Source organism: Mesoplodon bidens (genome assembly GCF_964165515.1).
Source record: "Mesoplodon bidens genome assembly, contig: HAP1_SCAFFOLD_436, whole genome shotgun sequence".
In the NCBI taxonomy this organism is placed as follows: domain Eukaryota; kingdom Metazoa; phylum Chordata; class Mammalia; order Artiodactyla; family Ziphiidae; genus Mesoplodon; species Mesoplodon bidens.
The window spans coordinates 62,350-134,438 of NW_027671396.1; the positions used below are offsets into that span (position 1 = coordinate 62,350).

The following is a 72,089-nucleotide window of genomic DNA, read 5'->3' on the forward strand; positions in this document are numbered from 1 at the left end:
ACCAAAGATTTTATACGTTGACAAGTTTCTGATTTTTCCTGTTAAGACTCTCATACAGGGCTGATGTCAGACTCCCTCGGGAATTTTATTTTATTCATGGACGGTAAGTTTTCCTTGTCTTTTTATCCCTTGGCTCATCCTGATCTCTCTGGAGACCCTCCTCTCCCAAAATATAACTGCAGTCCATTACTTGGATCAGCTTTCCACATCCTCTTTCCATAAAGGAATTTTAATGGCTAATGATGTTGAAAAAACACAGTTCTGCCTCAGTAGTTATCAAAACAGACACAGAGTTCCATTTCTGCTTAGTATGTAGAAAACTCAAGAGAATACTGCTCCCATGCTAACAAGAAAAAGATAATCTACAACAGTGTTCCTTTTCCTGAGCCTAGACAGCTGATGTCACAGGGCAACCAAGTGAACTGATTCAACGGTGCCCTGGTGTGTGTTTAACAACTGATTCTCAGTGGGGGAGGATAGGTGCTGATTTGAAGCATTTGCCAATTTCTGTGGTGTAAATACTCCATTTCAAGCTACCAGTGTCATGTTGCTGAACTTGGAACTGGGAAGAGATGTGCAACCATACCTTAAGAGCTGGTATGAGCCAGCTTCAGCCCATCACTGACTGAATTCCAAAGAGTGACACGATGGTCTGAAGAAAGACAGGACATATGAACCACTTCACCTTCGGCAGAGCACAGTGGGGAAGAGGGCAGCTGCTAAGAAAGTGGGTAGGAAGAAAAAAGCTACACTTTTAACAAGTTCTTAAAGGGCAATTATGGGCTTGCATGACAGTTCAGAATCCCTGGGATTCCCGGACACTCCTTTACTTCACAGTCATGATGGCTTTTCCAAAGGTCTCCACTGGGAGCCCTGGAAAGACTGGACGCAAGGCAGAAGACCTGAGAGACCCCGATGGTGGTGCAGACATGAAAACTCACTCTCTTCCCAGAGCCATGTTGTGTATGAAGCTAAAGCCTGAAGCCAGTGAGGGGGCAAAGGTCAACTGCCAGGGTGGAGTCAGAAGCAGCAAAACTGTGTGCCCTAAGGGAGGAGCATTAACCCCTCACCCCATCCCTCCCCACCACAGGACTTACATCCAGTAGAAAGAGCAGTCTGGGGAAAGGGGAAAGGGCATGAAGACTGGGGAAAGGGCGTGAAGCCTGTTCAGCCCAAGATCCTGCACTGATGTAAGCAGATGTTTGCCACCACTGCAGAGATGCAGGGAACTCTTTCCCACCAAGACCCCTCGTAGAACAAGGCAGAGGCTGGCCACCATGGAGGGTGGTGCAGAAGCCCTGAGAAAGCACCAGCTCCAAAGCCCAGGATGGACAGAACCTGCCTGCATCTGAGCTGGACCAGGAGGAGAACAACTGCCCCACTTCAAGCCTTAGGGGAGGAGCGAGCAGGAGCAGCCTGCTACTGGGGGAGGGGCCGGAGCATGGGAGAGGCTCTCCCTCGGCACAGGGGTGCAGGGCATGGTGAAAGCTGAGAGGGGAGCAGGACACTGAGACAAGGCCCTCCAGCACTGGGCCCCACAGTGGGCCACTGTCTGCTGGAGGAACTGGCAGTTTGTGGTAACTAGAAGGCAACGACGGTAACAACCAAATCCTAACTAGATTCACAACTGCCACGCTAGTGGCCTGACAGAAGAGGCGTCCAGGCCAGCTACTTACTCAGGCACTACGTTCAACTGACAATTACAAAAAACACAGAAAAGCAAGAAGAAGACATTAAAACCATGAGGTATCATTTTGACTATCAAGTCACTGGAAAAAAGGAGAATTTACAGAAATATTTACAGAATTTACAGAAATAGGCTAATGGAGTATAAATTATTGTGAGTGTGTATTTCACCGGGGAGGGGAGAAGATGGGAGTGGCAACACACAGCAAATTTTAAACTGGGTACAGCTTTTGAACAAATAAGTTTTCCTTTCCAAATTTATCCTAAGGAAATGCCTAGGCAACTATGCCATCAACTACGCATATGGATGCTCTTGGCATTATTGTATATAATAACAGAAAACAACAAATCAATATGCCCATTAAAAGGAAACTGGGTTAATTATATACCCATACAATGTAACACTATGCAACCATTAAAAAGGATGCTATACACACCTTAAAAGATTACTTATAATTACACAGAAAAGGTATTTTTACAATGTAAAATGTAATGTACAATGTACAATGTAAAGATTTAGCAGACCTACCTTGACCTACCTTACATTTAGTATCACCAAAAACGGGACAAACTGACACCCTGGGCCTCTTGAGGAGATGCAGGGGGAAGTACACAATATCCTCTATGTAGAATTCTTACTAAAATAATGTTTAAATCTTTGGTCCCCGAACTCTAATGCTCACTGAATCACCTATTTGTTTTTTAAACATACCTGTAATTGGTCCCCATCCCCAAACACCATGATTTAATTGATACTGGGGTATGACCAGGGCATTCAGATTTTTAAAAGCTCCCCAAGGGGATTCTAATATGTAGCAAAGTTTGGGAACACTGATCTAAATAATAAGAAAACAGCCAAATCCAGATGTGGGACATTCTACAGGAAACTGGACTGGACTCTTCAAAACATATCAGTATCACAGCAAGAAACAAAGGCAGAGACTTATTCTAGATCAGGGTTTCTTAACCCTGGCACTACTGCCATTTTAAGCCAGGTAATTCTTTGTTGTAAGGGCTGTCCTGTGCACTGTAGGACGTCTAGCAGCACCCAGGCCTTGACCCGCTTGAACCACTAGACCACTAGAATAACCCTCCAACTGTACCAACCAAAAATGTCTCCAGATATTTCCAAATGTCCCTTGGGGAGCAAAACTGCTCCTGCTTGAGAACTGCTAAAATAGACTAAAGAAACATGTCACGCAAATGCAATGTAGGATTCTTAACTAAATCCTGGATTGGGGTGGGGGGGGTGGTGAGAAACAGCTGTAATAGTCATTTTGGGAACAACTAGGAAAATTTGCATACAGACTAAATACTAGATGGTATTACTGCAGTAATGTCAAGTGGTATGTTAATGGTGTTGTGGTTAGATAAAAGAATGTTGTTTTTAAGCTCTACAGGCTGAAAGATTTAGGAGTTAAGTGTCATGAAGCCTCCCATAATTTACTCTCAAATGGTTCAGGAAGAAAAAATAAGAGATGTGAGTGGAAAGAGAGAAGGAGAGACAGAGAATGTGGGTGCATGAGAATGTGGCAAAATGCTAACAGCTGGTGAAGCCTAAGTGGAAGGAGTTAGAGATGTTCACTGGGATAGTCTTACAATGTCTTTTGAAATGAAATCTTCCCAAATAGAAAGTTGGAGCGGGGGCAGGATATAGTAGAACTATATATATATATAAACTAAAAAATACATCCATAACATACAAGTATATACCAAAATGCTAACTTATTTAAGCTTTTTTTCAATAAGCACATAAAACATTCAAGATAAAAGAAAAAAAAATCCAAATGTGTACACTGTGATCCCAATGTTGGTGTCGTTTTTAAAATGCCTGTGTCTGTGTGTGTGTGCACGTGCACATGTTTTTTACATCAAAGAGACAGGAAAGAAATACACCAAAATGGGTGTTTATATCAGTAAGATGACAGGTGATCCCATTTTTTTAACCTAGATTTTCTAGGTTCTCTACAATAATTGTGTAATACTCTTATAATGAGAGTATTTTTAAAGCAAAATAAAACAACAAAACCAATTCCAATAGGTATTATATTTAAAACCCAAGAAAATCTCTCTTAGTACCAATTCGTGCACAGTAGAGACTAGGCATCTCCTGGAAATAAGAGCACGTGACCAGAACCTCTTCAGAGGGGCAGTTAGTAACAATTCCCATGGTCTTCTGCACCTCTTCCCCTGCCTTCCTCCTCTCCTGTATGTGCTTTGGGTCTTCGGTGACCCCTACAAATATGGCGTAACACTGTGACAGGACCCAAAACTAAGGACATTCCCGATGTCTATGTTACCTGACAACTGTTAAAGATAAATGAGGCAACCACAACTGACTTGCAAGGCTGGCTCCTGCATACAGTCTATAAAGACGAGGTCTGTTACTTCTATAACTGGGGTTCTCCCTGGGGCAGGGAGCACTCAGAAACACCCCACTAGCGTTTCCCACCTCCAGAAATCCTACCTCCAGAGTTTCTGATTGCCCCCTGCTTAAGAATCCTTCCTGTGCTAACCCACTGATGATGCTCAGAGAAAGAACTGTGAACTGTCCTCCCCTCAGGAGGGCCATCATGACCAAATGCCCATCCCATCCTAAGATTCTACTGGTTTCATCCCCCCAAAGAAAACAAATCCTCAGGATGAAAGTTTTTTGCTAGCTCACAAATGAACTGCAATATGTCTAACACGGCCTACTTCCATAGAGAATATAAATACAGAATTTTAAAGCTGGATACTAAAGTGTAAAATACATGTACTTTTCCCAAGGTCAAATGAAAAAATCAAATCACAAAGACACTGCAGATCAAAATACCCATCATCACCTTGGTGACCTCTCAAGCAAAAAAATCTATAGCTGGGAACCTTGAGATAATTGGCAGTTGCAGATTATCTCCATTCAACTTAAACACCCACTAACCTGGTCCAGGGTACAAAGCTAATGGCACGTGTTCGGTTTGTCTTTATAGTGACTTTGGGGACAAAACAGTTTGGTCAATAAATGAACAGTGTAAGACAGAAGACTGTCCTGCCTACTTAAGAGAAAGGGCTCCTTTGACATCATGCCCTCTCCTTGAAAAGCTGCTACTTGAGAGCAGTCCTCATCCCAGCTTAGTTCACACTTGCTACAGACAATCACGCTGGGAAGTTTTCCAATCCATCCACTTCATTTAAAGGACTTGCTTTGACGTATCAAGCTTTTGGAAAACTAAGGGCTCTTTAGACCTGCTGAGTGCAAACTCCCCCAAAATACCATTTCCAACATGAATGAAAACAACAACTCACTGGAACAAAGCAAATAATGATGCCAGCAAGAAGCAAACCCTGAAGCCCTTAAATATTCACCTCTAAGCCCCTCACCTTTTGCTTCTCCTAAACTTCAAGGAGCCCCTTAGTCCTGGTTCTCCTTGGTGCAGAAGTGTGTGTGCACTGCCTCAGGACAAATGAGAGCTTTCTGAACACTGACCCTGTACTCAACTTCCATCTCCACAGACCACACAGTCCCCAGGTGTTTCATCTGTGCTTCTACGACAGGTTCCTCCCTTTCCTGTATTCAGTTGAGAGCTGCTCAGCTCTGTAATGTCCTTCTTGAGGGGTATACCCACAGCTACAGGAGGTACCCTAAGTATGGACCCACTCCAGATCTATATACAGGTTATGCTGTAGTCACTCATTCGTTTCTACCACCTTTTCCAACAATGCCCATTTTGAAAGAAAACCAACCAACCAATCAACAAAAGTCTGTCCAGCCCCCCAAACTCTGGCTTGTCTGCAGGAGGTGAAGCAAGGGAGGACCTTATAACACAGCAAAGCCCACCATGCACTTGGAAGCAGACCCTCCAGAGAGGACACTTGAAACCTGGCCCTATTTTACCTTTTGTAGAAATGGAAGCGCTCTGTGAGGAGCAGGAACTGCTTCTCTCCTTGAAGGAAGAAGCGTCTGGCCCTGGAGACACCAGACTTCTGGGTGTACTCGCAGATATGAGTGAAGTTCAGTTCCTCCTTCTTGAGGTAATTTCGGAGACGCACGAAGTCAAAGTAGGAGGGGACATAGATAAGCGTGTGAGACATGACTGCATCACGATACTGAGGCAAAATCTTGTTGACGAAAAAGTCAAACCTGATTCGGAAAGGCGAAGGGCAGAGTCAGTGGTCTAGAGGTGAGCCATAGTGTCACTGCCAACTGCATGACCCTGGGCAAGTCACAATCTCCTTCTACCTCCCCTAAGAGGCCAATTTGGCCTACCTCATTGCAAAGAGATTCTGTAGGGATAAAACTTGTTAAGCGCATCAAAAAGTAAGTGCCAACACTATTCATCATAAAGAATAGATGTGATGCTGGTATATCCCAGAGAATTATTCTAGGAAGTACGTAACTGTATCATTCATTCATTCAGTTGTCAGTCAGTCAGTCAACAAATAATTACTGAACACCTACCACGTGTTAAGCACCATTCTGCTACCATGGGTCCCCTGACTAAACACAAGGAGAAGACGGGGAAATTACATAGAGAATTAGGAAAACAGTTCTTGCCCTGAAGGGCTTAGAATTAAGTTGTTGACATGAGGCATTAAAAAATTAATGTAATTAAAAAATGCCACAGTCTAGGGGAAAGTACCCTTGATTTACTAACCCTGGCACTATTGGAACTAGGACAACACACCATTTCTCTGGCCTTCAGTGTCCTCCTCTGTCAATGGCATGATTGGATTCAGTTATCTCATTTCATTTCGTAAATGGTAACTAAGAAAGCCAACGTGGAATACAATTCTAAATTTGAATGCCCAAGTAAAATCCCTCTCTGTGACCCCCAGGGATCCAATGGGACAGGGGAGGGTACCTGGCATCAATCACTGAAGCTAGGTTTTCAGGTTCCATCCTCGGGAAGACATGTGGGAGCTGCACCAGGACATGACTGATGCAGCCTGTCATCGGGACGTTCCTCACAGCCACCTGCCAGGTGTCAGTGAGAACATTAGGAAGTGAGCTATCCCCATTGTTGACCAAATGCTGTCCTCTCCTTCTGCCTCATGACCCAAACAATACACAATACTTCATGAAAATTCAGAGAAAGAAGGAGAGAACCCACCTGGCCTTGCACATTGACGCAGTACTTGTTGAACACAGAGTTGATCTGGGCATCCTGCAGGGCCCCAAACAGCAGCGTCTGACGATAGTACTTGGACCGATTATTGAGGTTCCACATGCGCACTCGAGAAAAGTCCACCCCATGTGAGTCCAAGGGCAGTAGGTTCATGTGGCTCATCAAATGCTTTGAGCAGAAGTAATACTCCATTAATACTTATTGAACACTTACCTGCTGGGCGTTGCTAACCTCTCTATAAGCCCATCATCTTATTTAACCCCATGAAGTAGATACTATCATCTCCCAAATTACAGCAAGAAAACAGGCTCAGATGGGTGAGTGACTTGCCCAGAGTCAAGCGAACAAGAAGAAAAGCTCAAACTGGCCACCTTGTGGATCTCTCAAAAAGGATCAAGATGCGACCTATACAGAGTATTTCTTTTCAAGGAAATTCTGAAATGCCACTCTGGTCACTCTGTAAGCAACTCAGTTCCAGACTTGGACAAGAAGGGAAATGACACGGAAAACAGAGCTGCTGTCCTTCCATGACTTGGTTCCCAAAACGTTAGAAAATTCCCTGAGTGACTACATGTGCCTTTTGCTCAAAATAAAGATGACTCAACCATCGACATGCCTGTTCTATTTTAATCATATTTTTACCTTGTAATGTATATTGAAGGGTCACAAGTACCATAAGTTTATTCCCTACTTTATAAATAAGTACTCCCCTTTATCTGTCCCAAACTTACTCCAAGTCCTGGGGTTGTAGAAAAGGTAAATGCTCACATGCCTTATAAAAATAAACCTATAGTTCTGTGATGAGGATTGTTCCAAAGCACAATCCTAAACCCCAAAACATTGCAGAGTATGTTGAGAGGGAGAAAAAAAATTATAGTACAAATTACAGTAGGGGGACAAAAACATCTTACGTTTCTCTGTAAAACATCACAAATTAAGAAATCATGAGCAATGTTTTCCCATCTCCACTGAAGACCAAACAAAAGAGAACGAGCATAAATAGGAGGAACTATTTTAGATAAAAACATTCCTGGTGAGGAGGGATTTCAGTCAGTCAACCAACCAACCAACCAACCAACCAACCAACCACACTAAACTGGTCTATTACTAGAAGCAACTTTTAAGGGGAAGAAATCTTTTCTGGAGATTTGAAAATGTTGACAAGAATTTTAATCTTTCTGGATACTTTACTGACCAACTTGTGGGTAGAAGAGGGGACAACATTTCCCGTTTTCAAATTGGAAAATGTGGAATATTTCCATTTCCAAGCTGAGTTTTAATCTGGACTTTAATAACCATTTCAGACTCAAACCACTGAGCTTCTTGTCTCTAAATGTTAATGACCAGCATTACCAAGACATGCTCCCAGTTCTGCATCAGGTAAATGTCAGCTTGATCAATGATGAGAAGCTCAATACAAGACAAAAAGTCAAAATCTCTCTTCTTCTCTCCTTCTCCACCAATGATGGTCCTCAAGCCCAGGGGGGAGGCAATGAGGATGTCTGACGAATAGAAGGGGGCATAAAGTCAGATGCTTCTCTGCAGTATTGCCACCCCTATACACAAAACAGCCAAGCACACATCAGTTCATGAGTCACCACCAAGCCATTAGCTTCCACCCTCTCCAACTGCAGCCTCCCCTTGTACCTTCCACATCTTCCCCTTTGCATGTAATTGTGCTCAAACTGCTTTAATTATTAAAATCATCATCGTCATCATCATCATCCCTCCTTTGCATCTACGGTCCCTTCTAGCTCCCACCCTCTTCTTTTCCTTCACTGGCAAACCTTCCAAAAAATTATCTCTACTTTAAAATCCCCCACTGACTCCTTAATGTACTGCAATCTGCCTCTGAGTCTCAGGACACCACTGAAATGACTCTTGCCAAGGTCACCAACAGCTCTCAGTTACCAATTCAATGGCACTTTAGTGTTTCTTGTCACGAATGCATAAGCACACCCTCCTTGAAATGTTCTTTTCCTTACTGGTGGTTTCTATCACTTTAACACTTACTTCTATTACTGACCTGGTTCTTATCTATTTTTCCATATTCAAAGAGCTCTTCAACAAATCCCTGGATTCACCCACAAGTTCTCTTTCACTCTACATAAAGCTTTGGATAAATATATTCACTAATTATGGCTTTAACATTATCATCACAAAAATTTATATTTCCTGCCCACATCTCTTTCCTAAGCAACAAGTAGCAGTCTGTAAAGAGCCCAGATCATATGTGAAGGAGATTCACTTGCTAATCTTAAAGCATCTACCAGAGGGGCAGAAGTTGGCTGGGACTCTCTCTGGGGACAGAATGCTGGCAGATGCCATTTTTACAAATTCCCTCTACCTTGATGGCACTGGTGGGTGCCACTTTTTTGCACTCTCACTCTAAGTTGCTAACAGTGGTGGTGGGTGAGTACCCCCTACCCCACGGCCCTGCACTGCCTGTGTGCAGCACTGACAAACATGGACAACGAGCAGCCACGCCTACCCCATCTCATGCCACTCGCGGGACATGACCTGAGGCAACAATCGCATGTAGCCCACACAGGGGACACTCCTTGAGCACCAGGCTCAGGCAGATGGGGGTGGGACTGCATTTCTAGACTCCATGGGAGTGAAACAAACAGAGAGAGTTTATAAGATGACCAAGAACTAGGAAAAAGTTAAAAATACAGTTCATCTCCCACACAGGGCCACTCCTTCAAGACGGGGCAGTAACTGTTTTGCATAATACACAGAAACAAAGACGGAGAGTCAAGCAAAATGAGGAAGCAGAGGAACATGTTCCAAATGAAGGAACAAGATAAAACCCCAGAAAAAATATTTAATGAAACAGATGTAAGTGATTTATCCGATAAAGAATTCAAAGTCATAGTCCTAAAGATGCTCACCAAACTTGGAAGATGAATGAACGAACACAGTGAGAAACTCAAGAAAGAGACAGAATATAAGCAAGTTCTAAACAGAACTCACACAGCTGAAGATTATAATAATTGAACTGAAAAATACACTAGAGGGAATCAACAGCAGACTAGATGGTAGAAAAGAACAGATCAGTGACCTGGCAGACAAGGTAGCAGAAATCACCCCAACAGAACAGCAAAGAGAAAAAATATTTTTAAAATATGAGGACAGTTTAAGGGAACTGTGGGACAACATCAAGTGTACTATCATCGGTGTTAAGGGGTCGCAGAAGAAGAGAGAGAAAGGGGCACTAACACCCACATTATAGGGGTCCCAGAAGGAGGACAGAGAAAGAAAGGGGCAGAAAACTTATCTGAAGAAATAATGGCTAAAAATGTCCCTAACCTGGTGAAGGAAACAGACATTCAGGTCCAGCAAGAACCAAGAGTCCCAAACAAAATGAACCCAAGGAGATTCATACCAAGACACATTATAATTAATACGTTAAAAGTCAAAGGTAAAGAGGGAATCTTAAGCAGCAAGAGAAAAACAACTAATTACAGACAAGGGAATCCCCATAAGAATATCAGCTGATTTTTCATCAGAAACTTTGTGGTCCAGAAGGAGATGGCATGATATGTTCAAATATGCTGAAAGGAAAAAACTTCCAACAAAGAAGGAAGGAAATAATAGAAGTCAGATGAGAAATACTGAATAAATGAAATGGAGACAAAAAAAAAGATCAATGAAACTAAGAGCTGGTTCTGTGAAAAGATAAACAAAATTAACAAACCTTTAGTCAGACTCAATAAGAAAAAAAGAGAAGGGGCCCAAATAAAATCAGAAATGAAAGAGAACCTATAACTGACACTACAGAAATACAAAGTATCATAAGAGACTACTACGAACAATTATACACCAACAAGTCAGATAACCTAGAAGAAATACATAAATTCCGAGAAACACACAATCTTCTAAAACTGAATCATGAAGAAAAAATGTGAATAGATCAATTACTAGTAATGTGATTGAATCAGTAATCAAAAAGCTCCCCAAAAACAAAAGACCAGGACCAGAGAGCTTCATGGTGAATTCTACGAAATACTTAAAGAAGATTTAATACCTATCCTTCTCAAACATATTTCAAAAAACTGAAGAGGCGGAAACACTTCCAAACTCATTTTATGAGGCCAACATAACCCTGATACTGAAACACCACAAAAAAAGAAATGTACAGGCTACTATGCCTGATAAACACAGATGCAAAAATCCTTGACAAATTATTAGCAAACTGAATCCAACAATACATTAAAAGGACCATACACTATAATCAAGTAGAATTTATTCCAGGGATGCAAGGATGGGTTGACAAAGTGGGTATAGAGGGAACGTATCTCAACCTAGCAAAGGCATATACGATAAACCCACAGCTAACATCATATTCAGTGGTGAAAAGCTGAAAGCATTTCCTCTAAAATCAGGAAGAAGACAAGGATGCACACTTCTGCCACTTTTATTCAACATATTATTGGAAATCCTAGCCACAGCAACTAGGCAAGAAAAAGAAATAAAGGATACCCAAATTGGAAAGGAGGAAGTAAAACTGACTATTTGCAGATGACATGATACTTTATGGAGAAAACCCTAAAGACTCCACCAAAAAACTGTCAGAACTAATAAATAAATTTAGTAATGTTGCAGGATACAAAATTAACAAAAATCTGTTGTGTTTATATACATTAATAAGGAACTATTAGAAATTAAGAAAACAATCCATTTACAATAGCATCAAAAAGAATAAACTACCTAGAAAAAATCTAACCAAGAAGGTAAAAAACTTGTACTTGGAAAACTACAAGGTATTGATGAAAGAAATTAAAGATGACAGAAACATGAAAAAATACACCATGCTCATAGATGGGAAGACTTAGTACTGTTAAAATGTCCATACTGGACACCAAGGGGGGAAAGTGGGGGTGGGGGTGGGGGTGTGATGAATTGGGAGATTGGGACTGACATGTATATACTAATATGTATTAAATGGATAACTAATAAGAACCTGCTGTATAAAGAAATAAATAAAATTCAAAAACAAAGTCCATACTACCCAAAGAAATCTACAGATTTAATGCAATCCTTATCAAAATACCCATGACATTTTTCATAAAACTAGAATAATCCTAAAATTTGTACAGAGGATCCTGGGGATTTGTGCAAAGGATCCTGAATAGCCAAACTGATTATGAGAAAGAAGAACAAAGCTGAAGGTATAACACTCCCTGATTTTAAACTACACTACAAGTCTACAGTAATCAAAATTGTACGGTAATAGCACAAAAACAGACACAGATCAACAGAACAGAGAGCCCAGAAATAAATCCATATTTATATGGTCACTTCATCTATGACAAAGGAGACAAGAATATACAATGCAGAAAAGACAGTCTCATCAACAAATGGTGATGGGAAAACTAGACAGCTACATGCAAAAGAATGAAACTGGACCACTAGCTTACACCATCTACAAAAATCAACTCAAAATGGATTAAAGACTTGAACATAAGACCTGAAAACCACAGAACTCCCAGAAGAAAACATAGGCAGTAACTTCCCTGACAACAGTCTCAGCAATATTTTTTTGGATCTGACTCCACAGGCAAGGGCAATGAAACCAAAAATAAACAAATGGGACTACATCAAACTAAAAAGCTTGTGCACAGCGATGGAAACCATCAATGAAACAAAAAGGCAATCTACTGAATGGGAGAGGATATTTGCAAATCTAGTAAGGGGTTAAGATCCAAAATATATAAAGAACTCATGTAACTCATTATCAAAAAACCCCAAACAGGGCTTCCCTGGTGGCACAGTGGTTGAGAGTCCGCCTGCCGATGCAGGGGATATGGGTTCGTGCCCTGGTCCGGAAAGATCCCACGTGCCGCGGAGCGGCTAGGCCCGTGAATGGCCTGGGGAGGGAGACACGATAAAACACATTTGGTCAATCAGTCTTACTGAACAGAAGTCCAGTTTTTCGTCTCACTGACACCCAATGATCCTGTATCCCCAGATAACTCATTTTTCTGAAGTCAACACATTCTCCATTGCTCGTGGAGATCGCCCTGCCCCTAGCCCTGTGCCAGGAGCTCCTGACTTACAGGAGTTCCTGTCTGGCCTGCGCCTTGCTGCCCTCAAGGACTTGACTGAGGCCTGGAGAGAATGATTTACAGGAGGAAACAAAAAGCCGATAATAGCAGTGAGAAGCCCTCCCATCCACACAGCACTTGTCCAATTTCAGAGAGCTTTCATATCCACGATCTCATATCATAGCCATAGATAATCAAAGGATAGGTAGTTTGGTGCTGACCAAAGTCAAAATCAGGACACTGCTCTGTCCCAACAGGGAAACATATTTGAAATCAGGACTATGAACCCTCACGCTCATGGTACTTGTAACTTCTTGTTTGTCTCTTTTATCTGCAGGTCCAGTGACAACTTTCTTTGCCAGGGGAGATGGAAGTGGGCTGTTAGATTGGTGCTGAAGGGAAGAAGTTTGGAGGGAGGGCCCCAGGTGGGCAGCGTACTTCCAAGGGAGTTACTGAGCCTTCTTTTTCCTCCTCCTCCTCTTATACAGATCCAAGTTTGGAATAAAGAAAGCTGCTTCTCTGAGAACACTTACCAGTGCTCAGCTTGGTCCAAGGATAAGAAGAGAGTCAGAAACAAGTAATTCTGAACATGTTAGTGGAGAATTCTCCTAAAGTCCCAAGCCAAAGTCTGTTTCATTGTCTGGGTTGGAAAGTGAGATAGATTCATTTATGGATTTCTGCCAGCACTCTCAGGAAGAGGCTGGATGGCTTTGGGGTGTATACAGACATGTATGCATACATGTGGTGGAGGAGACTGTCTGATTTGAGGCATCTAGGAGGAGACAGATGTGTGGGTGCACACACACCTTCCCCAGAATCTTCCCAAATCAGTAGCTGAGGTGTCGGAGCTTTCATAATTAGAGAGTCATACCTTTGGATTATTTATGGCTCCCTGTCAACATATCTTGAATACATGTGCCCTTGTTACCACGTATATTATCACATAAATTTCAAAACTCAAACTTCCCCAGCATCTGATCTGTATCCTCAAATTGTGCTCCTTCCCCACCTTCCCATTCCTGCTCTGTTGAGAATCTCAGATAGACTCCCGTTTACTTTCTGTGGTTTGTATTAGGACATAGTTTGTCTTTTCAAATACATCACTATATGTCAAATAAGCTCTTTCCAATCATGTACACCATAATATTTGCAAGGGATTAAAACACATCAATTTGTGTAATTCCATGAGTTCATAATGATACTAAAAATTAAAAAAAAGTTGATTGGTCAACATTAGAAGATCCAGTGAATTGACTCCTTGTGTTGAAAATTAGTAAATGAAGGGAGAGAATCAAGCATTTCTTCTGCTTTTCCTATACAAACAGTACCACTGGGTAAGCAAAATTTAGGGGAAGGAAAAGCTTGCTTTCATAGAAATAGTCCAGCAAGTAAGTGAAGAAGAAATGATAGAATTAGAATATCACCTCATGATAGAATTAGAATGTGACCTCTAATGAATTAACGAATTTAGACATTGACTACCAATGACTGGTAACATCACAAAATGAAAGGCAACCAGATGGTATACGCCTCCTGATGGAAGTATAAAATATCAGCTATCATGAAATCTGATCAAAGTTCTAAATCCCACAATGTATTCGCGAGAAACACAGAGAATAGCAGAACATGTTCAACTAACAGTGTAAAAAAAAAAAGACGACATTTATGAGACAATCAGAAATCTGAATACTGACTGGTTACATGATGATATTAAATAATTGTTATCATCTTTTTTTTAGGTGAAATAGTGCCATTGTAGCTATGTTAAAGAAAGAACCCTTATCTTTTAGATATTTAGAAATAAGTATTTACAGATAAAATAATACAATGTCTGGGATTTGCTTCAAAAATAATACAGGGGCGGGAGTTAGGGGTAGTGGGTGGGCATATAAATGAAACAAGATGGCCTTGCATTGAAGCCAAGGGATGGGAACATGGGAGTGCATTATACTCTTTTGTCTACTTTTGTATATACTTGAAATTTTCCAAAGAAAAAGTTTTTAATAAAGAAAAACTAACACTTTTCTGAATATTCTGACCATCTTGTCTTAAGGGACAGCCACCGCCCTCCCACCCCTTGAGATCGTTATCCTAGGGAGTCTCCCTGAATTGAAATACCCAAGTAACATTAATTCATCAGCCTCTCTTTACAAACTAGTATAAAAGATTATTTCCTGGATTGTTTTTACCCCTGAAAATACTGAGTCCCTGAGGGCAAAGGGCAAAGAAAACCCTGCAGGATGGAAAAGGAAGGGCTGAGCATGGGAAGAAGAAAGGGAAGAACAAATTTTGCCTTTATTACAATTTTCCCAGGGCCTTCACTAGTTGGCACATGCATCTTCTTTGTGTGGGTTTTACTAAGAGAACTTTCACTGGAGGCATGAAAAATATGTTTAAATTGCGAAGTCTCAGGTTAAAATTTCACAAAGCATCCCCTTTTATGTTGTCAAAGGCTAATATAAATATTTTCAGAAGCGGGCTCAGTGAGCCAATGATGAGACCACTTGGGTGGAGCTAGGGCACAGTTGTGTCTGAACCTGGGAACAGTCTAGACCTGTCCATAGGACTACAATGACATGGAAAGCAGGAGAGAGTAAAGAGTCACATCAAGTGCTCATGAGTATAGCTTTTTATAGCAGATCTCTGGAAGAACACCAAGAAACTGGTTGCCTCTGGGGAGGGAAGCTGGGGCACTTGGAATAGGGTGGGAGGAGAAAAAACATTGTAGGACTTTATTGTCATAGCCAGGTTATACTGTGGTTAGTGCCTTAGTATGTATGATGAGATTTGCAAGCAGCCTTTTGTTTACGTAAGTGACTGTACTTTTTATGTTGAAATGAGACAGAAGACAGATGTGTGTTTGTTTCTGGGTTCCTTGGCTGGGCCATCAGCTGGCACTACCTGCTGTTTGCATATTTTCTTGATCCTCCCTCCCCCTTGCCTCCCTCCCCCACCCTAAGCTCCCAGAATCTAATTAGGAGTAGATGGTCCCCAGAAGGAGAAAACTAGGATTTGAATAGTTGTAGTGTGACTTGTATAGGTGTGACATGGTATTGGACAAAGGTCCAGTTCTCTCACAGACGCTCGTCTAATAGCAGAGGCAGTGAACACTATCTTTGATGGCTCCTATTTTACCTTAAATATTCAGGTGAATTCTGTGGTTTATGATTGACATTGTAAGTTACTATTAGAAACAAAGTGCCTCTGTGTTTATGCTGTGGTTTTTGTTTTGTTTTGTTTTTTCGGTACGCGGGCCTCTCACTGTTGTGGCCTCTCCAGTTGCGGAGCCTTGCGGAGCCCAGGCTCCGGACGCACAGGCTCAGCGGCCATGGCTCACGGGCTTAGCCGCTCCGCGGCATGTGGGATCTTCCCAGACCTGGGGCACGAACCCGGGTCCCCTGCATCGGCAGGCGGACTCTCAACCACTGCGCCACCAGGGAAGCCCTATCCTGTGGTTTTTAAGTATCCCTGCACACTCTGCCTGTCTCTAGAGTATTAAGTCCAGTTGCGCTGTTTTTTCCCTCTTTTGTTTATTGAGGTTATTATTTACTTGCATTAAAATGTACCAATTTTAAAGGTACAGTTTGATTAATTTCGGTAATTGTATACAAGGTGTAACCACCACCACGACCCAGATATAGAAAAGTTACTTACCCTTTAAAAGTTTTCCATCCCAATTTGCCCCAATTCAGTTTTGAGACACTTTATTGAGTTTTACTGCTTTCTGTAACATCGACTCTCCAGGTGATTTAGGAAAGTCACTTTACCTCTCTGGATGTGTTTTTGCTTTTATAACATGAAAAGTGCCAGAACAAATTTGTTACCAAGGGCCCTTGCAATCCTTTCAGAAAGTGAGGGGGTAGGGTAAAGGGCGGGAATCTCAGCCTTGCGTCCTCATTCTTCACATGGCACACGCATGTGGCAGATCCTAGTGGGAAAAGCCTGTGCTCGCATCAGAGAGAATTAGGTTTCCATCTCCTCTCTTGCTAGTGTGTATGTAACCTTTTGTAAGCATCAGCTTTCTCATCTCCAATATCAGGCTTATTAACAAGGCCTATTTGTTTACTGTTGTTGTGAGGATGAACTGAGATGCACCGGCAGCCTTAAATGTTAGTTGGTATTTGTATTATGGCATAATATAAAGGCACTGCATTCAACCATCTCAGTCACTACACGTTTATGCAGGCTGATTCTCACAGCCAAAACAGACGCACAAAGTACACCCACCCATTTACCCACCTGGGGAAGCCCGAAGCCTCCCTGCCTGCCTGCCTGCCTGCCTTCCTTACGGGGCTCAGAGAAAAGCTGCGCATGCGTGCACGTGCTTCCAAAGAGCCTCGCTAGGGGGCGGAATGGGAAACAGGAAGTTCTAACGCCTGTCGTACAAGCGCGACGTAAAGCGGGTCTGCTTTATGGCACCCTGCTTCCGCCGTAAAGCGCCGTTGGCAAGCCCGCGTGAGTGGGTTGACGAGACTACTTCCGGGTGCAAAACGCGATTCTTGGAGGTTGGCTGAATTGCCGTCTTCCCCATGGGCAAACGCGGGAGCCGGAGCCGGAGCCAGAGCCAGCTGCTCAGCTCCCTAACTAAAAAGCAGAAGAAGCATCTAAGGGATTTCGGCGAGGAGCATCCCTTCTATGACACGTATGGAGAGGCAAGGCTGGGACCGGCGCTGCCGGCGTCCTTTCCCGGTGGGAGCCCGCGTGTCCCCGCGTTTGGTCCACCGGTGCCCCGGGGGTAGTGACAGGGCAGCTCCCGCCGCGTCCCACGCTGCCCCGGCGCCGGCCTAGCTCGCCCGGGGATCCTGACGGCTTCCCGCCTGAGATGGGGTTCTTCACCGGACTTCCTACCCTTTGTTGAGCCTGTAGTTTTATGCTAGACGGCACGCCTCCCGTGTGGCGACTGGGCGGAGATTTTATAAGCTTGTTTTCGTTTTATATGCTTTTAAAGAATTGCTTGGGGGGCTTCCCTGGTGGCGCAGTGGTTAAGAATCCGCCTGGCAACGGAGGGGACAGGGGTTCGAGCCCTGGTCCAGGAAGATCCCACATGCCGCGGTGCAAGTAAGCCCATGCGCCACAACTATTGAGCCTGCACTCCAGAGCCCGCGAGCCACAGCAGCTGAGCCAGGGTGGTGCAACTACTGATGCCCGCGAGCCTAGAGCCCCTGCTTTGCAACAAGAGAAGCCACCGCTCGCCGTAAGTAGAGAAAGCCCGGGCGCAGCAACGAAGAGCCATAGCAGGCAAAAATAAATTAATTAAATAAGTTAAAAAAAATAGAATTGCTTGGGACCCTCGACATCACCTATGTATTCAGTGACCATGAGGAAACTAATGTTTGGGTAGTTGTGGGTTCCTCTATAAGTGTCCAGACTCTCAGTTATGATCTTAGTGCTCATCCCACCCCTTTGGGCTGCTTTATCAACAGTTAGAGGGATAATCTACTTAAGAAATTTGCTAGAAAAGGTGAACCCCGAGGGCTTGTATTTGCCAAAATTTCCCATCTTTTGGATGAGAGCCTGTTACTGTGTGACTGTAGTATTTGTCATGTGGTCTTGTTAGACCTTTTCATTCGTCTATTATTATCTATTTGGCATATCCTTACAAAACCTGTCCAAATGCATATGGAGTTTTTAACTTGACAATAGATATAATGTATTTATAACGGTATAGTCTGCCGTGTTCATTTAAAGTTGTATCATTAGGCTTTTCCTAATTGCTACATACTAGCAGTTAAAGTTTAACATTGCCTGTTTCTTCTCAGGGTTTCCAGAAAGGAAGCAAAACCACAGACTTGTCAACTGGTAATGCTTTATACCTTCTTTATGATAGTAGATTCTGGACGGTTACTTTTAAGATTATATATGGTAATAATGTTTGGCTACATTTCCACTCTTTCTGATTTTAGATGTAAGCTATATTTTAGTAATATTGCTTAGTTTTAAGTGCAGATGTCTGTTAAGATGCCATTGTGATAACTAATATAGTATAGAGTAGGAAACTGTCCTGAGAGAGTAGCCTGTTAGAACCTGTTAAGGAGGCTTACCAGAGGGCTCTTGGTGAATCCTAAGAGGGAATGTTATGTTTGCTTAACATAAAATAGAGTGCAAAATCATCAAAGGTCTTATTTCATTACCACGGACTCAGAAATAAAGTACACTTTTTTGTTGTAAGTTTTCCTGTTGCTCCTTTAAAGGTGCCAAGTGGCTGACACATAGGTTAGATCGCCTTATAACCTAAAGCTCCATGTGTTTAGTTTGCTGTCTTCCCACGTAGAACATTAGCAGTTCAAAGAAGAGGAAGAGCTTCTAGAATCATAGCTAGATTAGCTGTTTTAAACAAATTTGGTGCTAGGTTTGGTTGAATAGATAGGATTGCATATTTGCAGAAAAGCTGGTTTTTATTTAGAAAAGTCTGAACTTGGTTCCACTGTGGGCCTGATGATAGTCGTGGGGTAGCAACAAGAACAATATAATTTTTGTTTTTAAAATCCCCATTTTCCTTTTAGTCAGAGGGTTTAGATACTTCCAAGTTCTGAAAGTGAAGCATAGAGTGAACCAGAACAAGTTTCTGGTTACAACAGACTACTTGCCACGTTAAAGGATGTTTCCAAGGAAGATGAGGAGGAAGAAGAGGAAGAAGACAGTGTTATAGATGAGACAGAAATGAATCTTGAAGACGGCGATAGTGACATCGTTGTGGAGGAAGAGACGGCAGTAGAGTCTACTGACATGCGGAGGAGTAAGTGTCTTTGATGTGGGTTTATCATCTTTGCAGGGACCACAGACAGATTGCCCCAGGGGCAGGGTGCCTTGTACCATAGAGCTGGGTGAAAGCACATGGATTCAAAGCAGAGATTCTTAACATTGTTGGGCTCTGTGATATCTTCAAGAATCTGATGAAAACACAGGACCCTCTGGCCATAAAAATGCAGAAATGACGTTTTTGCTTATGATTTCCAGGATTTCATCAATCCTACTTCAAATTCCCCTGATTGAGAGGAAAGGGAACATAATTATGTTTTTGTAATGGTCTCAATTTATGAAAGAGATGATTGTTCCTGCCTTAGAGGAACCAAGTTTAGTGGAAGATAGACATAAAATATACAAAACTTTTCAAGCATCAAATCTGAATGGAACCGATAAATATAAGGTGTTAAAGACGTGCAAAGTGGTCACATGCTGCCAGGGTACATGAGGGGAGGCTTCAGAGAAGAGCTGGGATTGAAAGCTTAAAGGAACTCTGTCTCACTCGAACATCTAGGTGACTTTTTTTTTTTTTTTTTTTTTTTTGCGGTATGCGGGCCTCTCACCTCTGCGGCCTCTCCCGTTGCGGAGCACAGGCTCCGGACGCGCAGGCTCAGCGGCCATGGCTCACAGGCCCAGCCGCTCCGCGGCATGTGGGATCTTCCCGGACCGGGGCACGAACCCGTGTCCCCTGCATCGGCAGGCGGACTCTCAACCACTGCGCCACCAGGGAAGCCCCTAGGTGACTATTTTTTAAAAAATTATTATTAATTCATTTATTTTTGGCTGCATTGTGTCTTTGTTGCGGTGCGCCGGCTTCTCACTGTGGTGGCTTCTCTTGTTGTGGCGCACGAGCTTAGTTGCTCTGCGGCATGTGGGATCTTCCCAGACTAGGGCTTGAAACCACGTCCCCTGCATTAGCAGGCGAATTCTTAACCACTGTGCCACCAGGGAAGTCCCCATAGGTGACTTTTTAATTTAACTTTAAAATCAACTTTATTGAAGTATGAATTACATTCAACAAGGTGTACCCATTTTAAGTATGTAATTTGATGAGTTTTGACAGATGTGTCTGTCTATATTGTCATCGCCAAAGTCAAGATACAGAACACTTCCAATACCTGCAAAAAGTTCCTTCTTGTCCTTTTACAGTCAGTTTCCCAGGCCTGGCATCAGGCAACCACTGACATGCTTTCTTTCACTATGTATTAGTGTTTTCTATTCTAGAAATTCATTTGAATGGAAGCACACAATAAGTACCCTTTTGCATGTGGCTTCTTTGGCTCCTCATGTTGTTGTGACTCATCCGTGTAGTTCATATTAGTAATTCATTTCTTTTTATTACTGGAATAGTAGTCCATTGTCTGAATATATCTGGGTAACTTTTTATATTCTGTTATCTTAATGCCTATTTGCCTTACTGTATTTTTGTCTCTACTTTAAGGTGTCACACACCATTCTTAGTATTTTCATTCATCACTTGTACTCGGATAAAAAAAATCGTTGCCTCAGACTTAGGGACTTTTAAAATTTTGTTGGTTTTCCATTTTTCTTTCATGTTTTAGGTTTTTAAAAATGAAAAGTTTGGTTTTTTAAATTATAAAAGTAATATATATTTACTGTAAAAATTTAAGAGGGTAATATAGTTAACGTATATCTCCTCCACCCTGGGATGAACACCTTTAACATTTTATAGAACCTTCCAGGCTACTTTTTTATGGATATATGAGTGAATATATATTTGTGTGTATGTGCATAATGGCCTCATACATTTCTGTAAGTTACTTTTTTCTTTAATGATATAACGTGTGTAACTGTGGGTTCACATTAGCTTAATCACATAGTATTCCATTGTAAATAATATGTGGTAATTTAATTAGTACCCCTTCGATAGAAATGACGAAATCATTTTTTCTAGTTATTTGTTATATCAACGCTGATTTGAACATCTTTACATGTACTAGGTCAGCAGTCAAGCTCAGTTTTGAAACTTATGTCTTCTACCTGAATTTGCTTAAAAGTAAATGATAGCCTAAGGAATTAGATTTCATTTGTCAACAGAAGTGTAATTATATTTATGAGTAGTAAATAATTTCACAAAATGTTTTATCAAAACTGCAGATGCGGCCTTACCTGCTGACCCTAAGGGAAAAGATGGGCACGGGCCACCTGGCACAGCAGAGGAATCCCCAGAGGAGTTTACAGATGCAAAACATGAGTCACTCTTTAGCCTAGAAACCAAGTTTCTCGAAGAGGAAAGAGGAGGCAACTGTTCTCTGAAAGCATCACAAGGTCAGAGCACAGCTCATGTTGTTTGAATTCAGCTGGTGCTTAGTATGGGTGGTTGTGGTCTAATACCTGTTAAATCTCTTGTTATTGGAATGAGCAGTAATAGAAACAGATAGTTTAGCAGCTAGATGTAGAGCTGGAAAGAAATGCTTCTCCGAGATCTTTTGTGTTTTTCAGGGTTAGGCAGTGTTGCGAGTGGGCGCGGCTGTTCATGAGGACAAACAGTTGAACAATGATAGCAGGGAAGGCCAGTTCCTCAAAGCTCACGATCCACAGCTGGGGTCAGGGGAAGACTTCTGATTTTTTTCCCCAAGCAGGGAAGGGAGAGAAAGAGGAGAAAAGTACTTTGCATTTTTCTGTCTATCCTTCACTTGCTCTTCCTTACTGGAGCGGTAATTTTACAGATTTGTGAGACCTGGCAGTGGCTAATCTGATTGGTCCTTATTACTAGGAAGCACCTCAGAAGCCAGAAAGCTCCACCCTGTCTCCCCAGTCTCTCTCTTTATTTTTGGCTGCATTGGGTCTTTGTGGCAGTGTGTGGGCTTCTCACGGTGGTGGCTTCTCTTGTTGTGGAGCGCAGGCTCTAGGCACGCGGGCTTCAGCAGTTGTGACACGCAGGCTCAGCAGTTGTGACACATGGGCTCAGTAGTTGTGGCTCACTGGCTCTAGAGCTCAGGCTCTGTAGTTGTGGTGCATGGGCTTAGTTGCTCCACGGCATTGGCAGGCGGATTCTTTTTTTTTTTTTTTTTTTTTGCGGTACGCGGGCCTCCCACTGTTGTGGCCTCTTCCGTTGTGGAGCACAGGCTCTGGACACGCAGGCTCAGTGGCCATGGCTCACAGGCCCAGCCGCTCTGCGGCATGTGGGATCTTCCCCGGACCGGGGCACGAACCCGTGTCCCCTGCATCGGCAGGCGGACTCTCAACCACTGCACCACCAGGGAAGCCCGGCAGGCGGATTCTTAACCACTGTGCCACTGGGGAAGTCCCCATAGGCGACTGTTTAATTTAACTTTAAAATCAACTTTATTGAGGTATGAATTACATTCAACAAGGTGTACCCATTTTAAGTATATAATTCGATAAGTTTTGACAAATGTGTATATTTATATTGTCATCGCCAAAGTCAAGATACAGAACACTGGGCCATGCCTCTGTCCCCATGACTGTTACTTAGACAAGCCTGTGGTAGGCTGAGGCAGGGCTCTGCTGTCTCTCAGGTCCTGTGTCTTAGCCTGTGCCTGGGTGGGCACGTCAGGTTGGTCTCATTCTGGGTCCTGACTGCCTTTTTTGGTCCCAGTGCCATTCTTCAACCAGCGGTGCCACTGAAGTTGAAATTTTAATCCTCATTTGGTTCTGTTAGCTATTCTAGACAAGAGGAAGAAGTAGCAGGTAGAATTTGGGCAAAAACCACGTTCTGAACTCAAAAGAAGTTAAAAAAAACCCTGGAGGAAACATTAGGAGGCTTGACTATCCTAAAGTTTCTCTGGTTGTTTGGTCTGTACTGATATATTATCACCTAGAATTCTTATTTCCTATTGTTCACCTTTATCTTAGGTCTTAATATAAGGTGCACTGCATTTGAAGTTTTACTACCTGGGTCCCTGAATGGGTCATTTAACTTTGCTTCTTACATGAGTGGGGCTGGAAGAGAAGGTTGGGTGGCCAGTGCAGAGCACTGACCCTGCCATTTTGATCATTTGTTCACCTCAGTTGAGTGTTGAGCATTTACATTTGTCTTCCAGTGCAGGTTAAATCAGACGTGGTACCTGCCCTCAGGGATCTTGCAGTCTAGTTAGGTGAGGTAGTACATGCACATATATGTGTTGGTGTGGATAACTGAGGGCAGGGTGGGGCGCTTGAGAGAAAGTGATGACTGTCTATAGGGGACCAGAGATGGCTTCTTTGGAGCCAGAACTGTGCCTGACACAGTAGGCTCTTGGGAAATAGTTATTTATTGTGAGTCAGGGGGTAACATTCAACAGATACTATTTGGATATATAGAAATGCGGTGAACAAGAGGATAGAATTTTCAGTTAAAGGAAGGAAAGCCACAGTGGCAGAAGAATTTGAGAGCCATGTAATTCAAAAATTACATTAGAGAGGTAGGTTAGAGGTGTATGTTGAATTTCAGTCCAAGAAGTTTCTTCAAAGGTTTTTGAGGTGGGGAATAATGTGATTAAAGAAATGCTTTAGGGAGATGAACCTGTCAGAAACTTTTAAGCTCTGGACTGGGATAAATGATGGGGAAAGTTGATGGGGAAAAAGATGAGTTAACATCATGAAAACAGGATGTCATTCATAGGGGAAGACTGGAAAATCCCTGTCATTTGCCCTAAGTGTTCTAATATTCTTTATTTCTGAATTAGATCCATTTGCACAACATGTAAACAAAGAACTGAAAGAAAAAGAAATCCAGGCTGTTGCCACAAATCCCAAAACTACCCACCAGCTAAAAGTAAGCAGTGGTCTTGGGTTTTAGTGGTCTCCCTGAATGTATGATACACACCCGTGGCAGATGGCTTGATAGGGAGCAAGATAGAGGAAGACTGGAAGAGCCCAGTAAGGCACAGGCATAGCTAGAAAAGGCACTGGGAAGCTGGAAGGTGGGGACCAATAAGATAAGAATGCTTTGGAGACAGGTACACCAGGGTTTAGACCAACGTCTGCAAGGGGCTATCTCATGACCTAAGGCAAGTTAATCTACCTTTTTAATCTTCACTGTTCTCATCTGTTAGAGGGGGACAGTAATGCCTGCATCAAAATAAAGTAATTTAGTTTACTGGAAGACATGTACAAAGTGTTCAGTCAGACAGTAGCTACTGCTGTTCATTTGTTTGAAATATCTGAGATAAGTTCACACCTAAATTATTCAGTATGGAGCAGTTTTTGCTTCTTTTTTCGGTGATTTTTTTTTCACCACTGATGCTATTCATAAGAATTGGTCATCCTTGTTTCATTGAAATTTTTATTGAGGTAATAATTATAGATGCAGTTGTAAGAAATAATACAAGGGTATCCCATGTGCCCTTTGCCCGGTTTCCCCCAATGGTAGCATCTTACAAAACTGTAGTACAATATCACAAGTAGGAAATTTCCACTGATACAACCTACCTGTCTTATTCAGATTTCCTCACTTTTGCTCCTGCTCCTTTGTGTTATTTAGTTCTATACTGTTTTATCACGTGTAGGTTGCCCTGGCCACCACCACAGTCAACATACAGAGCATTTCCAGCACCATCAAGATCCCTCCTCTTCCCTGGTGCCATTTTATAACCACACCCACCTCCCTTCCCCCATTCCTAACCCTTGGTAACTGCTAATCTGTTCTCCATTTCTATAATTTTGTTATTTCAAAAGCGTTATATAAATAAAATCATACAGGTTGGCTTTTTTCACGCAGCATAATTCCTTGGAGATTCATCCCAGTTGTTGGCATATATCAATAGTTAATTCTTTTTTATTGCAGAGGTCATCCTTTCTTTATTGCTAAGATCAGCAGTTTTGTTACAGTGCAAAAATTCCCAAACTGGTATTCCACAAAATACTATTCTTTTCAATTCTAATATATGTCTCCCCCCCAAAAAAATATCCAAAACAACAACAAAAACCTTGTTCCACGTCCAAGTAAATTTGGAAAACTCTGGGTCAAACGAAGTGGAACGGAGTCCTTGTTACAGGACTCAGCAGAACCTTTAGTGTCCGATCTGCATGTGACTCTCCCTGAGGGGGATTAGGTTTTGTGGTGGTTACCGAAGTTATTTGACCGTTGGGCCCCCTTTTCTTTTGTCTAGAGTAAATTTTGACTTCCTACAGTGTGGTCCACAGGACAGTTTGTGACCCACTGATCTAGTGAAGAGCTCACAAGGTTTCTAAAGTCAGAAACCTTGGGGTCTAACCCTTAGTTCTGTTCTCCTGTTTGTCTGAATCCTATAACCTCTGAACCTCAGCATTTCCTAAACTGCAAGAAGAGCATTATAGTGTTTAGCTTGTAAGGTTGTTGTGAGGATAAAGTGAGAGGATCTGTAAAAGGATCTGTGAAAGGCCTTGGTAAATTATAAAGCACTATATGAATGTAAGGTAGTATAATTCATTTCTAACTTAGTTCTTGATCATTTCTCCCACAGTGGCCCATCCTGGGCCAGCTTGCCTTTTCATCCAGGTTTCAACAGTTGGAAACCTTTAAACCCCCAAAGGACATTGACTTAAAGTCACTTCATCTCCAGAAGCCTCTGGAATCCACCTGGATCAAGACCAACAGCCAGTTCCTCTCTGGTCCCCCAAATTCAAGTAGCCCCTTCACACCCCTCCAGAAAGAGCTCTTCTTAATTATGAATTCTTACCGGGACCTGTTCTACCCAGAAAGGACTGCCCTGAAGAAAGGGGAAGAGATCCGCCACGTGTACTGCCTGCATGTGATAAATCACGTTCTCAAAGCCAATGCCCAGGTGCTTGCCAACAACAGCAGATGCCGAAGCCAGAAACTTGGGTTGGGTGATGATGATGACTTCAGGGACCAAGGGCTAACGAGGCCCAAGGTGAGTGGCAGCAGCAGAACTTTGCCCTCAAGGAGGCTGTAAGGCTCTAACATATGGGTCCTGGCACTTAGCAGGTTCTCAGACGGTTTAATGATTGGAATCATGAATGAGTCCAAGAATGAGCATATTAGATGGGCCAGGTAATGTCACAGCAGTGCTGCAGACAGCTCAGTGGACCGTCTCTAACAGCAGATGTAACTGGAAAGTGGAGTAGGAGGTACCTCCATGATAATTCTCTCCTTAAAGATAAACCCTGATCCTACATAAGTAACACTCCACTATAAATGTCTTCTTTGTGATTGTCAGAGCTGGATGGGACCTTAAGGAGCCTTTTATTCAATCCCTACATATTACACCTGTGGACAGAGACCCAGATTCTTAGAGGACCTTGCTAAAGAGAACCAGAGAAAAAGTAGCAGAGACAGGACTAGAACCAAGGATTCTCTTCACTAAGCCACATAAATATGTAAACCTTGGAAAACAAAATCCCTGTTTTGGCATTGTATCCTTATTACTGCTTAAAGTGATGATTACATTTATGTGGCTCATAAGCCTAAGCTCCAGTGGACTGGGAGCTTACGTCGTTGAATTCTGTCTACATTTTTCATGATGTGCTGGAGCTAGATACTGTGCCACCCATACCCCCTTACCCCTTAGCCTCTGTGTCTATATTGAAGAAGCCTCATCTTCTTAGATTCTTCTCATTGGGCTTAATAGGATTTTAGGATTTTGATACTGATATGGCTCTTAGAGATTTCTTAGTCCAACCCTCTTGTTTGATAGTTGGGGAAACCAAAGCCTAGACACTTACTTAGTGTGACAGCCGGGACAGTAACTTGGCCCTCTTCAAAACTGATCCATCATCCCTGCACTGTACCAAACTGAATCACTACACCCCTCTGGCTGTGCTGGTTGCCTTTCTGAGAAACTATCTCAGAATCTTGAACATCAGGATAATAAGATTATCTGTTTCCATTTAGAATTGCAAAATAGAATATGAGGTAGATTACCCATGAATCACATTCAGAATTTGGTGAACTGCCTGATCTGACTGGGGTTATATCCATTGACTGTATTGTTTACACAAGGGTAGTTAGAAGGTAATCATTTGTTAAGCATCTTCTGTTTTTTTCCTCAACAGTTAAAATTGAGCACTTTTGGAAATGTTTGGAAAACTGAATCCTGTATTTCCCATTGAAATATCATCTTATTTCAGAAATCCTTTATCATCATTTCTGAAAAATGTACTAGGAAATGTACTAGAAAAGTAATGATGCTTTAGTCCTTTCCTTACTAACTTTATTCTCTACTTAATACATCTAATTCATTTGTTCAGCATATTCCTTGGGTCTTACGGATCAAAATACTGAACTAAGTTCTGTGGGAGACAGAAATGAGTAACATTTCTTGTCCTCAAAGAGCTTTGTGTGTTTATGCCCTTGGGTTTTTGCTAATGGACACCTCTGTTAACGGCATTGACTTACCTCAAAGAGTATTTCTGGGCTTCCCTGGTGGCGCAGTGGTTGAGAGTCCGCCTGCCGATGCAGGGGACACGGGTTCGTGCCCCGGTCCAGGAAGATCCCACATGCCGCGGAGCGGCTGGGCCCGTGAGCCATGGCCGCTGAGCCTGCGCGTCCGGAGCCTGTGCTCCGCAGCGGGAGAGGCCACAACAGTGAGAGGCCCGCGTACCGCAAAAAAAAAAAAAAATTCTACATTCTGCTTAAGAATTAACCCCCCCCACCCCAAGGAGCCATGAGATTGAAGTCCATAGGACATGGTGCTGTGGGTCGGAAAGATGCTCAGCCTTCAGTACTGAGCCAGGTCCTATGTAAAGGGGGTGACACGGATGTGGTCCTTGGCCAGGGGCTGTGGAACGGAGGGCTCCTTAGGTCCCCAGCAGGCTCACCTCGAGCTGTCCTTCCTTCCCCTTGCCCCTCCAAGGCTGCCCATCACTCCCTCCACAGGTGCCGATAGTGGTGCCATTCCAGGAAGCTGCTTTGCGGGTGGTACAGCTCTTCATCAGTCTTCTTGAGGGCGACAGCAAGAAGAAAATAATTGTAAGCAACAAAAAGAGGTTTAATGGAGAGTATGGCTCAGATCCCAAGGAGAGACCACCCAACCTGAAGAGGCCTGAGGATTATGAAGCTGTATTTGTCGGCAACATCGATGACCACTTCAGGACTGGTAATTCCTCCTTGTCAAAACTGAGACCCTGAGGGACCTGAGGTGTGAGGTGCACATAGCTGGAAGCTAGAAGCCTGGAATTAGGCATTCTTTCAGAGGGTCACTGTCTCAGCCTCCTAGCAGAACCAGGACGCATTTGAGACCACTCGTCTGCCAGGGGAGAGTCTTGCCTTGGCTAATGGGGTACATACTTGGCTAATGGGATGGAGTGTCTGTGAAGGCATGTATGAAAGGCACCTGCATGTTTATAACAAATGTCTCAGCATGCCTATAGCTGGTAGCTCACAGTCAATGCTACAGGGCTTCTTGGGGGAGTTGGAGCTGATGGGGCTGGGTGGGTCAGTCTGGGGAAGATGAATAAACTAGAGCATCTGTACGTAATGGACTTCCCTCCTGCCTGCCATGTGGAGTGCCCACACCTGAATTATCTCCACTCTGGACTTACTGACTCCCACCCAGCTTTGCACATTTTTGCTTGTTTGTCATTCAGCTCCCATGTACTTGGTTGCTTGTTCATTGAAAAAGTTCCTGGAAAATATTTATTAGTCACGTATGCCCATTTACCACTTATTAAGCATCTACTATGTGCCAGGCACTGTTAAGCTGGAGATATGGAATTAAAAGTTACTGTTAAGCAAGTCCAGCCTTAAGACAAATCAGACAGTATGGGATGAGATGTCTTACTGTTAGAGGATAGTGGGTGTTCTAGTTAAAAGTATTTAAAGCAAATATCCTTACTCAAAATGGGCTCAGGACTGTTAGGGAAGGCCTTCTGTTGGAGGTACCATCCATACTAAGTTGAAACCTGAGTCAGATTTAGCCAGGTACAAAGTGGAGCGATGAGAGTGGAAGAAAAAGTTTCAGACAGGAAATGGCAAGTGTGGAGGCATCAGGGTGAATAAACCGGCATGACTTAGGATTCAGAGGCTTTAGCATGGCCAGAGTGTGCAGTGCAAGGGGATTAGAGCTTGTGGTTAGTTTTAAACATGCAGGCGGCCAACAAGGAGCTGATAAATCAGTCTTTTGTTTAATTGATATATAATTGACATATTAGTTTCAGGTGTACAACATAGTGATTCAATGTCTATATACCTTACAAACTTATCACAACAATAAGTAAAGTTACCGTTTGTCACCATACAAAGTTAATGCAATATTATTGACTATATTCCCCATGGCATACATTGGATCCCTGTGACCTGTTCACTTTATAACTGGAAGTTTTATACCTCCTGATCTCCCCCATCCATTTTGCCCACCCTCCAACCCCGCCCTCCCTGCTGGCAACCACCAGTCTGTTCTCTGTATCTATCCGTCTGGTTTTTTGTTTTTTAGATTCCACATATAAGTGAAGTCACATGCTGTGGATATTTGTCTTTGTCTGACTTATTTCACTTACTGTGATACCCTCAAGGTCTATCCTTGTTGTCGCAGATGGCAAGATTTCATTCATTTATGGCTGAGTAATATTCCTGTGTGTGTGTGTGTGTGTGTGTGTGTGTGTGTGTGTGTGTGTGTGTGTGTGTGTGTGTGTGTGTGTGTGTGTGTGTGTGTGTGTGTGTGTGTGTGTGTGTGTGTGTGTGTGTGTGTGTGTGTGTGTGTGTGTGTGTGTGTGTGTGTGTGTGTACACCCACCACATCTTTATCCATTTGTCATCTGTGGACACTTAGGCTGCTTCCATATTCCATATTTTGGCTATTATAAATGTTGCATTGAACGTAGGAGTGCATATATCTTTTTGAATTAGTGGGTTTTTTCTTTGGATAAACACCCAGAAGTTGAATTGCTCAATTGTATGGTGATTCTATTTTTAATTTTTGAAGAACATCCATACTGTTTTCCATAGTGGCCGCACCAATTTACATTTCCACTAACAATGCACACGGGTTCCCTTTTCTCCACATCTTTGCCAGCATTTGTTATTTCTTGTCTTTTGGATAAGACCTATTCTGACAGGTTTGAGGTGATATCTCATTGTGGTTTTTTTTCTCTCTGTGCTTTGGTTAATAGCAACTTATAATACATGGTGGCTGTAAGAATTTATAACTCCAAAATCACAGCCTATCATTTTATATTATTTCATTTTGATCACAGCACTTACTAGCCACCTGATACATTCTTCTTTTTTTTTTTAATTGGAGTAGGTATAGTTGATTTACAATGTTGTGCTCATTTCTGCTGTATGGCAGTGACTCAGTTATACACATATATACATCCTTTTTTATATTCTTTTGCATTACGGCATATCCCAGGAGATTGGATATAGTTCCCTGTGCTATACAGTAGGACCTTGTTGTTTACCCATTCTAAAGGTAATAGTTTGCATCAACTAACCCCAGACTCTCAGTCCATCCCTTTCCCCACCCCTGACCTTGGCAACCACAGGTCTGTGAGTCTGTTTCTGTTTTGTAGATAGGTTCATTTGTGCCATATTTTAGATTTCATATATACGTGATATCATATGGTATTTGTCTTTCTCTTTGACAGACTCCTCTTAGTATGATAATCTGTAGTTGCATCCATGTTGCTGCCAAATGGCATTATTTTGTTCATGTTTATGACTGAGTAGTATTCCATTGTATATATGTATCACATCTTTATCCATTCATCTGTCAATGGACATTTAGGTTGTTTCCATGTCTTGGCTATTGTGAATAGTGCTTCTGTGAACATAGGGGTGCATGTATCTTTTTGAATTATAGTTTTGTCCAGATATATGCCCAGGAGTGGGATTGCTGGATCATATGGTAATTATATTTTTAGTTTTCCAAGGAAACTCCATACTGTTTTCCATAGTGACTGCACCAACTTACATTCCCACCAACAGTGTAGGAGGGTTCCCTTCTCTCCACACCCTCTCCAGCATTTGTTATTTGTAGACATTTTAATGATGGCCATTCTGACCAGTGTGAGATGGTACCTCATTGTAGTTTTGATTTCTCATTGTGATTTTGATTTGCATTTTCCTGATGACTGATGTTGAGCATCTCTACATTTGACTGTTGGCTATCAGTACGACTTCTTTGGAAAAATGTCTATTCAGGTCCTCTGCTTTTTTTTTTTTTTTTTTGCTGTACGCGGGCCTCTCACTGTTGTGGCCTCTCCCGTTGCAGAGCACGGGCTCTGGACGCGCAGGCTCAGCGGCCATGGCTCATGTGCCCAGCCACTCCACGGCATGTGGGATCCCCCCGGACCGGGGCACGACCCCGTGTCTCCTGCATCGGCAGGTGGATTCTCAACCACTGCGCCACCAGGGAAGCCCCCTCTGCTATTTTTTAATTGGATTGTTTGGGGGTTTTTTTTTGCGGTTTTTCTTTTTTTTTTTGCAGTACGCGGGCCTCTCACTGTTTTGGCCTCTCCCATTGCGGAGCGCAGGCTCCGGACACGCAGGCTCAGCGGCCATGGCTCATGGGCCTAGCCGCTCCGCGGCACGTGGGATCTTTCCGGACCAGGGCACGAACCCATATCCCCTGCATCGGCAGGCGGACTCTCAACCACTGTGCCACCAGGGAAGCCCTGTTTGGGGTTTTTTGATAATGAGTTACATGAGTTCTTTATATATTTTGGATCTTAACCCCTTACTAGATTTGCAAATATCCTCTCCCATTCAGTAGATTGCCTTTTTGTTTCATTGATGGTTTCCATCGCTGTGCACAAGCTTTTTAGTTTGATGTAGTCCCATTTGTTTATTTTTGGTTTCATTGCCCTTGCCTGTGGAGTCAGATCCAAAAAAATATTGCTGAGACTGTTGTCAGGGAAGTTACTGCCTATGTTTTCTTCTGGGAGTTCTGTGGTTTTCAGGTCTTATGTTCAAGTCTTTAATCCATTTTGAGTTGATTTTTGTAGATGGTGTAAGCTAGTGGTCCAGTTTCATTCTTTTGCATGTAGCTGTCTAGTTTTCCCATCACCATTTGTTGATGAGACTGTCTTTTCTGCATTGTATATTCTTGTCTCCTTTGTCATAGATGAAGTGACCATATAAATATGGATTTATTTCTGGGCTCTCTGTTCTGTTGATCTGTGTCTGTTTTTGTGCTATTACCGTACAATTTTGATTACTGTAGACTTGTAGTGTAGTTTAAAATCAGGGAGTGTTATACCTTCAGCTTTGTTCTTCTTTCTCATAATCAGTTTGGCTATTCAGGATCCTTTGCACAAATCCCCAGGATCCTCTGTACAAATTTTAGGATTATTCTAGTTTTATGAAAAATGTCATGGGTATTTTGATAAGGATTGCATTAAATCTGTAGATTTCTTTGGGTAGTATGGACTTTGTTTTTGAATTTTATTTATTTCTTTATACAGCAGGTTCTTATTAGTTATCCATTTAATACATATTAGTATATACATGTCAGTCCCAATCTCCCAATTCATCACACCCCCACCCCCACCCCCACTTTCCCCCCTTGGTGTCCAGTATGGACATTTTAACAGTACTAAGTCTTCCCATCTATGAGCATGGTGTATTTTTTCATGTTTCTGTCATCTTTAATTTCTTTCATCAATACCTTGTAGTTTTCCAAGTACAAGTTTTTTACCTTCTTGGTTAGATTTTTTCTAGGTAGTTTATTCTTTTTGATGCTATTGTAAATGGATTGTTTTCTTAATTTCTAATAGTTCCTTATTAATGTATATAAACACAACAGATTTTTGTTAATTTTGTATCCTGCAACATTACTAAATTTATTTATTAGTTCTGACAGTTTTTTGGTGGAGTCTTTAGGGTTTTCTCCATAAAGTATCATGTCATCTGCAAATAGTCAGTTTTACTTCCTCCTTTCCAATTTGGGTATCCTTTATTTCTTTTTCTTGCCTAGTTGCTGTGGCTAGGATTTCCAATAATATGTTGAATAAAAGTGGCAGAAGTGTGCATCCTTGTCTTCTTCCTGATTTTAGAGGAAATGCTTTCAGCTTTTCACCACTGAATATGATGTTAGCTGTGGGTTTATCGTATATGCCTTTGCTAGGTTGAGATACGTTCCCTCTATACCCACTTTGTCAACCCATCCTTGCATCCCTGGAATAAATTCTACTTGATTATAGTGTATGGTCCTTTTAATGTATTGTTGGATTCAGTTTGCTAATAATTTGTCAAGGATTTTTGCATCTGTGTTTATCAGGCATAGTAGCCTGTACATTTCTTTTTTTGTGGTGTTTCAGTATCAGGGTTATGTTGGCCTCATAAAATGAGTTTGGAAGTGTTTCCGCCTCTTCAGTTTTTTGAAATATGTTTGAGAAGGATAGGTATTAAATCTTCTTTAAGTATTTCGTAGAATTCACCATGAAGCTCTCTGGTCCTGGTCTTTTGTTTTTGGGGAGCTTTTTGATTACTGATTCAATCACATTACTAGTAATTGATCTATTCACATTTTTTCTTCATGATTCAGTTTTAGAAGATTGTGTGTTTCTCGGAATTTATGTATTTCTTCTAGGTTATCTGACTTGTTGGTGTATAATTGTTCGTAGTAGTCTCTTATGATACTTTGTATTTCTGTAGTGTCAGTTATAGGTTCTCTTTCATTTCTGATTTTATTTGGGCCCCTTCTCTTTTTTTCTTATTGAGTCTGACTAAAGGTTTGTTAATTTTGTTTATCTTTTCACAGAACCAGCTCTTAGTTTCATTGATCTTTTTTTTTGTCTCCATTTCATTTATTCAGTATTTCTCATCTGACTTCTATTATTTCCTTCCTTCTTTGTTGGAAGTTTTTTCCTTTCAGCATATTTGAACATATCATGCCATCTCCTTCTGGACCACAAAGTTTCTGATGAAAAATCAGCTGATATTCTTATGGGGATTCCCTTGTCTGTAATTAGTTGTTTTTCTCTTGCTGCTTAAGATTCCCTCTTTACCTTTGACTTTTAACGTATTAATTATAATGTGTCTTGGTATGAATCTCCTTGGGTTCATTTTGTTTGGGACTCTTGGTTCTTGCTGGACCTGAATGTCTGTTTCCTTCACCAGGTTAGGGACATTTTTAGCCATTATTTCTTCAGATAAGTTTTCTGCCCCTTTCTTTCTCTGTCCTCCTTCTGGGACCCCTATAATGTGGGTGTTAGTGCCCCTTTCTCTCTCTTCTTCTGCGACCCCTTAACACCGATGATAGTACACTTGATGTTGTCCCACAGTTCCCTTAAACTGTCCTCATATTTTAAAAATATTTTTTCTCTTTGCTGTTCTGTTGGGGTGATTTCTGCTACCTTGTCTGCCAGGTCACTGATCTGTTCTTTTCTACCATCTAGTCTGCTGTTGATTCCCTCTAGTGTATTTTTCAGTTCAATTATTATAATCTTCAGCTGTGTGAGTTCTGTTTAGAACTTGCTTATATTCTGTCTCTTTCTTGAGTTTCTCACTGTGTTCGTTCATTCATCTTCCAAGTTTGGTGAGCATCTTTAGGACTATGACTTTGAATTCTTTATCGGATAAATCACTTACATCTGTTTCATTAAATATTTTTTCTGGGGTTTTATCTTGTTCCTTCATTTGGAACATGTTCCTCTGCTTCCTCATTTTGCTTGACTCTCCGTCTTTGTTTCTGTGTATTATGCAAAACAGTTACTGCCCCGTCTTGAAGGAGTGGCCCTGTGTGGGAGATGAACTGTATTTTTAACTTTTTCCTAGTTCTTGGTCATCTTATAAACTCTCTCTGTTTGTTTCACTCCCATGGAGTCTAGAAATGCAGTCCCACCCCCATCTGCCTGAGCCTGGTGCTCAAGGAGTGTCCCCTGTGTGGGCTACATGCGATTGTTGCCTCAGGTCATGTCCCGCGAGTGGCATGAGATGGGGTAGGCGTGGCTGCTCGTTGTCCATGTTTGTCAGTGCTGCACACAGGCAGTGCAGGGCCGTGGGGTAGGGGGTACTCACCCACCACCACTGTTAGCAACTTAGAGTGAGAGTGCAAAAAAGTGGCACCCACCAGTGCCATCAAGGTAGAGGGAATTTGTAAAAATGGCATCTGCCAGCATTCTGTCCCCAGAGAGAGTCCCAGCCAACTTCTGCCCCTCTGGTAGATGCTTTAAGATTAGCAAGTGAATCTCCTTCACATATGATCTGGGCTCTTTACAGACTGCTACTTGTTGCTTAGGAAAGAGATGTGGGCAGGAAATATAAATTTTTGTGATGATAATGTTAAAGCCATAATTAGTGAATATATTTATCCAAAGCTTTATGTAGAGTGAAAGAGAACTTGTGGGTGAATCCAGGGATTTGTTGAAGAGCTCTTTGAATATGGAAAAATAGATAAGAACCAGGTCAGTAATAGAAGTAAGTGTTAAAGTGATAGAAACCACCAGTAAGGAAAAGAACATTTCAAGGAGGGTGTGCTTATGCATTCGTGACAAGAAACACTAAAGTGCCATTGAATTGGTAACTGAGAGCTGTTGGTGACCTTGGCAAGAGTCATTTCAGTGGTGTCCTGAGACTCAGAGGCAGATTGCAGTACATTAAGGAGTCAGTGGGGGATTTTAAAGTAGAGATAATTTTTTGGAAGGTTTGCCAGTGAAGGAAAAGAAGAGGGTGGGAGCTAGAAGGGACCGTAGATGCAAAGGAGGGATGATGATGATGACGATGATGATTTTAATAATTAAAGCAGTTTGAGCACAATTACATGCAAAGGGGAAGATGTGGAAGGTACAAGGGGAGGCTGCAGTTGGAGAGGGTGGAAGCTAATGGCTTGGTGGTGACTCATGAACTGATGTGTGCTTGGCTGTTTTGTGTATAGGGGTGGCAATACTGCAGAGAAGCATCTGACTTTATGCCCCCTTCTATTCGTCAGACATCCTCATTGCCTCCCCCCTGGGCTTGAGGACCATCATTGGTGGAGAAGGAGAGAAGAAGAGAGATTTTGACTTTTTGTCTTGTATTGAGCTTCTCATCATTGATCAAGCTGACATTTACCTGATGCAGAACTGGGAGCATGTCTTGGTAATGCTGGTCATTAACATTTAGAGACAAGAAGCTCAGTGGTTTGAGTCTGAAATGGTTATTAAAGTCCAGATTAAAACTCAGCTTGGAAATGGAAATATTCCACATTTTCCAATTTGAAAACGGGAAATGTTGTCCCCTCTTCTACCCACAAGTTGGTCAGTAAAGTATCCAGAAAGATTAAAATTCTTGTCAACATTTTCAAATCTCCAGAAAAGATTTCTTCCCCTTAAAAGTTGCTTCTAGTAATAGACCAGTTTAGTGTGGTTGGTTGGTTGGTTGGTTGGTTGGTTGGTTGACTGACTGAAATCCCTCCTCACCAGGAATGTTTTTATCTAAAATAGTTCCTCCTATTTATGCTCGTTCTCTTTTGTTTGGTCTTCAGTGGAGATGGGAAAACATTGCTCATGATTTCTTAATTTGTGATGTTTTACAGAGAAACGTAAGATGTTTTTGTCCCCCTACTGTAATTTGTACTATAATTTTTTTTCTCCCTCTCAACATACTCTGCAATGTTTTGGGGTTTAGGATTGTGCTTTGGAACAATCCTCATCACAGAACTATAGGTTTATTTTTATAAGGCATGTGAGCATTTACCTTTTCTACAACCCCAGGACTTGGAGTAAGTTTGGGACAGATAAAGGGGAGTACTTATTTATAAAGTAGGGAATAAACTTATGGTACTTGTGACCCTTCAATATACATTACAAGGTAAAAATATGATTAAAATAGAACAGGCATGTCGATGGTTGAGTCATCTTTATTTTGAGCAAAAGGCACATGTAGTCACTCAGGGAATTTTCTAACGTTTTGGGAACCAAGTCATGGAAGGACAGCAGCTCTGTTTTCCGTGTCATTTCCCTTCTTGTCCAAGTCTGGAACTGAGTTGCTTACAGAGTGACCAGAGTGGCATTTCAGAATTTCCTTGAAAAGAAATACTCTGTATAGGTCGCATCTTGATCCTTTTTGAGAGATCCACAAGGTGGCCAGTTTGAGCTTTTCTTCTTGTTCGCTTGACTCTGGGCAAGTCACTCACCCATCTGAGCCTGTTTTCTTGCTGTAATTTGGGAGATGATAGTATCTACTTCATGGGGTTAAATAAGATGATGGGCTTATAGAGAGGTTAGCAACGCCCAGCAGGTAAGTGTTCAATAAGTATTAATGGAGTATTACTTCTGCTCAAAGCATTTGATGAGCCACATGAACCTACTGCCCTTGGACTCACATGGGGTGGACTTTTCTCGAGTGCGCATGTGGAACCTCAATAATCGGTCCAAGTACTATCGTCAGACGCTGCTGTTTGGGGCCCTGCAGGATGCCCAGATCAACTCTGTGTTCAACAAGTACTGCGTCAATGTGCAAGGCCAGGTGGGTTCTCTCCTTCTTTCTCTGAATTTTCATGAAGTATTGTGTATTGTTTGGGTCATGAGGCAGAAGGAGAGGACAGCATTTGGTCAACAATGGGGATAGCTCACTTCCTAATGTTCTCACTGACACCTGGCAGGTGGCTGTGAGGAACGTCCCGATGACAGGCTGCATCAGTCATGTCCTGGTGCAGCTCCCACATGTCTTCCCGAGGATGGAACCTGAAAACCTAGCTTCAGTGATTGATGCCAGGTACCCTCCCCTGTCCCATTGGATCCCTGGGGGTCACAGAGAGGGATTTTACTTGGGCATTCAAATTTAGAATTGTATTCCACGTTGGCTTTCTTAGTTACCATTTACGAAATGAAATGAGATAACTGAATCCAATCATGCCATTGACAGAGGAGGACACTGAAGGCCAGAGAAATGGTGTGTTGTCCTAGTTCCAATAGTGCCAGGGTTAGTAAATCAAGGGTACTTTCCCCTAGACTGTGGCATTTTTTAATTACATTAATTTTTTAATGCCTCATGTCAACAACTTAATTCTAAGCCCTTCAGGGCAAGAACTGTTTTCCTAATTCTCTATGTAATTTCCCCGTCTTCTCCTTGTGTTTAGTCAGGGGACCCATGGTAGCAGAATGGTGCTTAACACGTGGTAGGTGTTCAGTAATTATTTGTTGACTGACTGACTGACAACTGAATGAATGAATGATACAGTTACGTACTTCCTAGAATAATTCTCTGGGATATACCAGCATCACATCTATTCTTTATGATGAATAGTGTTGGCACTTACTTTTTGATGCGCTTAACAAGTTTTATCCCTACAGAATCTCTTTGCAATGAGGTAGGCCAAATTGGCCTCTTAGGGGAGGTAGAAGGAGATTGTGACTTGCCCAGGGTCATGCAGTTGGCAGTGACACTATGGCTCACCTCTAGACCACTGACTCTGCCCTTCGCCTTTCCGAATCAGGTTTGACTTTTTCGTCAACAAGATTTTGCCTCAGTATCGTGATGCAGTCATGTCTCACACGCTTATCTATGTCCCCTCCTACTTTGACTTCGTGCGTCTCCGAAATTACCTCAAGAAGGAGGAACTGAACTTCACTCATATCTGCGAGTACACCCAGAAGTCTGGTGTCTCCAGGGCCAGACGCTTCTTCCTTCAAGGAGAGAAGCAGTTCCTGCTCCTCACAGAGCGCTTCCATTTCTACAAAAGGTAAAATAGGGCCAGGTTTCAAGTGTCCTCTCTGGAGGGTCTGCTTCCAAGTGCATGGTGGGCTTTGCTGTGTTATAAGGTCCTCCCTTGCTTCACCTCCTGCAGACAAGCCAGAGTTTGGGGGGCTGGACAGACTTTTGTTGATTGGTTGGTTGGTTTTCTTTCAAAATGGGCATTGTTGGAAAAGGTGGTAGAAACGAATGAGTGACTACAGCATAACCTGTATATAGATCTGGAGTGGGTCCATACTTAGGGTACCTCCTGTAGCTGTGGGTATACCCCTCAAGAAGGACATTACAGAGCTGAGCAGCTCTCAACTGAATACAGGAAAGGGAGGAACCTGTCGTAGAAGCACAGATGAAACACCTGGGGACTGTGTGGTCTGTGGAGATGGAAGTTGAGTACAGGGTCAGTGTTCAGAAAGCTCTCATTTGTCCTGAGGCAGTGCACACACACTTCTGCACCAAGGAGAACCAGGACTAAGGGGCTCCTTGAAGTTTAGGAGAAGCAAAAGGTGAGGGGCTTAGAGGTGAATATTTAAGGGCTTCAGGGTTTGCTTCTTGCTGGCATCATTATTTGCTTTGTTCCAGTGAGTTGTTGTTTTCATTCATGTTGGAAATGGTATTTTGGGGGAGTTTGCACTCAGCAGGTCTAAAGAGCCCTTAGTTTTCCAAAAGCTTGATACGTCAAAGCAAGTCCTTTAAATGAAGTGGATGGATTGGAAAACTTCCCAGCGTGATTGTCTGTAGCAAGTGTGAACTAAGCTGGGATGAGGACTGCTCTCAAGTAGCAGCTTTTCAAGGAGAGGGCATGATGTCAAAGGAGCCCTTTCTCTTAAGTAGGCAGGACAGTCTTCTGTCTTACACTGTTCATTTATTGACCAAACTGTTTTGTCCCCAAAGTCACTATAAAGACAAACCGAACACGTGCCATTAGCTTTGTACCCTGGACCAGGTTAGTGGGTGTTTAAGTTGAATGGAGATAATCTGCAACTGCCAATTATCTCAAGGTTCCCAGCTATAGATTTTTTTGCTTGAGAGGTCACCAAGGTGATGATGGGTATTTTGATCTGCAGTGTCTTTGTGATTTGATTTTTTCATTTGACCTTGGGAAAAGTACATGTATTTTACACTTTAGTATCCAGCTTTAAAATTCTGTATTTATATTCTCTATGGAAGTAGGCCGTGTTAGACATATTGCAGTTCATTTGTGAGCTAGCAAAAAACTTTCATCCTGAGGATTTGTTTTCTTTGGGGGGATGAAACCAGTAGAATCTTAGGATGGGATGGGCATTTGGTCATGATGGCCCTCCTGAGGGGAGGACAGTTCACAGTTCTTTCTCTGAGCATCATCAGTGGGTTAGCACAGGAAGGATTCTTAAGCAGGGGGCAATCAGAAACTCTGGAGGTAGGATTTCTGGAGGTGGGAAACGCTAGTGGGGTGTTTCTGAGTGCTCCCTGCCCCAGGGAGAACCCCAGTTATAGAAGTAACAGACCTCGTCTTTATAGACTGTATGCAGGAGCCAGCCTTGCAAGTCAGTTGTGGTTGCCTCATTTATCTTTAACAGTTGTCAGGTAACATAGACATCGGGAATGTCCTTAGTTTTGGGTCCTGTCACAGTGTTACGCCATATTTGTAGGGGTCACCGAAGACCCAAAGCACATACAGGAGAGGAGGAAGGCAGGGGAAGAGGTGCAGAAGACCATGGGAATTGTTACTAACTGCCCCTCTGAAGAGGTTCTGGTCACGTGCTCTTATTTCCAGGAGATGCCTAGTCTCTACTGTGCACGAATTGGTACTAAGAGAGATTTTCTTGGGTTTTAAATATAATACCTATTGGAATTGGTTTTGTTGTTTTATTTTGCTTTAAAAATACTCTCATTATAAGAGTATTACACAATTATTGTAGAGAACCTAGAAAATCTAGGTTAAAAAAATGGGATCACCTGTCATCTTACTGATATAAACACCCATTTTGGTGTATTTCTTTCCTGTCTCTTTGATGTAAAAAACATGTGCACGTGCACACACACACAGACACAGGCATTTTAAAAACGACACCAACATTGGGATCACAGTGTACACATTTGGATTTTTTTTTCTTTTATCTTGAATGTTTTATGTGCTTATTGAAAAAAAGCTTAAATAAGTTAGCATTTTGGTATATACTTGTATGTTATGGATGTATTTTTTAGTTTATATATATATATAGTTCTACTATATCCTGCCCCCGCTCCAACTTTCTATTTGGGAAGATTTCATTTCAAAAGACATTGTAAGACTATCCCAGTGAACATCTCTAACTCCTTCCACTTAGGCTTCACCAGCTGTTAGCATTTTGCCACATTCTCATGCACCCACATTCTCTGTCTCTCCTTCTCTCTTTCCACTCACATCTCTTATTTTTTCTTCCTGAACCATTTGAGAGTAAATTATGGGAGGCTTCATGACACTTAACTCCTAAATCTTTCAGCCTGTAGAGCTTAAAAACAACATTCTTTTATCTAACCACAACACCATTAACATACCACTTGACATTACTGCAGTAATACCATCTAGTATTTAGTCTGTATGCAAATTTTCCTAGTTGTTCCCAAAATGACTATTACAGCTGTTTCTCACCACCCCCCCCACCCCAATCCAGGATTTAGTTAAGAATCCTACATTGCATTTGCGTGACATGTTTCTTTAGTCTATTTTAGCAGTTCTCAAGCAGGAGCAGTTTTGCTCCCCAAGGGACATTTGGAAATATCTGGAGACATTTTTGGTTGGTACAGTTGGAGGGTTATTCTAGTGGTCTAGTGGTTCAAGCGGGTCAAGGCCTGGGTGCTGCTAGACGTCCTACAGTGCACAGGACAGCCCTTACAACAAAGAATTACCTGGCTTAAAATGGCAGTAGTGCCAGGGTTAAGAAACCCTGATCTAGAATAAGTCTCTGCCTTTGTTTCTTGCTGTGATACTGATATGTTTTGAAGAGTCCAGTCCAGTTTCCTGTAGAATGTCCCACATCTGGATTTGGCTGTTTTCTTATTATTTAGATCAGTGTTCCCAAACTTTGCTACATATTAGAATCCCCTTGGGGAGCTTTTAAAAATCTGAATGCCCTGGTCATACCCCAGTATCAATTAAATCATGGTGTTTGGGGATGGGGACCAATTACAGGTATGTTTAAAAAACAAATAGGTGATTCAGTGAGCATTAGAGTTCGGGGACCAAAGATTTAAACATTATTTTAGTAAGAATTCTACATAGAGGATATTGTGTACTTCCCCCTGCATCTCCTCAAGAGGCCCAGGGTGTCAGTTTGTCCCGTTTTTGGTGATACTAAATGTAAGGTAGGTCAAGGTAGGTCTGCTAAATCTTTACATTGTACATTGTACATTACATTTTACATTGTAAAAATACCTTTTCTGTGTAATTATAAGTAATCTTTTAAGGTGTGTATAGCATCCTTTTTAATGGTTGCATAGTGTTACATTGTATGGGTATATAATTAACCCAGTTTCCTTTTAATGGGCATATTGATTTGTTGTTTTCTGTTATTATATACAATAATGCCAAGAGCATCCATATGCGTAGTTGATGGCATAGTTGCCTAGGCATTTCCTTAGGATAAATTTGGAAAGGAAAACTTATTTGTTCAAAAGCTGTACCCAGTTTAAAATTTGCTGTGTGTTGCCACTCCCATCTTCTCCCCTCCCCGGTGAAATACACACTCACAATAATTTATACTCCATTAGCCTATTTCTGTAAATTCTGTAAATATTTCTGTAAATTCTCCTTTTTTCCAGTGACTTGATAGTCAAAATGATACCTCATGGTTTTAATGTCTTCTTCTTGCTTTTCTGTGTTTTTTGTAATTGTCAGTTGAACGTAGTGCCTGAGTAAGTAGCTGGCCTGGACGCCTCTTCTGTCAGGCCACTAGCGTGGCAGTTGTGAATCTAGTTAGGATTTGGTTGTTACCGTCGTTGCCTTCTAGTTACCACAAACTGCCAGTTCCTCCAGCAGACAGTGGCCCACTGTGGGGCCCAGTGCTGGAGGGCCTTGTCTCAGTGTCCTGCTCCCCTCTCAGCTTTCACCATGCCCTGCACCCCTGTGCCGAGGGAGAGCCTCTCCCATGCTCCGGCCCCTCCCCCAGTAGCAGGCTGCTCCTGCTCGCTCCTCCCCTAAGGCTTGAAGTGGGGCAGTTGTTCTCCTCCTGGTCCAGCTCAGATGCAGGCAGGTTCTGTCCATCCTGGGCTTTGGAGCTGGTGCTTTCTCAGGGCTTCTGCACCACCCTCCATGGTGGCCAGCCTCTGCCTTGTTCTACGAGGGGTCTTGGTGGGAAAGAGTTCCCTGCATCTCTGCAGTGGTGGCAAACATCTGCTTACATCAGTGCAGGATCTTGGGCTGAACAGGCTTCACGCCCTTTCCCCAGTCTTCATGCCCTTTCCCCTTTCCCCAGACTGCTCTTTCTACTGGATGTAAGTCCTGTGGTGGGGAGGGATGGGGTGAGGGGTTAATGCTCCTCCCTTAGGGCACACAGTTTTGCTGCTTCTGACTCCACCCTGGCAGTTGACCTTTGCCCCCTCACTGGCTTCAGGCTTTAGCTTCATACACAACATGGCTCTGGGAAGAGAGTGAGTTTTCATGTCTGCACCACCATCGGGGTCTCTCAGGTCTTCTGCCTTGCGTCCAGTCTTTCCAGGGCTCCCAGTGGAGACCTTTGGAAAAGCCATCATGACTGTGAAGTAAAGGAGTGTCCGGGAATCCCAGGGATTCTGAACTGTCATGCAAGCCCATAATTGCCCTTTAAGAACTTGTTAAAAGTGTAGCTTTTTTCTTCCTACCCACTTTCTTAGCAGCTGCCCTCTTCCCCACTGTGCTCTGCCGAAGGTGAAGTGGTTCATATGTCCTGTCTTTCTTCAGACCATCGTGTCACTCTTTGGAATTCAGTCAGTGATGGGCTGAAGCTGGCTCATACCAGCTCTTAAGGTATGGTTGCACATCTCTTCCCAGTTCCAAGTTCAGCAACATGACACTGGTAGCTTGAAATGGAGTATTTACACCACAGAAATTGGCAAATGCTTCAAATCAGCACCTATCCTCCCCCACTGAGAATCAGTTGTTAAACACACACCAGGGCACCGTTGAATCAGTTCACTTGGTTGCCCTGTGACATCAGCTGTCTAGGCTCAGGAAAAGGAACACTGTTGTAGATTATCTTTTTCTTGTTAGCATGGGAGCAGTATTCTCTTGAGTTTTCTACATACTAAGCAGAAATGGAACTCTGTGTCTGTTTTGATAACTACTGAGGCAGAACTGTGTTTTTTCAACATCATTAGCCATTAAAATTCCTTTATGGAAAGAGGATGTGGAAAGCTGATCCAAGTAATGGACTGCAGTTATATTTTGGGAGAGGAGGGTCTCCAGAGAGATCAGGATGAGCCAAGGGATAAAAAGACAAGGAAAACTTACCGTCCATGAATAAAATAAAATTCCCGAGGGAGTCTGACATCAGCCCTGTATGAGAGTCTTAACAGGAAAAATCAGAAACTTGTCAACGTATAAAATCTTTGGTCATGGAGCCCAAGAGGGAATGATTGACCTCAACCCGAACCGTAAGGCGCGTCCCTAGGGTCTGCAACCCCCCACACCATGCAGCCCTGTGCAGCAGGGAAAGAAGCGAGGAAGCTGTTGAAATTAATTGCCTTCCCATAATGCCTAATGGGTCCTCGGGCAGGATTTTGTAAATGGGTGAACTTGGGACATCTGCCATGGAGTTAACATGTCTACAGAATGACAAGAAAAGACTAATGGGAGTGCATTTACAGTTTATGCTGTTTATTTTATGTACTGGGTCTGGTCTGACCTCAGCTCCATTACAGAACACTGTTTTGCCTGATTATAATTAGGATAATGTTAAATTGGAAATGCCTGCTTTTCAAATTTTCTGCGACAGATTTCTAATCCTTGTCTACTATTCTTCCCCACCCTACCTCAGTCTGCTCAGATTAGGCTCAAGAAGTGCAAATTCATTTTATCATTATCTTAAGCCAAACATTAGGAATTCAAATACACTGTCACAAAAAATGAGCCCCTCCAGCTCAAATTAGAGTAACTTTTGGTCTGTGTGTTATTTGTGCCATGGTCTTTCTCCTTGCATGAAACAGCGAGAGTGACTATGTCCCTGTAAAACTCTTCGGTGGCTTTTCCATAAACTTTCTCATGTAGACATAGCCTCTCTTTCTCCTTCTAACAGATACACAATAAAAGGCATCAGGAACCTAATTTTCTATGAACTGCCAACATATCCCCACTTCTACAGTGAAGTCTGTAACATGCTGCAAGCCACCACCAGAGGAGAGGAAGCTGCCTGGACCTGCACTGTCCCCTACTCCAAGTACGATGCCCAGAGGCTGTCTGCTGTGGTCGGGGTGGAGCAGGCTGCACAGATGCTGCAGTCCAAGAAGAACGTCCACCTTTTCATTACTGGAGAGAGATGAGAATTGGTTGGACAGGAAATGGTGTTTGGTGTGATATGTCATGCTTGATTCTGTGTCTCTTGGACCTGATTCTGATCACTTACACAAAGAAGGGCTGCAACAAGGAAGGAGCACCAGGCAGGTTCTTAGCAGATACTCCTTTCTTTTCAGACCATATATACCTGAAAAGTTCCGTGTAAACCAGATTTTGGTAAAACCCATCTTTCAGAGGTCAGGGGAGAGCTCATGGAACTCTGAGAAGTTGATAGAAGGAATCTTCTACTTGTGAATTTTTTTGTACACCATAAATTCTTTTGTTGTGATTTCACCTCTAATTTATTACACTTGGTGAACTCTTTCAGATTTGCCTGTTTCTATTTGACACCTTCTTAAAGTGAAGCATGCATTTCTTTGCTTGTGAGAACTGGTTATGAGAAATTGGAATACTTCTTGCTGTTGAATATCATCTTAGTTTTGGATCGCAAAGGTTTTGCAAAACTGTTATTTTTCCCCAGCCAAACTTTTTTAAACCTTAAATATTCTATTTTAATTCAACCTAGAAGAGCACATTCGTTCACTGATCTTTTTTTAACTCCTAAATGTTTTAATGAAAATATATACTTAAAAGTCACATTATATAAAATAACATGAATTTCTACCTTATTTCAAGAAATAATTTTATGAAATTCTTGATGTCGCAAATTCATCGTCAACACCACTGTCTTCATTGCTATAGTCATTTTTTAAGTCATATAACATAAAAAGGAAAAGAAGTTACACTTTTAAAAACATTTTTAGGGAGTTCCCTGGCGGTCCAGTGGTTTGGGCTCGGCGCTTTCACTGCCGAGGCCCAGTTTCAGTTCCTGGTCAGGGAACAAAGATCCTGCAAGCTGCACAGCGTGGCCAAAAAAAAAAAAAAATTGAACTATTCTCAGACAGAAAAATTACCAATTCAGAACCTGAATCATCTGAAAATAAATTGCCAAGTTGCTGGGCCTGTCACTCCTAAAAATCACTCCTGAATTTAGTATGTATTTCATGTAAACAAGGACATTTTTCTATGTAACCTCAAAACAACCGTCAAATCAGGAAATTGCCACTAATCCTTGGGCCCCATTCAGATTTTGCCAAATGTCCCAATAATAACCTTTATAGCAAAAGGATGCAGTTCAGAGTTACATACTGCTTTGAGTTGTCATATCTCTGTAGTGGCCTTTATTCTGAATGGTACCTCAGCTTTTTCTTGGCTTTCTTGACCTTTTTTTTAATTTTTAAATTAAAAAAAATTTTTAAACATCTTTATTGGAGTATAATGGCTTTACAATGGTGTGTTTCTGCTTTATAACAAAGTGAATCAGCTATACATATATCCCCGTATCTCCTCCCTCTTGCGTCTCCCTCCCACCTTCCCTATCCCACCCGTCTAGGTGGTCACAAAGCACCGAGCTGATCTCCCTGTGCTATGCGGCTGCTTCCCACTAGCTATCTATTTTACACTTGGTAGTGTATTATAAATCCATGGTACTCTCTCACTTCGTCCCAGCTTATCCTTCCCCCTCCCCGTGTCCTCAAGTCCATTCTCTATGCCTCCGTCTACCTAGCCTGCCCCTAGGTTCTTCAGAACCTTTTTTTTTTCAGATTCCATATATATGCATTAGCATACGGTATTTTTCTCTGACTTACTTCACTCTGTATGACAGTCTCTATGTCCATCCACCTCACTACAAATAATTCAATTTCATTTCTTTTCATGGCTGAGTAATGGACGTTGACACTTTAGAAGATTACAGGCCAGTTACTTTGGGTGGTGTTTCCTGTCAGATTAGGTTAGGTTAGGTTTAGTTTATGCATCTTTGGCAGGAGCAGCATAGAAGCAATGCTGCGTCTTCCTCGCTGCATCTCTTCAAGCGGTGCATGATTTCCACCTGTCCCATCGTTATGACACTAACTGACCACTTGTTTAAGGTGGTGCTTGCCAGACTTTTCCACTATAGAATCACTTATTCCCCCTTTATTAATTTATATTAATATTACAAGTATGGATTCTTCAGTTTTTATTCAGTGGGTTGTAATTGGTTATTATCGTTATTCCTTTAGATGCTTAAATGGTCTCAGATGTGGCCAGCAGGAACACCTTCAAGCTGGCTCCTGTGTCGTCTTGACACATCCCCCTTTAACTTGGGCATTTCTTTATTTTCTGACACTATAAGACATTCCAAGTTTGTCTTGTACTTTCCCTATTCCAGCCCTGCTTGCTTTAGTGGAAAATTATCTTAAAGCGAAGATTTGAGTGCTAAGTGTACCCAGTACTGTTGTGGAGCCACTGGTCCCAGGCCATCTCAGTGGTCAGAGTTTGGGAATATCTGCATGTGTGTATATGTATACACATACCTATGTGCCCATGACATCTAAATTTATTTCTGTATCCATATATTGAAAACCATGAATTTATACCTTACCTCCAATTTCAGACTAACAACACAGGGTTCCTTTTGTTTTCTCCCTTTCCAAACTTGTAACTCCCTTGTCAGATAGACATGTGGCTCCCATTAGGCTCAGTGGAACAACCCATATTGGTACAGATTTTCTTCCTCTTGGACATGCTTAAAATTGCTCATCAAAAAAAAAAAAAGTGAAATCACTTTTGGGGTACTTTTCCTGCTAGATATTTAAATAGGCATTTTTATTTGTCTCTCAACATGGAGAGTAGAACTATTCATTCCATATATAGATGGGTTCCTAAAGTTTTGCAAATTTATAGGCTTAAGCCAGCCAAACTCATGGTACAAAGAACATTTTCTTAAATATATATTTTTAAAATGGAGTATAGTTGATTTACAATGTTGCATTAGTTTCAGGTGTACAGCAAAGCAAATCAGTTATACATGTATCCACTCTACAAAGAATTGTCTTATCCATAGAGTGCCCTGTGGTTATTGGCATATTTGTGCTGTGTTTACCATAGAGCCTGTGTATTATGAGAAAAGAAACGAGTTATTTGCCTAGTTCAGAGATATGAGGAAGAAGGGACTCTGATTACCCCCATCTTCTATTTCCATATTCTTTTCCCTGTGAATTGTAGCTAATTCATGGCTTTCATTATCACTATTCACAAGACTCTCAAATCTCCATCTTCTCTGGACCTCCACTCACATGTGAGCCTGGATTTCAAGTCTATGTATAGCCCCAGAAATACATGTCTTTTTTTTAAGCATCCCTACTGATTTTAATGCTAGCTTGTAGCCAGCTAACTGCTTCTCGCCTACAGAGAACACTGAGGGTTTCAAGTGCGAACCAAGCAGTATTGCTTCTGTTCCTGGCTCAGCACCTGGGAAAGAAGGTAAGCCTCAGCAGTGGCGCTGGCTCCTGAGTTGATTGCAAAGAGTTGACTTTTTGGAGTGGTTTCATCAAAAGCATGCCTTAACGTCAGGTCTCTCACACAAAATAAGGGAGAGAAGAGGGTCTACTGGACCACGGATAACAACACCTGAGCTGGAATTATACACAATCTTGATATTTCTTAGCAAGGCTCATCTTCAGCAAGCAAGTACCTATATAGTGCTGGTAGAAAACAGACAAAGGAATGGTCCCAATCCTGGGAAGAGGTAGAATTTTAAGGTAGGAAGAGGAACTTAACCAGAAAGTAAGAGTTTTAAACTTTTTTTTTTCTTCCCATAGTAATAACAACTTAGCACTTTTCTCTTTGAGGGGAAAAAAGCTTTGAGTCATGAATGCTTTCTGCAGCTGGCTGCACCATATGCAGTATTCAAAAGACAAGAACTAGCTAATCATAGAGAACCAGCGGCAGCTTAACAGCCCTCTGCTGGCTTCCAAAGGGCTTATAATTGAGTGCAGATGGTCCCGGCAGGATGGGTATGAATCCCTGCTGACTCCTCACATCCCAGAGGGCCAAGGGGGGCTCATGAAGCCTCCCCGCCCTGATTGTGCCCTCGTGGGAGCCACTGAGGAAGGAGGGGAGGCAGGTGGTGTGAGAGCCTGCTGGCTGCCTCCTGCCCAGCCTTCCCTTGGCTGTGTGGACAGATCTTCAGGCTGCAGAGTGTAGCTTTGATGAGTCTAGGGTCTCAAGATTATAGAAGTCCTGGGGTAAGGGAGCAGGGTTGGGGGTTCTTTATACTCATTGGAAGAGCCTCATCGTGTAACCTGCAGGTGGCTGCAGGGCGCCAGAGCCTCACGGAGGAGGGGTGTGGTGGGCACTGCACAGACTGCTGCTTTCAGGGAGCATCCTCCTGGGGGTGGGGCCCTCACAGCCGGCCCGGCCTCTCCTTCCCATCTCTTTCCCAGCTTCTCTCTTTAAAGGAGTCATGGTAGTCATCCTTGCACCATTCACAAAAAGCTTTTCTGGCTTTTCTAGCTAAACAATTCTAAACAAATTTCAGTCTCATTCAAAAAAAGAACTTTTCTAGCTAAGTAGAATTCTAAACAAATTTCAGTCTGCTTTTAATACCAGAGTCAGTGAATTGGGAGTAGATACACAGATAATCCAAGATTCATGTAGTCTTTGGAGGGAGAAAGAGAGAATGAACCTACCACGTCTAGCTGACAGCACAAGGTGCATTTCTTTCTAAAGACTTGTATTTCTTCCTCTTATACCATATGCTCTAGCCAGAGCTGCAGTAAAATTCTATGTATTTTATGTCCTGTTTCTGAGCTGAACACGCGTTCCTATCCCCTCATCGATTGCCTTGTTTCTGTGAGGACCCTCCTTTCTTCAGATGTGGGAAGGAGTTCTCTCTGCATTGCTTGCATTTCGGTATAATTCCTGGATTTGCCTTTCACCTCTGGCCACGTTGCCATCATTCCTGTGGGAGGTGAGAGCATGAGAAAGAACAGAGGTCTGGACGTCAATCAAACGGGCTGGCTGTCTCAATAGTTAAGAGTCCTATGCGCCAAAGGAGTCAGGGCTGAGACTGGATTGCTACAAGGCTTGCTCGCCCTGCACAGAGAAATCTGAACCTGGTGGGCAGCTCCACCTAGGTGTCACCCTCACTGCTGGGCGGAACACCTGCACTTGCTTGTCCTCCTGGCTCCCACAGTGGGCGGGGCATGGCACAGGCCGGGCCAAGTTGTCATGGTCTTCAGGCTTGGGCCTCTGCAGCTGGCTGGGACTGGTGGGAGCTGTAGCCTCAGCTGACAAGGGCAAAGAAGGCAGTCTTTGCTGCTTGGCTGATTTGGAAGCTGTGCCGAATTCCTGCCCATCTGTTCTCCCAACTGAGCCAAGGCCAAAGCTGTCTAGCTCTTGCCAACCCAGGGAATGACATGGAGCCCTGTGTCCTGCAGCCCTCATTCTCACTGCACCCTGCAGCCCCTCTCATCTGTCAGTTTGACTCCCCACAGAGATGGCCCTGGGCTCACAGCTGCTGTTTGCCCACAGAGGTTCATGGATTTCTGCCTTTTGTGTTCATCATTTTTCAAAACCGGCCCTGAGCTGGGTGCTGACACCAACATTACCACCAACCCACTGTGGCTCTGTGCAGGTCCTCCTGGCCACCTCTCAGCTTTCTCATCTTTAGAAAGCGGGGTACAATCTCCACTATCCTGACAGAGGGACATGAGAGAAAGTAGAAGAGACTGCTGTTGTTTGCCCTGTACTCGCCTCCTACTTCCCTAGTAAGAGGACCCTGGATTTTATTGGGTGACAAAGTGCCCAGTCCCCCTTGCGGTAGGGTGTGGCCAGGGAAAAGAGCACTAACCCTGGGGCAGACTCTTAGGAGAGCTCTTTGAAACTGGTAGGAACACCACTTTTTCCTCTTGTTCTTCCCTTTTTCCTGCCTGCAACACAGAAGTGATGGTGGAGCCAAAGGGCAGAAGGAGCCTGGCTCTCAGGTCATATCCTGAAGCTGCATCCCAGCTCTGCATGGTCTCTCTTCACACTTTTCTGTGAAAACCTAAATCCCTCATTTGTTTCAGCCACTGAGGCCAGGCAGTATTGTTGGCCTCAGGCTGTATTGCCAAGTCCTAACGGCTACAGAGGACAAAAATGGGATCACAAGTCCTGAAGTCCAAAGGCTCTGCCTATTCTTTCTTCTTTCTTCTTGTCTCTGCAGGAACCAGCATAGAGACTGTGCTTCAAGGTTGACGCCTGGCCATTTGGTGACAGTGCGGAGTGAGCGCTAAGACGTGTCTGGCTTTGTGCCATCACTTCCGTCATCTCCAACCCAACTGGATCTGTAAGAATGAGGGAGGACATATGTCTCCTCATAGGGTTTATGGAAACTGATGGTGGCAGAAAAATAACTGGCAAGAAAACAGACTTCAATTCTCTGAAAGTTGGCGACCACCTGTTTTTCATTTCTTCAGGTGTATTTCAAAGCAAAACTAGGAAATGGGTCCAGATCCCCAGTTTGGCAGCAACTTAGAGGTCTTGTGGTCCAATCTGCTGCTTGACCCCTGAGTCGCCTATAGGTTGTCTCTGAGAGGGAGATCAGCTCAGTGCGTCGTGACCACCTAGAGGGGTGGGAGGGAGAAGCAAGAGGGAGGGGATATGGGGATATATGTATATGAATAGCTAATTCACTTTGTCATACAGCAGAAACTAACACAACATTGTAAAGCAATTGTACTCCAATAAAGATGTTAAAAATAAAAACAGGACTATCATACAGAGTGAAGTAAGTCAGAAAGAGAAAAACAAATATATATTAACATATGTGGAATCTAGAAAAATGGTATAGATGATCTTATGTGCAAAGCAGAAATAGAGACACGGATGTAGAGAACAAATGTATGGTTCCAAGGGAGAAGGGGTGGTGGTGGGATGAATTGGGAGATTGGGATTGACATATATACACTATTTTTTTAATACTTTTTTAAACATCTTTATTGGAGTATAATTGCTTTACAATGGTGTGTTAGTTTCTGCTGTATAACAAAGTGAATCAGCTGTATGTATACATATATCCCCATAGCTCCTCCCTCTTGCGTCTCCCTCCCACCCTCCCTATCCCACCCCTCTAGGTGGTCTCGAAGCACCGAGCTGATGTCCCTGTGCTATGCGGCTGCTTCCCACTAGCTATCTGTTTTACACTTGGTAGTGTATATATGTCCATGCCACTCTCTCACTTCATCCCAGCTTACCCTTCCCCCTCCCCATGTCCTCAAGTCCATTCTCTATGCCTGTGTCTTTATTCCTGTCCTGCCCCTAGGTTCTTCAGAACCATTTAAAAAAATTTTTTTTCTAGATTCCATATATATGTGTTAGCATACGGTATTTGTTTTACTCTTTCTGACTTACTTCACTCTGTATGAGTCTCTAGGTCCATCCACCTCACTACAAATAACTCAGTTTCGTTTCTTTTTATGGCTGAGTAATATTCCATTGGACATATATACACTATTAATACTATGTATAAAATAGATAACTAATGAGAACATACTGTATAGCACAAGGAACTCTACTCATTGCTGTGTGGTGACCTAAATGGGAAGAAAATCCAAAAAAGGAGATATATGTACATGTATAGCCAATTCACTTTGCTGTACAGCAGATACTAACACAACATTGTAAAGCAACTATATGCCAATAAAAATTCATTAAAAAAAATAACAGGATCTGAACCCAGGTAGTATGATTCCCCCAAACCCACATTGTTTTTCACTAGTTGATGCTTCTCTAAAACAAAAACAAAAAAGCACTCAATAGATTGTAGCCATTATTATTACTACCCCTTTAAAAGGAGAGATCTGAAATTGTTGAACTCTTAAAAAGACAGAGGATTATAATGCTTTCTTGGTGGTGGTAGCCTTGTTATAAACAAACACTAAGTTGTTTTGTATGCCATCCTTCTGGATTGTATGACATTCTAAAGGGCGGTCTAGGCTTCTGAGAAGCTTAATGCCTCATATAGCAGATGATTATTGAAGGCATATTTTTAACTTGTTTGCTGCTCTGTTTATCCTTGGTCCATCGAGCTTTACCCAGGGAAATTAAATTCTTAATATCAGGCCAAATAAAAATTAAGAAGATACCTTTTCTTGAAACATGCACCTACACGGAAAAGCAGCATAACAGTGTTTAAAATCATGGACACTGAAGCAAGGCTTCAGGCCTGGGTTCAAATCTTTGCTTTGCTACTTTCTAGTGATTTTTATGAAATTCCTTTAACTCTCTGTGTCTCAGCAGCCACATCTGTAAAATGGGCTTATGGTAATAGTAATACCTGTCTCTAGAGTTGTTATAATAATTAAGTTACTTAATCCATGCAGGGTACTTAGAACTGCTTGGCACATAGTCACTGCTCAGTCAGTCTGAACTAGTATTACATACAGACCTTCCGTCCCACAGCACAAAGCTAAAAGAAAACAAAGGAAAGTCGTGGGGCATCAACTTCTGTTTTGGGTTATTCTTGTCTATAAGCCTTATTCTTTTTAAGTGAGTGAAAAAGAAATTTTGAGAGAGAGGGCTTCAGAAAATAGCTGTGGGGATTTTACTCAGCAAATTCCAGGGCTTAAGGACAAGGAAGTGTGACATTTTAATGAGTTATAAACACCAGGTGGTGCTGTAAACAAGCTCAGTAACAGGCTCTTCACCTCCCCTCTGGCTGCCTCTGGGCTGCCACTGCCCTGTGCCCTCTTGAGCTGAAGAGACCCAGAAACCCAAGCCTCTTTTTCTCTTCTTCTTCTTTTTGAAACAATTCCAACACATAGGAAATGTGAAAATTCAAAGACAGTTACAAAAACTTGTGGTATAATTTAATTGTTTATAAGTTAACCCCTTTTAAAAATGAGTCCACAAATAACATGTTTATTTCAGGAAACAGTTTGTATAGAGCAGTGTACATTATGTTTTAAGAAATGGAAAATCACTACTAGGTGCAATCCATAATTAAACTCACAGATAACTGTTAAAAATTAACATTTTAAACACCCCAAATTATAATAACTTGATGAATAACTTCCTTTGGGAATCCAACCAAATTTGTACGTATGAGGCCCAAGTCAAATGGTCCCCTGCTTCCCCTTCACCAAGCTCTGGCTACACCTTTTGTGCAGAGAAAAGACTGGGCACATGACTTGGAATTCTGGTTGCTTGTCTGAACCTTCATTATAGGGGGGGGGGGTCAGAGTTTTCCTCACAGAGAAAACTGCTGGGTACTTTCCTAGCCTCTTATCCACCCACCTCTTCCAGGCCTGGCTTGTCACTCACTACCTTCTTGAGACTATCCATTTCCATACCTGCCCCAGAGCAGATGCCCTCCTAACACTTCCTCCCTCTTTGGTCCTCCTCCTGGGAATAGTATTTCCCAGACCAAAAGATAGCAGGAGGCCATGGGGAAAGAGAAGTAAGTTAATATTTATTGAACACCTACTATGGGCCAGGAACTGTCCTGGGTGCTTCATCTGCATCATCTCATAACAACCATAAACCTAGTATCTGTCACCATTTTTTTCATGTGGGGGAAACATGCTTGGAGAAATTAGATATCTAAGGCTTCCAAAGTTAAACAGCTAGTTAGCGGCCAATGCTGCATGTTTTTTCTGTCATCCCCATGAGATTGAGAAGGAGGTCAGGACTAGCGGCTCAGATGGAGATGAATCTGCAGGGGATTCTTTCAGTCTGTGGCCACGTCTGGTCCATTTTATTAAGCCCAGCAACTCTTAAGCATGAACTCTTCTCTCTGACTCCCTTCCCACGGCTTTACTTAGTTCAGGCCTTTGTTAGCCTCTTCCTGTGGTACAGTCCAGACTTTGGAACCTGCTAGCTTAGGCTTCAATGCCAGCTTTACCTTTTACTGGGTGTGTGACCTTTGTCAAGTTGCTTGCCTTTGTCTTACCTCAGTTTCCTTATTTGTAAGACGGAGATAATGACATCTTTCTTAGGAAGGAGAATTGTGAGGTTGAAATGAAACCACATAAGTACTTATAGATCTCATCAAATCCCGTTCTCTCCCTTTTGCTTGGACTGCCTACTGATTCATCCATGCTACAAATATGTACTGTGCACCCACCATGTGCCAGGAATTCTTTTGGGCACATAGGATAGACCTGCTTCCTGCACTCGGAGAATTAGAGTGCATGGGGGAGACAGAAAATAAACAACGAGAAGCTAGACAAAAATATAATTTCAGATGGTGCTAAATGCTGGAAGAAAATAGAGCAAGGTCAATGGATAGAGATCTTTGTCTGTCTTGTTTCCTCTGCACAGAATGCCCTGTCGCCACTGTGGAACTCTTACCTTTCAAGACCCCCTTCAAATGATCCCCCGCCCCCGTCTACGGCCATACCACCCTGAACGCGCCCGATCTCGTCTGATCTCGGAAGCTAAGCAGGGTCGGGCCCGGTTAGTACTTGGATGGGAGACCGCCTGGGAACACCGGGTGCCATAGGCATTTTGCCTCCCGCTGCGGCTCCGCCTTCTCCTTTAGTCGCCCGTGGCGGTGGCCGCCAGCTCCGGCCCCCCGACGGGCACCGCTGCAGGCCCCACCTCCTCCGGCCCCTCCCACCACAGCGCGCCAGAGGGGGCGCTCTATGCGGCCAGAAGGCGGCCCTGAAAGGCGGCCGCACCCCAGACGCTCCCGGGGTGGCTGACCCGGACCCAGACTCCGCCGCGGGCCCGGGTGCCGTCCGTGCGGCCCGCGAGCCCCTCGACCTGCACCTGGCCGCCCCCTCCGGCTCCCTGCCCCGGCGCCGCCACCTGTCCGCCGGTGTGGCTCTCCACAGCTCCCTCCGGATGAAGGCCCCCCTCCGCCGTTTCGCCATGGCCGGGGGCGGGAGTGGGAGCGGGGGCCGGGGCCGCTTCCCCGGGCCTGCTGGCCACCAGGGCGGGTGGTAGGTGTAGACGGCTGCAGGTGTAGACGGTTCGACAGAACCACTTTCTAGGCTCTTGTAGCCAAGTCATGGCCACCAGTCAGACTGCATCCTGGCTATCCTGCAGGGCACAGAGCTCAGTAAAGGTATCCACCCCTTCTACAGCAATGTCAGTCGGCTCACCGGCTTTGGCGAGGTAAGGACCCGGCTTCCATACCCTGCCCCACATGGATGTACAGCCCCGCCTGTTCCCTACAGATAAATACACACAAGATAAATGCAGCAGCCCTCATGCCCTCTCCCCATCCTGTCCCGGCAGAAGGTGGTGGCAGAAATGAACCGCCTGGGCATGATGGTGGACTTGGCCCATGTCTCGGATGCTGTGACACGGCGAGCCCTACAAGTGTCACAGGCACCTGTCATCTTCTCCCACTCAGCTGCCCGGGGTATGTGCAAGAACACTCGCAATGTTCCTGATGATATCCTGAAGCTTCTGGTGAGAGACTGCCCTGGCCCTCAAACCTAAAGCAAGAGATTCAAACCAGGAGCCCTTGAACCTGAGCCTCTTCTCCCTCCATTTCCTCAAACGCCAGGTTAAATATCCTCTGCCCCCAAAACCCACGGTCCACAGCCCCTGAACTCTTCAGCCCTAGGTGGGGGTCTAGGTGGTAAGAGACTCCTCCAAACCCGGAAACCCAGGGCCAACACACCACCCAGACCAGGGCTGCGGCTCCTCCATTCACACAAACCCAGAGAGGACATGACTCTGACCTCAAAGCCAGGGCTGAACACCTTCCTCACAGGGGCCGAGAGAGTGAACAGGCAGCTGGTTGTGCTGGGGGCCAAGCTGACTGTCCACGGGTCCACCCCTGCAGAAGAAGAACGGTGGCATCCTGATGGTGCCCTTGTCCGAGTGGGTGCTGCAGTGCAACCCATTAGCCAATGTGTCTACTGTGGCAGGCGAGCCTCAGCCTGGGCTCTCTGAAGACTCGGATTTGGAGCTGAAGCTGGGTCCAAATTTAGGGAGGACTTCAGAAGAGCCCCAGTGGTTTGACCCACCTATTGGCAATAGGTACAGCACCCAAAAACCCAAGAATGGACAGTACACAGCACCTTGGTGCCATGTGGAACTGGAGCCACAGAATCAAAACTGTGATACTGATGGGTATCAGGGAGGCTGTCAGACACTGCTTTATGTCAAACACATAAAGAAAATATCCACTATCAGAACCGTTGGTTGACTGACTTTTTTCACATCTTTCTGACAAAATTCGAGAAGTTGTGAGTACCACAAGCGTCATTACACTTCTGTTCAAGATGGAATCTCAGGCTCACAATCATTGTTTAGCTTCTGTATATTGCAGTGTACATGAAGGTCTCTATTAGTCTGGTTGGGCTGTTATAGTGAAATACTATAGACTGAATGACTTAAACAGCAGAAATTTATTTTCTCACAGTTCTGGAGGGTGGAAGTCCAAGATTAAGGTATTGAATACCATAAGAATTGGTTTCTGGTGAGAACAATCTTCCTGGCGTGCTGACGGCCGTCTTCTTGCAGTGTCCTCACACGGCCTTTCCTCTACGAGCAGAGGGAGAGAGATCTCTGGAATCTATTCCCCTTCTTATAAGGACACCATCAGTCCCTGTCAGATTATTACCTCACCCTTATGACTTCAGTTAACTTCAGTTACCTCCCTAAAGGACCTATCTCCTATCTTCTACATATAATTTTTCGGGGGACACAATTCAGTCCATAACAACAACTTAAGATAGCTTTCTCTGATTTTCAGTCTTTCACTAATACCTCCCTCTTTGTCTACCAATTATTCAAGTTTCCTTAATTTTTTTTTAATTTTCTTACATTATCCCTTCCCTTTAAATGCTCTCTTCACTTCTTAATTGGCATTTCTTGCAAATGAAGGCAACTTTCCTCACAATACATTGATTACTCTCCCCACTGTAACACAGCATCTTCTCCCATGACTTTCCTGAAATGGTTCCACTTTTGTTCATAAAAGTTTAGCCATCCAATCAGATGCTTTATTTTCAGTTCCCATAGCATTTTGCCTTTGGGAAACAACTGACTCCGTTAAGTGGTGCTTCTTTGAAAACTACCTTCCTTTATGTTTTATAGCAATCTTATGATTTCTGTTGGCATACCACCTAGCTTCTTTCTCATCATTCTTTTTATTTTTATTTTTCAGTTGTTTCTCTCCTCACTCCTTAGCGTTAGATACTACAGACAGTTGGCCTTCTTCTCATCTCTTATATACTCTCTCTCTTACTCCAGCAGCTTTGTTTACCATTTAATATATTATCTGCCAGGCGCCTTCCATCTGTTACCAACATCTCTCCCTCTGTCTTTGTCATTTCAGCCTTCGCTATGCTCTCTGAGCTCTCACAGGCAGATCTATTGAACACAGGAATCTCAGTGGAAAATACGAGTACGTTATTTCTCTACTGAGTAAAGCCCTTACAGATCACATGGTCCTGATCCATCTTGCAGCCACGTCATCTGGACTATCTGACCTCCCATGTCACAATAGCAGAGGACCAGACAAGAGGGACACTGGCTCCTAATGACCTCAGCTCAGAAGTGATACACTTGATTCTGCTTCTTTGCCACTGGCCACAACGAATCAAAGGAAAACAGTTGAACTACAAAGGAGGATGAAAAATGTAGATAAGCACATAGGATATTTGATGAGCGCTATCTCGAGGTGACATCACCTCCCATCAAACTTTCATTTCACAGAGAAAACACAGACTATAATGCAAAAACACCCCAAACTACCTTCTTCTCTTTACGTCCAAGAATAGCTTTTCGACATAGTTTATAAATACCTATTCTCACTTCCTCAGTATCTTCCATTCATTTTCCCACCTCATTGGGATTGTTAAGGTTTTCCTCTTTAGCGATTTTATTTTGGCCCCCTCCCATTAAAAAGCTGCCCCCCTCCCATTAAAAATTACTCTTGCTTGATGCCAAGTAATTCTCTAGTTACCTTTTCTCTCTTCCTAATTTCACAGTGCAGTTTATCAAAAATTGTATTTATTCTCACTGTCTGTATTTTCTTATCTTTATGTACCTCGTGACTCACACAATTTTGCTCTTTTCTTCTTACTTATCTGCACTGGAATTGCATTCACCAACATTTAATTTGTGATTAAATTGAGTGAATGTTGTTTGGTCCTTCTGTCACCTTTCAGCAATATTTGATTTTGTTGATCAAACTTGTCATCTCAGAAAAATCTTTCACCTTAACAACAGTAGCATCTTAACCTGCTACTTCTTCCTCCTGCCTCTGGACATCCTTATCTCTTTCATTGGGCACTCTCACTTTGCCCTCTGCCAAGAGATGTGTATTTCTCAGAAGCTCTCTTCTGCCCTTGATAGATGGTCTCATCTACTCTTGTGATTCCAGCCACCATATATATCACAGATCTTGACCTAAAACGTACATCTCTCTCTCCTGAGTCTCTTACAAACTTAACTAATTGCCAACTGAACAACTCTGCCCAAATATAACACGGACACTTAAAATTAATTATGTGATGTTACTGAACAATTAATTTTACCTTCAATACTTACTTCCGCTATTCATCTCTCTACATCATTTAGACCACCACTATTTGTACACTTGTCCAAGTTGGATACTGGGGGAACACTGAAGACTCTGGACTCTGACAACCCTCAGAATGGGAGAAAATAGTTGCAAACGAAGCAACTGACAAGGGATTCATCTCCAAAAAATATAAACATAAATAAATTTGTAAACTAGATAAGCAACTCATGCAGATCAATATCAAAAAAAACAACCCAATGAAACAATGGACAGAAGACCTAAATAGACATTTCTCCAAAGATGGCCAACAAACACATGAAAAGATGCTCAACAGCACGAATTATGAGAGAAATGCAAATCAACACTACAAGGAGGTATCACCTCACACCGGTCAGAATGGCCATCATCAAAAAATCTACAAACAATAAATGCTGGAGAGGATGTGGAGAAAACGGAACGCTCCTATACTGTTAGTGGGAGTGTAAATTGGTACAGCCACTAGGGAGAGCAGTATGGAGGTTCCTTAAAAAAAAACTACAAATAGAACTACCATATGACCCAGCAATCCCACTACTGGGCCTATACGCTGAGAAAACCGTAATTCAAAAGGAGTCATGTACCAAAATGTTCATTGCAGCTCTATTTACAATAGCCAGGAGATGGAAACAACCTCAGTGTCCATCGTCGGATGAATGGATAAAGAAGATGTGGCACAGATACACAGTGGAATATTACTCAGCCATAAAAAGAAACGAAATTGAGCTATTTGTAATGAGGTGGATGGACCTAGAGTCCGTCATACAGAGTGAAGGAAGTCAGAAAGAGAAAGACAAATACCGTATGCTAACACACATATATATATATGGAATTTAAGAAAAAAATGTCATGAAGAACCTAGGGGTAAGACAGGAATAAAGACACAGACCTACTAGAGAATGGACTTGAGGATATGGGGAGGGCGAAGGGTAAGCCATGACAAAGTGAGAGAGTGGCATGGACATATACACACTACCAAACGTAAAATAGATAGCTAGTGGGAAGCAGCCGCATAGCACAGAGAGATCAGCTCGGTGCTTTGTGACCACCTAGAGGGGTGGGATAGGGAGGGTGGGAGGGAGGGAGACGCAAGAGGGAAGAGTTATGGGAACTTATGTATAACTGATTCACTTTGGTATAAAGCAGAAACTAACACACCATTGTAAAGCCACTATACTCCAATAAAGATGTTAAAAAAAAGAACACATGTTTTTTGTTTTGTTTTTTGTTTCTTTGTTTTTTTACCGTTTAGTTTAAATTTTAGTTCCTGCCCCCAAACATCCATTAAGCCCCCAGAAGAAGGAAAAGGGGATGTGACTAGCAATAGAGAGAAACTTTCTTCCCAACAATGGCCATGGCAAGCTTAGGCACTTTTGGTGAAATCTCTCTGGGAAGTACTGGCAGAGGAATAAAAGGCAAACTGACACAGAAGTATTGCCTGGTGTGCATTTCCAGGCTCTGCCTTCTTTCTCATGTCTTAGCGGCAGGTGGAGGAAGAGGAGAAAAGGTTAAACTTTTGTATCAACCGGCAGAATAAGCTTATAACATCCTCTCACTATCTCTGCATAGGTTCTAGTCTCTGCAGCACTACATAAGCTTTGCCCAAAGTAATGAACAGTTGAAAGTCAAATGTAATACTTCACCAAACAACTTAAAAATGCTTGCACACTGGAAAGGATTCAGTTGCAGAGAACACAAATGGACCCAGAGCAACTTTTGCCAAAAGAGAATATTGTGCTAAATGTACAGCCATAGCTCTTTTCCATATGAAAAAACAGTCAGAAAGATAAAAGAACTGGGTCAAAATCACACAAGCAAGTAGGACAGAATCTGGTCTGCCTGTCGTAAGGGTTGTGTTTTTTAACCACCAGGCTAGCTTTTCCCAAACCTGATTCATGCATAGAATAACTATACACCTCTGTTTGTCTTGAATATTCCGTTTATACGTATGCCTGCTGCAGTTTTTAATATTGCCCACTTTGACTCCCCAAAGCAACCGAGAACACACAATAATTTGGTCACTCTATCCATGGAGCACTGTGGTGGGACTGCCCAGGAAGCTTAAAAGTGCAGCCTCCAGAGCCCTACTCCAGATCTAGATAAGTTTTCTTAGGGTTGGCTCAAGAATCCAGGTACAAGTCTTTTTCAGTGCTTTTGTGAGTCTCTCGCTCTCGTAAATTAATAAAACCATTTATTCCGCCTTCCCCAGATGCCCAGCCAGGTCCTGTTAAGGTAGGAGTCCCCCCGCCACATCACAGGGATGCTCCCAGTCAAGTGATCTCTGGAGCCGTGGAGAATCTGAATGGTCTCATGCTGGCCCACCTGCCATGACAAACCTCCTCCAGAGCATGCCCCTTCACAGCTTACATTCTACCACTCCCAGAGGCAGTCCGCTCCAATGAGGCCTGACTTCGTCTGTCCTAACGTGTACCCGCTGATTCAAGCAGTTTAGGAAGAGAAGGTGCTGTGCTTCTCAACCACGGTGGCCCAACCTCTAAAATGGTAGTCGAAGCAGTCTCTACCTCCTGGGAACAACGCCTCTGCAACAGTCCCATTAAACGAATGTCCCATCTTTGCTTTTTCAGGGTCGGCAACAGGGAGTCCCCTCCTAAAGAAGGTTCTCTCTCATTGCCACACTATCAGAGGCTGCCCCAAATGTGCTTGCTTCCTGTGGGCCTGATCAGGCTAAGGGCAGAGTTGTCTCTTTCCTTCTCTGAGGTGGACCAAATCGTCTTAGTAACACCTCTTCACACTGTTGACCATGTTTCTCACGGGGGCTGCTGCTGAGTCTTTATCTCATTCTTTCATGGTGGAGAGAGAGAGGATTCTAATGACTTTTACTTCTAGGGGAGAGGGGCCTGTAGTAATTATGTTGTCATTTTGTATTATGTCCTTTTGTCATGAATTTGTTTTCAATTTCATGTTCAAATGGGCCCACCATTCCCACTCTGTGAGGTCATTCAGCACCCGCATTTTGCACCTTTAACATCTCTCTCAGTATCACTTGGAAATGTTTGAAATGGCAGGAGCTTGTCCTCACATTCCTATCAGCTGTAAACCTGGAGTCCCGACATGAACCTAACCATTGAGCAGAACACCTCTCCACTACCTGTGTACCACTGCGAAGGCCCCTTAACCTCTTGTTTTTTTTAAGTCCTCAGTTGTAAAAATTTCAGGGTGCTAGGAATTTATATTGGGGGCAGGACAAGGTCGAGAAGAGTGTGTCTTTGCTTTTATTCTTCCAAACTGGAATGTCTTCCCTCTCTTCCCCATGGGTCCAAATCTCACTTGTCCTTCAGGCCCACTGCAAAGGAGCCTTCCCTGATTCCCCAGTCCACACAAATCTCTGCCTCTTAGGGTAAGCGCCATACAACCTAGCTGTCTCTTACGTTAATCTTGCCTCTCAAGCCAATCACAGAATGTGGGTCTCTCTTGCCCTCCTGTGGCCCCTGGGGCTGTGCCAGACCACCAGCACGCCCCACCTGGGGTGTCTACTAGACTAGGGCATTGGTGGGGAGGCCCAGCTGTGAGGGGCCAGGCAGAGTACCTCTGCCTCTACCCTGTTCTCCTCCAAAAAACTGCCCCTCCTCCTGAAGCCTGCCCCTCAAGTCACAGGTTCCATATATGACCTCACTGGGTAGTGATGCCCTCGCAGGCCTTCTCACAGATTCCATGGTAACAGATTCCATGGTAACTGACAACCGAGCAGATTCGTACCTGGTGGAGAACTGGTGGGAAGTTTCTCTGACGGTCAGAGCCCATGTCTGACGTCATAGGCTACAGATACTCAACCCTGTGCTCTGTTCCCTGGGTGGGCAGTGCAGCAGGTACACCCGGACCGGCCACCTCCACAGGAGGTATGGGATACAATCCACCTCACCTGGCTGGCACATGTTTTTGTGGGGCCTGCCAACCATGTACAACTGAGCACACTCCCACATGTAAGTAATACCAGTGACCTGGGACACCTTCAGGGACCCACAGGGCTCACTGCTGAGGACAAGTGAAAGGTCATCCCTGGACAAGTGTGCAGGACGGTTCTAAGCTTTATAATGTAGCCTTCCCCTTTGGGCTACAGGATGCTTCCGTTCAGACCCTCTCCTGAGTGGCCTCTCAGCAAAAGACAAGTGCATTTTTGTTGGCAGACGGTAAATGGAGCAGTTTGAGGAAGAGGGGCCACAATTAGAAGCACACCTTCAAACCCAGGCACCTCTGTGTTGTCATGCAGACATCTCTAGCGGTCCCCTCAGACACATCCCGTACTGAGTTGCTGAGTACTCGGGGACAGGGTGGTGCCATATTGATGGGAAGACCGGAAGAATGAAGCGGGGGGGGGGGTGATGAAGTGCTAATGAGACTGGAGGGCTGAGCAGATGGTGTCCCAGGAGGCTGCGTTGATGTGAGCCTAGACTTGGTACCCAGACCCCGGTTCTGAGTCTCCTGATCACTCTGCCTCAGTATTTAGCCTTGTTCTCATCTAGATAAAAGTACCAGAGGGCTAGAGTTCAGTGTGGTTGAAACAGGCAGTATAACTGGGGCCCAAGAGGGGTTGCCAAGGTGAGAGGGGTTCTTAACAGATTTGTATTAGATTATTTCTTTCCAAAACTTGAAAGACATTTCCATTAAAGCCTCAGAAGTGACAGACGGCAAGAAATGTTTTCTCTGTTGTGGAAGGCAGAGATGGAGAGCATCATGAGTGCAATTTCTTTCGGGCTCTACTGTTTTCCCTGGAAACGGTGAAGAGACTTCCTCATCTGCTGCAGCCGTAGGCTCTAGGGATTGCTTTTGCAGCCAGTGTCCCTTCTCTAGGGACTCATAGAGGTGATGGGCCAAGGCTGTGTTTTGGATGTCAAGTAGATTAAAGGTCTTCAGCCAGAAACTGGGAGAGACATGAGAGGGGGAAACTGTGGCAGGAGACTGTGCACAGCACAAGTGACTGATCAGTTCTGATTTTCTTTGCAGCAGCAGTGGCTCCCGTTTCTCCTCCCACACCCGGGCACTACCATGTCCTCTACCGAGGGTGTGGAGAAACGCAGTTGGGCTGGCATGGGGAGACATACTGCCTGGTTGGTGGCTACCAGGCCTACGGGGATGTCCCTTTGGCCCCACCAGCAAAGGTGGAAGCAGTGAAGCCAGTCCCCAGACGTGCTCCCAAACGAAAGCACTCTTCAGAAAGTTCGGACGAAGAGCTGGGCTGCTCCAGACCCAAAAACCGGCGATTGGAGCATGGTGGACCTGCTCCCTGAAGCAAGAACAGGATGGAGAGTCAAGCAGCATGCACCCTGCCCCGAGGTTCACATGCTCCTTTACTGCCAGCCCTTTCTGTCCCCACTGGGGTCCCTTACTGCTCAATAAAATGTTTGTGTGTTACAGATTTCTAGGGTCGCCAGTGCTCAGACTTAGGTCACTACCCCTGTGCTAGGCACTCCTGCCACCTGGGAAAGGTTCCAAAGGTGGAACAGCTCCAGGGGGTGCCAGGGATCAGAGCAAAAACTTGAGAGGCTGGGGATGAAGGAGTTTGGGCACAGTCCCTAAAGCATCTCTGTGGTTGAGCTTCTGTGAGAAGGCACATCCCCAGAGACAGAGAGAGAGAGAGAGAGAGAGAGAGAGAGAGAGAGAGAGAGAGAGAGTGTGTGTGTTGAGGAGAAGGGGTCTCTAGAGGAGGCAGCTAGGGGGAGGGCCTGAGGCTGGAAATGGGGAATGGCGTGTGGCCTCTGAGTAAGCACAGGCACTTAAGCCCTTGAGCTTTCTGGGAAAGCTAGAGCCACAAGGGCCACGAGATAAGGCAAGTGTAGCAGCAGAACCCAGGTGCCAGGTCTTTCCTCAGAACCTATACTTCTCCACGAGGCCGGGCCTTCCACGCTGAGGTAGGAGGGATCCTGGCCAGAAGGTCAGCCAGCAGCTCTGGGAGGAAGGTTGCTGCGGTGGGGGCTCTGCTGCCATGGAAATCACTTCATTTCCTTCCAGTCAAATAGCCTGCTGACTGGGTTCCTGCTCTGTTGAGTAAAAGGGTCGCTGACTCTCCCCAGAAGGTCGTTCAGTTCACATCCCCAAAGTCCCTCTATTCAGGCCCTGGGGAGGTGTAGCGGCTCCTGAGGGCGCTCTTTCCTGAGGCTGGCTGACAGAAGTGGGGGAGGTTCCTGATAGTTCCCAGGTGCTGGTTGAAGTCCCCAGAGAATGGTCATGCAGGTTGGGGAGTCAAGTAGGTGGAGAGAGAAGGTCGGGGGCAGAGGGCCCCTTCCTGAATCCACAGCTCACATGGTTACCCCCCCATTTCCAGAAACTCTCTCTTTCCCCACACAAGCCCTCATGGCCCAGTCCCGGGAAACCGGGAGCCCAGAGCACCTGTGGCCACAGAGACACTGGCACGCAGCCCTCAGGGTGGGCGGGGCCGGCTGCAGGCAGATGGGGACAAGGTGTGCTCCCGGGAGGCCTCGGGCTGAAGGTGGCCCTCTGAGAGAAGCACCCCAGCTTGGACAGGAGGGTTACAGGCCGGGGAGGGCAACCTAGGGCGCCCCCTCGGAGCAGTGAGAGTGGGAAGAGGGGCAGGGGTGGAGGGAACCCGCGATGGGAGGTGAGTGGGCTCTCCGCAGAGGCCACTTAGCCTCTTAGTGGCCACTTAGCTTAGCCCGCAGGAGCTGCCTGTGAGCAGGGGGCGGGAGGGCACTGCCGCCCTGTGGCTGCTGGGCTTCCCGGATCGCGGCTCTCTGCGCACGGGTTGCAGGGTCCTGTGACTCTGTATCCCCTCCCTCAAACCGCCCCCCTCGCGAGGCCGCGCCGCTGGGTGCCCTGTGTCGACAGGCAGAACCCCACTGCCCGCCCCCTCAGACCCGCCTCTGCCCGCCTCGATGGTCCCCGCGCACTCAGCCAGCGGCCTCTGCTGTGTCTGCTGCTCCTGCTGGGTCTGCTGCTGCGGCCGGTTACCGGTGAAGACCACGCCGGGCACCTCCAGCACCCCAAGTCCGCGGGAGCGCACGCGGGCCCTGATGCGGGACTTCCCGCTTGTGGACGGGTGGCTGCAGTGTGTGCAGGCTGCTGGGGGCCGCTGGGTGCCTAGCCTGGCCCCGGGGAGGGCAGGAGGTCCGGAGCATGCAGAGCTAGTGGGGAGGCTCCCTCACACCACCCCTGGATGTCCTCTCCATCATCTATGGATGCCCTTCCCCTTCTCTGTCATCCCCTCCCTGGTGGGAACCCCTCAGCCCAGGCCTCAGCTGCTCCTAGTATGGTCTGTGTGACAGTGGGAGGTGGGGGACCCACAGGCTGGCCCAGGCCAGGCAATGTGTCCTGCCTGATCCCAAGACCTAAGGAGCCCACCTATTTGCCTTGACCTCCCTCCAGCCACAACGACATGCCCCTGGTCCTGAGGCAGTTTTACCACCACGGGCTACAGGATGTTAATCTGTGCAATTTCAGCCATGGCCAGACCAGCTTGGACAGGCTGAAAAAATGATCTCGTGGGTGCCCATGTACCAAAGGGACACACAAGGTGCCACCATGGCTGCTGGGGAATGTGGGGCAGTTTGGGGGCCTCAGAGACCACAGGTTAGTCACATTGGAACTAAGTTACCATAGTGACCTAGAAAGTGCCATGCCATGGATGCTGGGGGAACAGGGGTCACAGTGAGCCAACCTGACGGGCATCCAAGTACCACAGAAAAAGCAACGCATTACATGTGACTTCTGGGCACAGTGAGTGTTGTGCCAGCTGAGGAGGCTATGAGAAGCCCAAGGAGCTCCAAAGCCCAAACTAAGCCCTTGCCTTCCCTCACTTCTGGTGAGCCTACGTCCCATGCCGGACCCACGAACGCGATGCTGTGCGCCTCACCCTGGAGCAAGTTCACCTCATCTGCCTCATGTGTGCCTCCTATTCTGAGCTGGAGCTTGTGACCTCAGTTAAAGGCAGACGGGGGACTTCCCTGGTAGTCCAGAGGTGAAGACTCCACGCTTCCACTGCAGGGGCCTCGGGTTTGATCCCCGGTGGGGGAACTAAGAGCCCTCATGCTGCGCGGCACGGCCAAAAAAACAAAAAAAAAATGGTAAAGAGACTGGTGGTGGTAGGTGTTAGGGACTTCAGTTAGCTACCCCTGCCTCTGAAAATGATCATCTGACCTACCTGCCCCCAGCTCTCAACAACACCCGGAAGTTGGCTAGCCTCATTGGTGTGGAGGGCGGCCACTCACTGGACAGGAGCCTCTCCATCTTGCGTACCTTCTATGCGCTGGGTGTGCACTACGTGACACTCACCCACACCTGCAACACGCCCTGGTGAGCACAGTGCAGGTGGTAAGGGCCCAGTGAGGCAGGGGTCTGCCCAAGATCACGCTGGGCCCAAAGCAAGTTTACCCCTGGGATCCAGCCCTGAACCTGGGGTCGGGAGGGGAATGGAGGTTTGCAGAACAAGACTGAATCCCCAGAAGGGCCCTCCTACTGCCAGGCACAGTCCAGTCTGGGTCCCTCCTCTTGCACCAGGGAGCTGCAGGTGTAGACGGTTCGACAGAACCTCTTTCTACGCTCTTGTAGCCAAGTCATGGCCACCAGTTAGACTGCCTCCTGGCCATCCTGCAGGGCACAGAGCTCAGCAAAGGGTATCCACCCCTTCTACAGCAATGTCAGTCGGCTCACCGGCTTTGGCGAGGTAAGGACCCGGCTTCCATACCCTGCCCCACATGGATGTACAGCCCCGCCTGTTCCCTACAGATAAATACACACAAGATAAATGCAGCCCTCATGCCCTCTCCCCATCCTGTCCCGGCAGAAGGTGGTGGCAGAAATGAACCGCCTGGGCATGATGGTGGACTTGGCCCATGTCTCGGATGCTGTGACACGGCGAGCCCTACAAGTGTCACAGGCACCGGTCATCTTCTCCCACTCAGCTGCCCGGGGTATGTGCAAGAACACTCGCAATGTTCCTGATGATATCCTGCAGCTTCTGGTGAGAGACTGCCCTGGCCCTCAAACCTAAAGCAAGAGATTCAAACCAGGAGCCCTTGAACCTGAGCCTCTTCTCCCTCCATTTCCTCAAACGCCAGGTTAAATATCTTCTGCCCCCAAAACCCACGGTCCACAGCCCCTGAACTCTTCAGCCCTAGGTGGGGGTCTAGGTGGTAAGATACTCCTCCAAACCCGGAAACCCAGGGCCAACACACCACCCAGACCAGGGCTGCGGCTCCTCCATTCACACAAACCCAGAGAGGACATGACTCTGACCTCAAAGCCAGGGCTGAACACCTTCCTCACAGGGGCCGAGAGAGTGAACAGGCAGCTGGTTGTGCTGGGGGCCAAGCTGACTGTCCACGGGTCCACCCCTGCAGAAGAAGAACGGTGGCATCCTGATGGTGCCCTTGTCCGAGTGGGTGCTGCAGTGCAACCCATTAGCCAATGTGTCTACTGTGGCAGGCGAGCCTCACCCTGGGCTCTCTGAAGACTCGGATTTGGAGCTGAAGCTGGGTCCAAATTTAGGGAGGACTTCAGAAGAGCCCCAGTGGTTTGACCCACCTATTGGCAATAGGTACAGCACCCAAAAACCCAAGAATGGACAGTACACAGCACCTTGGTGCCATGTGGAACTGGAGCCACAGAATCAAAACTGCGATACTGATGGGTATCAGGGAGGCTGTCAGACACTGCTTTATGTCAAACACATAAAGAAAATATCCACTATCAGAACCGTTGGTTGACTGACATTTTTTCACATCTTTCTGACAAAATTCGAGAAGTTGTGAGTACCACAAGCGTCATTACACTTCTGTTCAAGATGGAATCTCAGGCTCACAATCATTGTTTAGCTTCTGTATATTGCAGTGTACATGAAGGTCTGTATTAGTCTGGTTGGGCTGTTATAGTGAAATACTATAGACTGAATGACTTAAACAGCAGAAATTTATTTTCTCACAGTTCTGGAGGGTGGAAGTCCAAGATTAAGGTATTGAATACCATAAGAATTGGTTTCTGGTGAGAACAATCTTCCTGGCGTGCTGATGGCTGTCTTCTTGCAGTGTCCTCACACGGCCTTTCCTCTACGAGCAGAGGGAGAGAGATCTCTGGAATCTATTCCCCTTCTTATAAGGACACCATCAGTCCCTGTCAGATTATTACCTCACCCTTATGACTTCAGTTAACTTCAGTTACCTCCCTAAAGGACCTATCTCCTATCTTCTACAGTCAAATTAGGAGGGGCTTCAACATATAATTTTTCGGGGGACACAATTCAGTCCATAACAACAACTTAAGATAGCTTTCTCTGATTTTCAGTCTTTCACTAATACCTCCCTCTTTGTCTACGAATTATTCAAGTTTCCTTAAATTTTTTTTTGATTTTCTTACATTATCCCTTCCCTTTAAAGGCTCTCTTCACTTCTTAATTGGCATTTCTTGCAAATGAAGGCAACTTTCCTCACAATACATTGATTACTCTCCCCACTGTAACACAGCATCTTCTCCCATGACTTTCCTGAAATGGTTCCACTTTTGTTCATAAAAGTTTAGCCATCCAATCAGATGCTTTATTTTCAGTTCCCATAGCATTTTGCCTTTGGGAAACAACTGACTCCATTAAATGGCGCTTCTTTGAAAACTACCTTCCTTTATGTTTTATAGCAATCTTATGATTTCTGTTGGCATACCACCTAGCTTCTTTCTCATCATTCTTTTTATTTTTATTTTTCAGTTGTTTCTCTCCTCACTCCTTAGCGTTAGATACTACAGACAGTTGGCCTTCTTCTCATCTCTTATATACTCTCTCTCTTACTCCAGCAGCTTTGTTTACCATTTAATATATTATCTGCCAGGCGCCTTCCATCTGTTACCAACATCTCTCCCTCTGTCTTTGTCATTTCAGCCTTCGCTATGCTCTCTGAGCTCTCACAGGCAGATCTATTGAACACAGGAATCTCAGTGGAAAATACGAGTACGTTATTTCTCTACTGAGTAAAGCCCTTACAGATCACATGGTCCTGATCCATCTTGCAGCCACGTCATCTGGACTATCTGACCTCCCATGTCACAATAGCAGAGGACCAGACAAGAGGGACACTGGCTCCTAATGACCTCAGCTCAGAAGTGATACACTTGATTCTGCTTCTTTGCCACTGGCCACAACGAATCAAAGGAAAACAGTTGAACTACAAAGGAGGATGAAAAATGTAGATAAGCACATAGGATATTTGATGAGTGCTATCTCGAGGTGACATCACCTCCCATCAAACTTTTATTTCACAGAGAAAACACAGACTATAAAGCAAAAACACCCCAAACTACCTTCTTCTCTTTACGTCCAAGAATAGCTTTTCGACATAGTTTATAAATACCTATTCTCACTTCCTCAGTATCTTCCATTCATTTTCCCACCTCATTGGGATTGTTAAGGTTTTCCTCTTTAGCGATTTTATTTTGGCCCCCTCCCATTAAAAAGCTGCCCCCCTCCCATTAAAAATTACTCTTGCTTGATGCCAAGTAATTCTCTAGTTACCTTTTCTCTCTTCCTAATTTCACAGTGCAGTTTATCAAAAATTGTATTTATTCTCACTGTCTGTATTTTCTTATCTTTATGTACCTCGTGACTCACACAATTTTGCTCTTTTCTTCTTACTTATCTGCACTGGAATTGCATTCACCAACATTTAATTTGTGATCAAATTGAGTGAATATTGTTTGGTCCTTCTGTCACCTTTCAGCAATATTTGATTTTGTTGATCAAACTTGTCATCTCAGAAAAATCTTTCACCTTAACAACAGTAGCATCTTAACCTGCTACTTCTTCCTCCTGCCTCTGGACATCCTTATCTCTTTCATTGGGCACTCTCACTTTGCCCTCTGCCAAGAGATGTGTATTTCTCAGAAGCTCTCTTCTGCCCTTGATAGATGGTCTCATCTACTCTTGTGATTCCAGCCACCATATATATCACAGATCTTGACCTAAAACGTACATCTCTCTCTCCTGAGTCTCTTACAAACTTAACTAATTGCCAACTGAACAACTCTGCCCAAATATAACACGGACACTTAAAATTAATTATGTGATGTTACTGAACGATTAATTTTACCTTCAATACTTACTTCCGCTATTCATCTCTCTACATCATTTAGACCACCACTATTTGTACACTTGTCCAAGTTGGATACTGGGGGAACACTGAAGACTCTGGACTCTGACAACCCTCAGAATG

General features: G+C 44.0%; 1 protein-coding gene and 1 pseudogene across 2 annotated transcripts in view; one reads left to right on the plus strand and one right to left on the minus strand.

Annotated features, from left to right (window-relative positions):
- Window positions 1–11,383, minus strand: part of LOC308611459 (U3 small nucleolar RNA-associated protein 25 homolog) — a 13,585-nt gene extending 2,202 nt beyond the window's left edge. Inside the window, exons 1-4 of the mRNA XM_081260221.1 lie at window positions 8,145–11,383; window positions 6,777–6,959; window positions 6,528–6,640; window positions 5,561–5,806 (exon numbers count right to left, since the gene is read on the minus strand). Coding sequence (XP_081116347.1) covers window positions 5,561–5,806; window positions 6,528–6,640; window positions 6,777–6,959; window positions 8,145–8,168 — 566 coding nt within the window. The 5' untranslated portion in view covers window positions 8,169–11,383. The remainder of the gene's footprint in view (window positions 1–5,560; window positions 5,807–6,527; window positions 6,641–6,776; window positions 6,960–8,144) is intronic.
- Window positions 11,384–17,311: 5,928 nt separating this feature from the next.
- LOC308611454 (U3 small nucleolar RNA-associated protein 25 homolog) lies at window positions 17,312–46,857 on the plus strand (annotated as a pseudogene). The gene is made up of 12 exons: window positions 17,312–17,483; window positions 18,601–18,640; window positions 19,345–19,577; window positions 21,704–21,874; window positions 24,238–24,326; window positions 25,996–26,406; window positions 28,371–28,590; window positions 36,309–36,511; window positions 37,697–37,879; window positions 38,016–38,128; window positions 38,850–39,095; window positions 45,337–46,857. The product of its transcript is annotated as a U3 small nucleolar RNA-associated protein 25 homolog (transcript).
- Window positions 46,858–72,089: the final 25,232 nt, after the last annotated feature.